The sequence below is a fragment of the Camelus ferus genome, chromosome 13, assembly GCF_009834535.1.
Source record: "Camelus ferus isolate YT-003-E chromosome 13, BCGSAC_Cfer_1.0, whole genome shotgun sequence".
Lineage (NCBI taxonomy): Eukaryota > Metazoa > Chordata > Mammalia > Artiodactyla > Camelidae > Camelus > Camelus ferus.
Window position 1 is genome coordinate 28,363,581 of NC_045708.1, and position 72,089 is coordinate 28,435,669.

Consider the following 72,089-nt stretch of genomic DNA (forward strand, 5'->3'; position numbering starts at 1 on the left):
CAGAAAAACAAGTGTCTTGCTGACTAGAAGGCAGCTACTTCACAGTGAATACCCATGGCTCATCTGTCCAGTTGCCCTTCCTCCCACCAACTCACACACATCCTACCTCTGAAAATCACTCCACCTCCATTCCACGCATTTAGTTTCCACGGTAACTGCCCTATTATTTCAAGACTCCATCCCTAGCCTGGTTGATGGGCCTCAGAGTAAGTGCCAGACCCAAGCTGGGCTAATGAATCCCTTTCCTAGGACTTTTTTTTTTTTAATTGTGGTAAAATACACATAAAATTTACGATCTTAACCATTTTTAAGCATATAGTTCAGTAGTATTAAGCATTTCACATTGTTGTGCAACCAATCTCCAGAGCTTTTTCATCTTGCAAAATTGAAACTTTGTATTTATTAAACAACTCCCCATTTCCTCCTTGCTGCAGGCCAAGGCAACCTCCATTCTACTTTCTGTCTCTATTAGTTTGACTTTAGATACCTCATGTAAGTGGAATCACACAGTATTTGTTCTTTTTTGACTGACCTATTTAGCATAATATCAAGTTTCATCCATGCTACAGTATGTGTCAGAATTTCTTTCCTTCCCCCCCCCAAATTTACTCAGTTTGAATTTTATTTTGTGTGTGTGTGTGTGTATATATATATATATATATATATTATATATTTGAAGTATAGTCAATTTACAATGGAATTTCTTTTCTTCTTAATGCTGAATAATGTTCCATTGTATGTATATATTGCATTTTGTTTAGCCACTTATCTATTGATGGACACTTGGGGGTTATTTCAACCTTCTGGCTACTATGAATATTGCTGCTATGAACATGGATGTACAAAAATCTCTTCAAGAACCTACTTTCTGAAATTGACACAACATTGTAAACTGACCATAACTCAATAAAATAAAAAATAAAACAAAATAAAGTAAAAAGAACCTGCTTTCCATTCTTTCAGGTATATATCTAGAAGTGGAATTACTGGATCATACGGTGGTTCAATTTTTGATATTTTGAGAAACCTCCAAACTGTTTTCCATAGTGGCTGCACCATTCTATTTTCCCACCAACAGTGGACATGGATTCCAATCTTTCACTTGTTATTTCCTGGTTTTCTCATAGAACCCATCCTAATGGGTGTGAGATGTCCTGGCACCTTTGAACTTAGAACCAGAGAAAGCATCAGCATCATCTCTGTCAGATGTAAAAGCTGGAAGATGTAAAGCTTAGGTGACACTGGTGGCCCTGTCTCCCACCACATAGAGAAAGCCAGTTTGCAGAGAGAAAAGTGAGGGAGACCCCACAACACCACAGTAGGTGGTACTGGTTGTACCTGGGGCCTTGATGCTTTTCTGTCCTTAAATTTGATGAGACACCTCAGTAACCTTATCATAAATTCACCTTTTTGCTTAAGCTAGTTTGAGGCTGTCTTGTTTCATTTGTAACTGTAAGTCTTACCTAACATAAACACCTTAGTAGAAGAGTTAGTTCTTCAGGCATCATTTTTGCTTTTTCTTGACTCCTTATATATAGATGGAATATAAATAATTTGTACATTTAAAAAGCCCTAAGGGAATGCCTTTGGAGAAGTACAGCATAATGGTTAGAGCATAGGTTTGTAGTCAGCCCAAACGGGCTTCAAATCCTAGCTCAAGAAATGTGTACCGAGTGCCTTTCAAGCAGCGGGTCCCTTGGAGGTGCCAAGGATAAAGCAGTTAACAGTGGACAAAAATCCCTGTCCTCACAGAACTTTCTCTAGAGTCCTCAGCAAATATTTGCATGCCGACTCTGTGCCAGCCATCATTAAGCTCTCTGAATATGTATGCCTGTTTATAAAATGGGGATAACAAATTGCCTTGTTCATTTGTTTAAAGGAATCATTATAAGGTATGCATGTGCTTAACACAAAATGCCTGACACACAGCAAAGCACTCAGACACGGAGCCGTGTCTTATATAGAGTCTTAGTATATGCTGGGTACCCACCATGTGACCCGCAAGAGAGCATGAGCACACATGTGATATGTGCTGTGCCAAGCAATGAGGCCGCAAAAGAACACGGTGAGTAAGAACACAGACTTTGGAGCCACCCATCTGGTTTCAAATCCCAGCTTGCCCTCAGGAAAATCACTTAATTCTTCTACTTGGTTTCCTCAACCGAAAAACAGAGCTAACAACAACAATGATGAAATCACCTCATAAGGCTGCTGTGAAGACTAAATGAGTGTGTAAAGAGTACATGTAAAGTACTCAGAACATGCCTGGCACATGGTACCATATAAAAATACACGCTAATATCATGTAAAACTGCTACAGGAAAACGCAGGAAGGAGAAACGAAGCCTCCCTAGAGGAGCCAGGTCTAGGCCTCGAAGGGTGTGCAGGAATTCACTGGGTGAAAAGCTGGGCAAAGGGCACTTCAGGTGAATGAGACAGTTCCAGCAAATGAGCTAACCCACAAAGAAACATGTGCATTAAAAAACAACAGCGACTCACAGCTGAAGCCTAGCTGGGTGACAAAGCCTAAGGCACCATTTTTGGCCATGAGCACTGTGGACCACCAAACTTGTCAGTTTTAAGTCAGAGCTTGCCCTGACAACTTTTGGGAACTGACACCATACCATAAACCAACACTTTAGTAGCATTAACAATTTTTTCCCCAATGAAGCAAATAAATCCAATTTATACCTTCCACTTACTGTGCATTGCAGTGCCAAACACTATGCTGCTTTCAAAAGGATCTCATTTAATCCTTTCAACGTCCCCTGGAATGGAGGTAACAACTCGTAAGAGGAAACTCAGGCTGCTTGAGCAATTTTCCCAGGGACGCACAGACAACATAATAGATAGGAAAGCCTTCAGCTGCAGGTACACGTAACAATTTCTTTCTTTTTTTTCCCACATCAAAAGAAGTCTGGAGGTAGATGGTTATGGCCCTTTGCTCAGGTATTCCACAATGCCGTCAAAATACCTTCTATCTTTCCTCCCCACCATCTTTAGAGTGTTAGCCATTGGCCCTAAGGCTCATTCAGTCTCATGTTCACTGTTACACCTTTTTATTCTCATCTTAAAATCTTACCAGCCAAGATTTTGTCAATCTTTACATTTTGAAATATTTCAGAGGTCAGCTCATACAACTCATTGATATCACAGATGGAGAAATAAGAGATTTGCCCCTAGCAAGCTATCAGAGCTAATTAGTTAAACCAGTGTTCTTTCCACAAGACTAATTTAGTGAAGACTGCGAGTTGCCCACCAAAATCTGTTCTCCCATCCTTTCTTGGCACGTGGTTTGACTGCATTTCTCAGCCTCTTTTGCAGGTAGGTGTGGCCGTATGACTAAGTTCTTGCCAACGCGAAGTGAGCAAAAGTATGCATGCTGCTGCAAGGTCCAGGCCTTAAGGCATCTGGTGTGCCTCCTCCATGCTCTTTGTCCCCTTCCCACCAGTGATGACCCAACTTCAACCAGGCAGGTGCTAACAATGCCCCCCAGAGGGTGGAGAAGCAACATGATATAGGGAATCTGTGTCCCTGAATGACCGCTTGGAGCAGAGCTGCCCCACTGACCTTGACCGCTCACTTCGGAAATGTTAACTCCCCTCAGAGTTGTTACATGAGAAGGAAACAAACTTCTTTGTTCTTTAAGCCACTGTATTGTTGAGTCTCTTTGTTACGGCAGCTTAGCCTTTTACCCTAACTCATATAACCATGCAGAGTCCTTTGCACAGACTCAGAATAGCTTTACAAATAACCTGTTAGCCATCTTTTCAGAAAACAGCCCTAACTGCCCAAGTAGGTGATAATCAAATAATGAAATTCCTTCCTGTGACTACCATCCCAAGATTTCTTCATCCTAGTTAAAGGCTATTTAATGACTGAAGCATATTATTTATGTAGAAACCCATTTAACTCTGATGTTTTCACGTAATCAATTCAACAAATATTTGACTTTCTAGACACTAAGGATATATAGAGAGGTTCCTGCATTCATAAAAGCTTACTTTCTAGTGTTTCCGGTTTGTTTTTTTTTTTTAATGTTGTGCTGTGTTTTAAGCAGAAAAAAAAATTCTTTTTGTAGAATGCGAAACTTAAGAATAAAAATAATTACTGAGAATTACAAAGGCTCAAACCATGTACCTAGACTATACATGAAATGTTCTCTTGCTAAGCCCTAAAAAACAAGCCAAATATTTTAAAGACTAAGCAGCCATTTCTCTTTCCAAGGTTGAAGTATTTCCTACCTACTTAAAATAGCACTGTCTGAACTGCAAAAAGTGTCTAACGCCTAGTTAAGATTTTTACTTCATCTCCCAATTATCTCTCAATAAAACTGAGGGGAGAAAGATTTTTACTGACAGAGGTAGATGGACCTAATAGCTTACTGAGTGTTGGAATTAATTACCAAAGCCATTTAGATAGCACTGCCATAGACTGGAGACTCTGGTTACCGGGACTGAAGGGCTCTGCTTATCTGGTGATTATCTGAGGCCAGATGGTACAAAATGGCACTCCTCATCCTCACTTCAGGCTGAACAAAATGCCCAAAGCTGGTCCTTTCCTGCTCTCAAAGGAAATTCGTATGAGATTTGGTAGCTTGAGTGAGAGAGGAGACTTGAGGTTTGTGCCAGCTTTGCCACAACTTGCTCTGTGACTGTGGAACATCTGCATTTTGGGTCTTAGTTTCCCCACCTGTACAAGAAGGTGCAAAGGATCCTTTCATTTCATCTCTACATTTATGACAATCACTAGGCAGAACTACTTCCTTCCCTACACACAACAGCAAAGTCATTCAGAGGGCAGCAGGCAGACGAAGGGAAATCTACCTACCTCAGGGCAGTGCCTCAGATCACAGTACCAAGGAGATTCCTAGTAAATGTTCTGCCTTCCCCAGGTTCTCTGCTGCTGGTAAGAGAATTTTATCTTGCTGAATCTACAGCTTCTAAGAATAGGGGAAGTGGGCACAGCCACAATGCCTTAAACTTAGTAAGTAAATGCTTCATAAATATTGGGCATTTTGATTTTTTCTTTCAAGAAACCCCTGATTTCCAACTGCCACAGAGATAGCAATGAGCTCAATGAGAAGCTGCTGCTCCAGGTATTTCAGATGGATGGATTAAAGACTTTTTAAGGAAGGATTATTGAAACTAGTTTTTCCTGCTTCTTCACTGAAACCTTTTTTAAGCTTTAAAATTTGTTTAGCAACTTGAATAAAGAGCACCTCAGAGACTAACATTCCTGCTTAAAACCTGCCAGCTTAACATGAATAAATGCTCAACATCACTAAGTGTCAGAAAAATGCAAATCAAAACTACAATGAGGTATCACCTCACAGGAGTTAGAACAGCCATCATTAAAAAGTCCACAAATGATAAATGCTAGAGTGTGGAGGAAAAGGAACCCTCCAATACTATTAGTGGGAATGTAAAATGGTGCAGCCACTATGGAGGACAGTATGGAGGTCCCTTAAAAAACTAAAAATAAACTTACCATATGATCCAGCAATCCCACTCCTGGGCATATATCTGGAGGAAAATATAATTCAAAAAGACACATGCATGCAGGGGGGTGGAGGGTGGGAAGGGATAGACTGGGATTTCAAAATTGTAGAATAGATAAACAAGAGTATACTGTATAGCACAGGGAATTACAGAGGAAAAAAATGTGATAATGAGTGTGTATATGTCCATGTATGACTGAAAAATTGTGCTGAACACTAGAATTTGACACATTGTAAAATGATTATAAATCAATAAAAAATGTTAAAAAAAAAAAAAAGACACATGCACCCCAATGTTTACAGCAGCACTATTTACAATAGCCAAGACCTGGAAACAACCCAAATGTCCATTGACAGATGACAGGATAAAGATGTGGTATATATATGTGCAACGGAATACTATTCAGCCATAAAAAGAATAAAATAATGCACTGCAGCAACATGGTTGGACCTGGAGATTGTCGTTCTAAATGAAGTAAATCAGAAAGAGAAAGAAAAAATATCATATGGTATCACTTATATGTGGCATCTAAAAAAAAGGATACAAATCAATTTATCTACAAAACAGAAACAGACTCACAGACATAGAGAACAAACTTACAGTTACCAGGGGGTAAAAGGGGTGGGAAGGGACAAACTGGGAATTCAAAATTTGCACCTCCTGGGGAGTGATGGAAATGTTAGCTATCTTGATTGTGGTGGTTGTTTACATCTATCAAAATTAATCAAATTGTACAACTGAAATATGTGTAGTTTACTGCACAGGAATTATACCACAATAAAGGTGTTAAAACAAACAAACAAACAAACAAACAGCCAGTTTAACACAGTGCTCAGCAGCTTTAACTCTGAATTCTGTGGCCTCACCTCAATTTCAGCTTTGCCAATTACTAGCTGGATGCCTTGACTGAGCCCATTTCCAGACTGGTTAACACATACAGAAACAGCAGCTCTCTCCCAGGGCTGTGTGAGAAGCTAACACACATAAACTGCATGGTCCTGCTTGGCTCACAATAAGTACTCATCTCCACTTCTGATGAGAAGATGCAGCTTCCCACCCCATTAGCTCCAGAAGTAGTTAGTAAACTCAGAAAATTACACCATGTTTAACTGCAAGGAATAAGATGAGGTGGGTACAATGACATTTTCTTCTTTGACCAGAGAACACATTTATCCTTGAGATTCAGATCAGTTAACATAGGTAAGGCTCAATAAAACTCAAGGGTGCCCAGGATATCCCATAGACTAGGAATGGAGGGAGAGGAGAAGACACTGAAGTTGAGAACGCCATCTTTCCAGATCACATGGTACTATGTGCAGTCTTGGCCCCAGACTCTGACCCCAGCATCCTGCTGTGCCACACCACGTACCTTGACACATGCCTCCCAACACACACACACACACACACACACACACACACACACACACACACTCTCTCTCTCCCTCTCTCTCTCTCTCTCTCTCTTTCTCTCTCCCCGCCCCGCTCCCATACGAAGGTAGGGCAGGGCCACAGATTACTTCCACTTACAGTAAAGTGTCCTTTCTTTGCAGCCCTTATTCCAGCTGTAATTCTGTAATCATTTGATCAATGTGGACTTTATTGATCACTGAATTCCCAGAGTCTAGCACAGAACCTGGCACACAGTAAGTTCTAAAATATCTGCTAGCTGAATGAAAGGACTGGTCATAGCTTGAGAATTCCTCAGAGGCTGGTTTTGGCTTAACTCCCGACATCTGAATGAAATTCAGTACACGAAGATGAGTGAACCCCACTTATGGCCTAGGATCAACTAGGGGACCTTCAGGTGGGTGGTAAAGAACAGAAGCAGACCTGCCAGAGGAGGCAGGAGAAACTCATGCATACCCAGGTAATGCCAACAGGTAAGGTGACAGAAGAAGATGGTATGTGCTATTTGCTATCTTTTAGGTAAGGGGAAAAAATAAGAATATGTATTTATATTTCTTTGTATTTACTTAAAAAAAAACCTCAAGAGAACTGTAAGTGATTTTCTATGGGAGAAGAAGGGGATGGAGGTAGGAATAAGATTTCTCAATGAATGTCTGTCTTTTGATATCATTTTGATTTTTGAACTACGTAAAAAAAAATCTAGTGAAAAAACTTTTTTTTAAATATTAGAAGAAAACCAAACGGTGGGTCAATCAAGCCTGGTAGTTCTTTTACTCTACCCTCTCCTTGTATGCATAGCTAACAATACACTCACCAAGAATTGCTTTTTAAGGTCCAGCAGAAATGCTCCTTCTTTCATGATCCCTCACCTTTTCCTTCCAAAGTGAAATTCTACACAGCTCTTATGGCCTTTGATATTCTCCTACCTAAATAATGTTTAATTTTACGTTACATTCATTATATACATATACTCACATTGTTGGTAGCTCAGGTCACTCCAGTAAGAGAGCTTCAACTAGAAATAACAAATCTCCAATAAAAGACTCTCTCCAGATGTCTTTCAGGAATAAACATTTGCTAAAAAAATAAATCGACAGCATATTAAATGTTAACTTTGAGAAGAAGCTCTCATGTTGAAAACAAAGCATACTGTACATAAGCTAGACATGAACATAAACATTTTTTCAGGACTAGAGGGGCTCCTGCAAATTTTCTCTTTATTTAACTTTCAGTAAAAATATAGATTTCTAACTCAATAAAAAGCAGCGATTATCACCCAGGAGGAGCTCAACAAATGTCAGTCTTCAGTTTTCAAGTCCCATGTTACAACCACCTCAGTCTGAGTCTCTCCTCGATGGAATTCCAAAAACTGGTTTGGTTTCACTTGATTATCTCACTGGGGCTGCTCCTTTCCTGCCATTCATTCAAATCCAGAACTCCTGAATCGTGGTTCACAATAACTCAGTCATCCATAACAGTGTCTGGAATTAGAATATTTCCAGCCAGAGTCAGGGACATAAAACTTCTTTTTTAAGGGATACAGTGAATCCTGGTACTCATCACCAAAAGATCAAGTGTAAAAAGTACAATCTGTGCCTCTTTTAAAAATAGAACCTTTAAAGTTAAAAGGAAAAAAAAATCCCTTCCAAACTCATCATTACCAGACCAGACACATCAGCTACACAAGGAGCTAACAAGACCTGCTGTTTCCATGACAGAGCATGAGACTTTAAAGCCACATCACTGAATGAAAGGACTGGATCCCTATCACCTTTGCAAAGGCCACTGGACAAGTCCCTTAAATGCTGGATTTCAGCTCTTCATCATTCTGCCCTAGAGATCCCTTTTCTTCAAGCTCTTCATCACGGTCTGGGGAAATACTCTGACTTTCAATGGTGGTGATGGCATCTGAGTCCAATCTTCTTTTCTTCAGCTGGTGCAAGTGGGATTTGGATTTCACATGTGCTAAGACAAAACAAAACAAAACAAAAGTATTTTCTAGAATTAATCCTAGATTAATTAGATGATTTATCCTAATCATACAAAATTAACTATACAATCCCTTTCTTTAATAATAACAGGATCAACACATGTATTGGTATAGCTGCTCAGCATTTTAAGAGAAGACTAACTCATATGGCCAGCTAGCTAGCAAACTAGAGTCAGCTACCATGTATCAAGTACACTTGCTAAGCGCCTTATATCACTAATCCTCACAACAATCTTGCAGGAGAGTAGTATTCAGCTCATTTTATACCGGATGAGACTGATGTTCACAAAGGTCTTACATTTTGTCCAAGGTCATACAGGAGGTAAGCTCTTCAACTTACCTATAGGTCAAAAAGAGACCCAGTTTTCCAGAACAGGGCTCTAGACTTAATTTCCCTATATGGGGCTGCCTGTCAGATATATTTCAACTCATATGACTCAGAAGTTACAAATCCAAATTCTTGTCTGTATTGCAGGACAGATGTTCAGGCCTACAGTACTCAGAGCTATCCTTCTCACTTCTTACCTGCTCACACAGGTTGCCCCTCCTGGTCTGACATCCCTATGCCTCGGTCAGATAAGCTATCTGAATGACTAGCCCACAAGGCTTACATTCTCCAGCACATAATGCTCTAGAGAGAAAACAGTAAGTATACTTCTCTGATGGTTCCTTTTGAGGTTCCACAGAAGTAGTAAAGTTGAAAAGCTACTGTTGGCTGATACCAGTTTCTGACCTCTCATCCCAAAGATAGTTCCCAGCTTCTGACTAATTAATACAAGCTCCTTTTTACTACCCTGTTCTTTTTCAAGGAAAATCTAAAGAGGTTTCATTTGCAAACACCTAAAGAGCTAGACAATGAAATTAATTCTCTTTTATACATATTTAAAACATCATTTTTAGGGATTTAGAAGCAAAAATAGGCAAGAAAGAGTTTAGAAGTCAAAGAAAAGTTTCCTTGAGAGAAAAAGTCTGCTTTGTTTTCCAGCTAGAGCCTAAGGCCAAAAAAAAAAAAAAAAAAAAAAAAAGCCTTCTGGACTGGCTCTCCACGGCAGCAGGAGATAGGGGTAAGGACTTGACAGATGGCACTATAGAAGGGCTTACACAAGCTAAGCTCACAAAGGCTCACAAATGTTGCTTCTCTGAGGCTATCCCTGAAGAACATTCGACAAATCGAACCACTAAGTTTCCTTTAGAAAAAACAATCAGACACTCTCTCTTCCCCTTTCATCATTATAAACCAACGATAATCGAGGCTTCTTCTGCTGCTTGGGCAATCACAGCCGTCTCCAGTCTCTGACAATGGAGTTCATTTTGCCAGAGTTAACAGTTAATAGAACTAATCATTCTATTGGCTGGTATAGAGAGAAAAATCTACTTCTATGAGAATCCCACGCAAAGCAGGGCTCTAAACAGAAGGGTTCCAGCCGCTGGGTAAAATACAAGCCCTACTTGTGCCTAAAAGGAGTGAGCCTTAAACAAGCTTCTAAATACAATGTAAATTCAAAGCCTAGAGGCTAAGGCCCTTTTGGGGTTTGACTGGATGACTGAAGAAATCCGACAGGGGAGCGCAATGTGACCCTGCGGCAAAGACAGATCCAAACTCTGAAACCAGAAACAAGAACCCTGGTGCAATGCCAATCCTGGGTTGGTCCAGAATGCCTTATGAAGGAGATGGTACCCTCTGACCACCTTCCTTAGGTGTGTCTGACAGTCTTGCTTTCACACGGTTTCTCTCAACACTTTTCATCACAGTTTTAGCAACCAACACCATTTCAATGTATTACCTTAAAAATTAGTGAAAAGACACCACTTCTGAAGAATGTACTCAGGAGGAATAACTCCACTTCCTGTTCCCTCCGCGCTGTTTCTGCTTCTTTGGTCTCTTGGGTGAGCTGCCTGGCTTCCCTTACCAGCCTACTTCACCCCCAATGAGGTCTAAACATGAGAGGCCAAGAAACTCCTCTAAGGCAGAATCATGAAAGTCAGAGGAGCTCTGGAAAGTTAACTGCAGACCTCTCAGTATAAAATATCTACTTTAGCAGCAGCTAGAGAGCATATGATCTTCCTCTCAAATTCTGAATACAAAGATAACTCTCCTGTTTGGGAAGGCCTCCATGAAATTTGAATACAGGCTCTTAGAGGAGGAATCTGGCCATCTTTTTCAAACAGGCAGACTCCAGCATACCAAAGACCTTAAATTTCACAAAGTCAGTGTGACCCACCCTTACAGATTTTTCTGTGCCCTACCCCAGACTCTACCTGCCCATTCACGGTCCCCAATGATGATTCGATCACAGAGGTCACACATGTGATAACTTCTCTTGTTCTCAGTTTCATTGCTTGGCATCTTTACTGGAGCGGCTGCAGGCTTCTGGCCCTAAAAGAACAAGGCACGGATGGGAAGAAGCATTTGATTCAAAGAGATCTGGATATCATTCTCTGATGAGCAGTGAGATTTTCCCAAGATTCCCTTTTCTCAACCCAGAGAGCAGGTGGGCTATGAACAGATTTTAACAACAACCTTTCCAAATGTGAAAGTATAAACACAGCCTCCAGGGATCTAAAAGCAGCCAGCCCTTCTGCTCTATTCCATGGAAAAAAGGCTTGGTTCCTCGACACAGCAAAAAAGATGTCAGCTAAGGAAAGCTCTCTGAAAACCAGACAATAGACAGTACCATGATTAATAATTACCTGGATGAAACTTTGCACGATTTCAAGAGCAGGTTCAAGAACAGACTCCTCCCACTTTGAGGTATCAGATACTTCTAAGCCATATACTGGGGGGACACCGGGACCAGGTCCTAATGATGACAAAGGAAAGTTGTGAGAGGTCAGCCTCCAAGACCCAATCTATTCTGCTCCCAGGACTCCAAAATCCTCAAGGCAAACATATGGGGCCAAAGAAATAAACACTCCGACCATGCCATTCATTCTAACCAGAAACATGCACAAAACAGCTACATGTAATTTAAGGAAGACCCAGACTGGTCTACAGCCAACAAGTCTAGCTGTATCTAGAGTCTTAGGTGTAGGATCTTCCAGATCAGTCAGGAAACCAATACAGAGTAACGGCTCTAGAACCACTGTGTGGGCTACAATATAAAGACAGCACATCATAGGAGGAAATTAACAGCTTGAAATGAGTGCCTGCTCTAAGTTCCATATCATCTTACAGTGATGTCATTCTGTGGCAAGAGTTCACACTTTCTTTAGGGACAGACACAAGTCTCAGGTTTGTATATATCCCTTCAGCAGAAGGCATTCACAAAACTCACTGATATGCTACTGATAATCATGGGCTGGCAACAGCAGAGTATCAGCCAGTGAGCTGCTGAATCTGAAAATTGTAACAAAAGTCTTAGAATTGAACTAGTTTAGCCCTTCTTCTAGAAAACAGATCTAGAGGTGTATTCAAGAAACAGTCTCTGGCAAATATTTCAGAATGGAGGTAAGACTGGAGGTAGCCAAAAGTATAGCTACAGGCATTTCATCCAGCTGGGCCAACCATGTTTAGTCTCTTCTGGTAGTTTCCCCAGTCTATGCACGCACTAAACTGCCTTCCACATCTAGGTTAAGTCAGTTGCCTAAAGGCAAAGAGTATCGAGCGTGGACAAAAACATCAAAGTCCTCAGAATGCCAACGGCTGGCAGGTGCTGGCCTTTTGACTGTGCCAACCACAAATAAGATTCTTCATAAACTGGACTGGGCTGCACCTGCCACTACACGGAAAGGTGAGACTGGGAGGGTGCAGGCAGCATCCACAGCACACCTGGCCTTGGCTAAGCTCTGCACCTGTTTCCAGGCCACTCTATATTTTCCTTTCCCCTCTAAGTCCTTTGTTGGGCTTCTGTGCCCTGTCTAAGCACCTTTCAACAAGTTCTCGGCTCCCAGCTGCTATTTCTGGCTTGGGTCCAAGGCCAAGCTGGGGTGGGGAAGTCCCTCTGGCTTCTTGCCAGAACCATATCCCCGCAGACCAGCCCTGGCCAATCACACACGGCCCCTGATTTACAGGGCAGCTGTGCCTTTCACTCTAGCACTAGGACTGTGCTGGCATACACATGAATGAGGAACAGGCATATGATGCACTGTGCCATCAAGCCTTTCTGACTCAAAGATGGGGGAGTTATTGTGGCCTTACCACAAGAGAAAGTTCCAAATCATCACAAAAAAATCCCGTCTTTTGTTACAGACTAATTGTTAGCCCTGGGGAGAAAAGAAGCTGCACTAGAAATCTGTGGTAGTAAACTTCAATTTCAGCTGACACAAAGACTTCTATCTAAAGGACATATAGAGAAAGCAAGGTAAGAAGAAAGTGTGAAGAGCCCCTTGGAACCAGAACCATACTAGAGAGCACTGGCAGAGAGTGAGAACCGGGAGACAGATCCAGTGGTCGACAACATGGATCAAGGTGTTTCTGTTCAGAGGCACTGAGGGGCCGGGGAGACCTCAGATGTCCTCATCTGTAACTGGAAGCAGGAGTCTAACGGCAAAAGGTAAATAGGGGATGATTCAAGAGCATGTTAAAGACATGCCCACAAGATAAAACTGAGGTTTCATTTTGCTTAATCTCCTTTAAATTAATCTCCTTTTAGCTCATAACCACACAATTTCTTACTGGAGGCCCAAATACTAATGCTGTCTGGCTGAAGTTATAGCTAAAAGAAACGAGTGCCGTGTAAAGTTGAGTGTGAACTTCGGAGTCAGGCCTGCATTCAGTACTCTACTGCTTATTAGCTAGGGGATTTTTGGCAAGTTATTTAACTTCTCTAAGCCTCCATTTCCTTAGCTGAAGGAAAAAAGAAAACAAACAAAAAACAACTATCACCCACCCTGAAGGCTCAGTAATATATATACGGCACCAAATTTAGTGCCAAGGATGTGGTACAGGTCCAGTGAACGAGAATTTCCTTCCCTTTTCCTTAAAAGTGCTGTTCAACAGTTGAAGTTAGAGTTGCAGCAGCCTGAAGCACCACACAAAAGTAATGCTGAGAGAACTGGTGAAGGTTTTGTCTTTTTATACTCCTCATCTGGTGCAAGAACCATTTTAATTAAGAAAGCCTCCCGATAGAAATTTGATTGTTCTTCAGGTACAAAGTTTGAAGCTAAAAATCAACCCTGAGGACCAATTCTGCTAAGATGTTGCTATTTTGCTCTGGCTATTTGCAGCCAAAATCCATGTGTTCAAGGCAATCATTTATGCACAAGACCCTCCCCCTCATTGCCAGGTGAGGTCCCAAACCTTAAAACAGGTCCAGAAATTAAAGTTCACTTTCTGGGTGAACTGAAGACATTTACGTTCTATTGAAAATAGACCCAGGGATGAGGAAAAACATGAGACTTACTGCTCAAGAAACGATTTTTAACCCATCGGTTTTGTTTCCGGGCATATCTCTTAGTCACTTGTTTCAGAGCCTCAATACCTGAAAGACAAGGTAGCTGTAAGAACCTCTATGTGTTTTTCACTCTGCCATTGGCAAGCCCACCCAGCCCAACATTAGAGAAAACTAGCCACAGGAGCACACTGGTGGACACTCCATAGATGAAAATCTCAATTCTGAGCTGAAGGCCATCTGGGACTCTTCTATCCTCAGCTCTTTCTCAGACCACACCAACAGGATACTCTGTCACCCAAGGATGTTCAAGGCTAGGTTAGATGGAGAATTCACACCTTTCTTTAGGAGCTGGTTACTAGTCTCTGGTGTGCATTTTCCCTCAGTGATCAGGTACTCGTGAAATTCCTTGAAGCCAATTGACTGGAAGATACCATGTTGATAGTCCTGGCTGGGAACAGGAGAGCATCAGCAGATGAGCCATTGCATCTGAGAGCTAGCAGGGGCCTTGGAAATGCTCTAGCTGAGCCATTTCATCTCACAGATGAGGAAACTGAGATCCTTAGCAGTTACTACCTCGCTGAAATCCTTCCTCCACCCCAACCCCCAACCAGCTCCCAGGTTACTTTCCTTGGAAATTGACTCCTGGGAATGTCTGACAGATTAGAAAATTGCAACTGTAACAAGTACACCAAACCTCCTTCCAATAAGCCTTGCCAATGCCAAGGACAAAGGCTGATGAACAAATAGATACAAAGCCAGTACTATGTTTATGGTCTTGACCATAAGCAAGGGGTAGAGAGTAGGTGAAAGTAACAGCCAAATCCTCACCTATTTTCTGCAACTTTCTTCTCATTATAGCGTCTATGAAAATCTCTTAGTTCATCCAAGAGCCCAGCAGCAAGCATGTTATCCACCCTTTTATCCAGGCGCTTATCTAGAACTTGAATCAAATTAACCCATCAACCAGCAAGCCTGCCGTAGGTGTGTACTATACATGATGCATGCACAGGCTGCCACAAAGAAGAGAATTTGTTCAAACAGAAGAAAGGGTTCCGAGTTCAAAGACTATATAGTAAAACTCATATTATATTTAGTCACACTTAAAACTCTTCAATTTCAATAAAAACCACCAGAATGAAGCAAGTCTTCTCCTTATATAAAGAGAAAGCACACAATTACAGCTATTAGGAAGAACAAATATTTTATTCTTGTATGGAATGTATATCCATCGTTTATTGTAGAGGCAGTAAACCCCCTGATTTACCCTTACTTTTTTCCATTATATTTGTTACTCCAACTTTATTTCATATTTAGGAACTCTCAGATGACACATTAAATAGGAAGGAGAAACTTTAAACCAAAACCATCCTGGGTATAATCTGAACTACTGAGCCAGGCAAAGGAGCAAAGAGTGGGAATAATCATTCTGATGTGGTGGTCAAACACAGCCATATTATGAATCAGATACCACTATTTAATGCTGAATTGTAATACACATTTTTATTTATAAAATTTTCATTATTAAATTTAACATTATCTTTTTCTATAAACTTAAAACCGAGATTAATTTAACAAATTTCCACCATTTCAATTATGTAATTCTATATCTCCGCCATTGCTACTTCTCGGTCTACAATGATAGTAACCTTTTTTCTTATCTTCCTAAAAAGTTTGCATTTAGGACTATGTGTCAGGCACATTCTGAGCACTTTGTATGTATTATTAACTCACCTAATCCTCAATGAAACTAAAATTATGTATTATTATTATTATCATCTCCATTTTATAGAAGAGAAAATTGGGACACAGAAAGGTAAACCAACTTGCTTTAAAATTCACACAGCCAGAGATGATGCAGCAGGAATTTGAATCCAGATAGTTTGGTTCAGAGACATGCTCTCAATAACTAAATTATACTGCCTGTTTCCATAATAATCTTATCTTTCTAGACCTATCTCATAAGTCACCTTTACAAACTGGTCCTGACTCCCTCCAGGGAATGCGCATCATCCCTTCTCTTTGGCCCAACTGCAATTTCTAGCCCAGCATTTATCACAACGTAGTATCTACCTCATTATTTGTTGCCCCGGTGGACTGGGAGCTCCTTAAGGGCAGGTACAGTGTCATATTCATCTCTGAAATCCAAGTACTATGTAGAATACTTAACACTTCATTGAATGTTTACGATGTTTGTTGGATAAAAAAGTTACTACTATCACAGGGCATTAGCAGAAAATAAACCAAAAAAACCTATCAGGCTAGTTAGCTATCATTCCCACTTCTCAGGTCTACTGCTTCTAGAATAATCAGTGATCCAGGCTTTAGCCAATCCAGGGAGTCAGACCTCCTTCCACAAGAGCCTTCCCTTCTCTTTCTCTTTGGATCTTCCATGGATGGCAGTCTCTTTCCCATCCCATCTTATCTCATCCTTGGTATCTTATACTAATGCCAGGGCTACCCTTCCCCACTTTCCAGACAGATACCTAGGAGAATGGCACTATGCCTAAGTCAACAAATAATAGCAATGATAATAAAATTGTTTAGTGCTTATTATGAGCCACTCATGGTTCTAAGCATTTTATATACAGTAATGTATGACTACAAGCTCTATCTCAGATGGACTCTAGGACATCAGAGGGCTTTTACCTGTCTGTTCAGCATGAAGCCAGAGGATGCATGGGTTAGGGAACTTCAGAGGGCCTCCAAGGGGACCACCACCTTCCTCTGCATGTTGACGATGAAGAAATTCACTGTGAGAGATTCCTGTTTCTTCAAACACCTGCAAGCTCCTAAGTCATTTGAAAAGGGAAGGTGGGCACACCCATAAAAACTATTAGGAAATATTAATTCTTAAGTGAAACAGGAGAGAAGCTATTTATTGTAGAATGCCTCATTGTCATTTTCACTGGGTAAGCCCCTGAACACATGAAGGTCTAGGGTTACTGCAATCCTAAAGTTTCTTAGGACTCAGAAAAGGGTCCTAAGGAAAACTTTAGGTAAAGTAAGAAATAAAACTATTTTTCAAAACATACATAAAATTTTCTGGAATTAGTTACACAGGTTCAGAAACAACAGGTTTCTTCAACACAAATAGGACACGTTCACTTTTAGGTAAGCAGTAAAAAGCTTGTCTGGGACACTTTGTTATAAGCCAACAAGTCTAGTCTTGCTGGAATGCCTTTCCCACAGTACAGAAGTATGTTGTACATCCAGCTCATCAACTTCCTTTTTAAATACATCTAAAATTAATGAAGAATGCTCTGACTAATTCAGTACTCCGCTAGCACAAAGATCACTGAAGAAACATACTTATTCTTAAGCCACCATCTACTCTGTCGGTATCTATTATGTTATGCAGCACTAGGTAATTTAACTCCTAAGTCTATACTCAACCACTCTGGATGATTGCAGCTTATCAGCTTGAAAGTGATCTTTCCCTTCCTGATCCAACTACTTCCTGAAACCCTAACACAAGAGTTAGAGACCCTTGTCTTTCCATATCACTGGTCACTCAAAGAGGACCTGTAAGGGAAAAATGTAGTAATAGGTATCTTACTTATCTGGAGGTTATAATACAGCCTCAAACCAAAAGAAAGATGAAAAAAAGTCCTCCAATCTTCTTTAAGATACTCTAGAGCTCTTGCTTAGAACATACTGCTCTTACTAAAACACAATTCTCAACTCACTAGTTAAAAAGTAGCAAAATGAGGAGAAATGATCTGATTTAAAAAAAAAAAAAGTGGATAATAATGACAAAGCTCTAGAATTATACCATAAATATAAAAATGAATGTTCATCATAGTGTCCCTGAGTTTTCAAAAAATTTTGGAAGATTTCTATTAAAATGTTTAAAATAAAATATTGAGATACTGGAAGGTATAAACTTCACTTTTAATCTAGAATATGAATTTTCAACAAAATATGGCCTTCAAGGGGGTAAAAAAACCTTAGCTATTACAATGATATGTGGCCCTCCAAGAAGCAATCATACCCTCCAAAATCCCATTCCTCAGTATTAATATTTCACGAGGGCCTCGCTTCTCTTCTCTGCCATCCTATGTGTTGTTGAATTTACTCCTCACCATGTCTTCTCATAAGATTTTCAAGATCAAGTGATTCCTGGCCAAGAAACAAAAGCAGAATCGTCCCATTCCCCAACAGATGTGAACAAAAACTGGTAATAAAATCAGTACAACTCCAAGAGAAGGCATTGGAGAAGAACCAAGCTGGGTCTATAAGGAGTCGCCCATATGAGGTGGCACACATATTTATGCTGTGTCAAGAGCACTTGCATCTTACCATATCACTCTGAAAACATTACTACTATCTGAACAGCTGGATGTGTTTAACTGCGAAAATGATGATTTTTCTCTCCGTATCAGTGTTTCTGCACTAGTGCTTTGGCTCAGTAATAAATATGTGAGACATTCCGACGGGGAAAAAAAAACTTCATGGGGGAGGGAGGGAAGCACAATTAGGAAACAAATTTCTAAAAAGGTATGGGGGGTGGATAATAAAAAAGGATTAAGAAACACTGACCTAGAACATTCATTTGAGTGGAATACTTCATAACCCCTGTCCTTCATTAGATCTTCTACTCTGCCAGATATGGTATCACTCCCAACACTAAAGAAAAGTACACCTAAGTGGTGACTGTTTTGTAATGTATAGAAATATCAAATCACTACGTTGTGCACTAGGAATCAAGACAGTGTTGCAGGCCAATTACACTTCAAAAACAAACAAACAAACAAACTCACAGAAAAAGAGATCAGATGTGTGGGCTACCAGAGGCTAGGGATGGGGGAAGGGAGAACTGAATGAAGGTAGTCAAAAGTACAAACTTCCAGTTGTAAGATAAACAAGTACTAGGTATGTCATGTACAACATGATAAATATCATGAACACTCCTGTATGTTATATATGAAAGTTAAGAGTGAGGTCTGAGAGTTCTCATCACAAGGAAAACAATTTTTTTTCTTTTTCTTTTATTTTGTATCTATAAAAGTACACTGAACTTATTGTGGTAATAATTTAAGGATGCATGTAAGGAAAATCATTATGCTGTACACCTTAAACTTACACAGTGGTGTATGTCAATTATACCTCAATAAAACTGGAAAAGAAAAAATACATAAAATGACTGATAAAATGAAGATAGATGCAGTCAGAAGTGAAAAGAATATGGGGCCAATGAAGATGCCTATTTATGGAGGAAAAGAAAGAAAAGTATACCTAATACTTGCAATGAGGCTGCAATTTTAAAACAACCTAAGAGAAAAAGTAAAAAACAAAAAACAAAAAACAAAAACAAAAACAAAAAACACCCACACACAAAAGTGAAAAAAAAGCACAAGAAAAAAAATTTTTTTTAATAAAACAACCTAAGAAAACATGGTTCATGAACTCATCAGGTCATCTCTCTCTTCCTTTCAAGAAAGTCTCCATGTGTAAAGGTGAGATGATCTATGAGACAGTTTATAAAATCTGCCTCCCACTGGCCAAGCTGCTGGGGCAGAACTCAGCATTGCACAATCAATTATGAAACCTAAATCACAATGCCAACTAACTGCATGCCAGAAAAAGTGTATATAAAAATGTTATACAAGCAAAGATCAAACAGAAAATGAAGCAAAATTACATAGGCCCTAGGGAAAAACTGTATTGTATTACGCATTTTAAATGTAACAACAAAGTAAGGTGCAACTATTTACTAAGGGAGCTGGACTGAGGAGCTTCCTAACTAGAACACATCAATCTCCACTAACCGCTTTTATCAAACCTTCTCCTGGGCATAGTGAAGAAGTGACTGCCCTCTAACTGTAAAGGGGCCTGGGGTCAGTGGGCCCCAGCCTTCTCACCTGGCCACTTTGCGCTTGTCATGTGGGTGCAGCTTGGCAGCCATTTCTGGGTCCACCTGGCTTAGGCGTTTGTGTAGTGCATGACCATCCTCCTTTTCAAGCTCTACTTTCCGGTCAATCACTTTCGCAGTGCCCATCCCCTGGGGCTATTAAATGAAGGTTTAGAGGTAAATTTAATCCAACAATTCCACAAATACTGAGGCAATGAATGTGCCAAGCACTTTGCTACGTGTTAGGAATACAGAATCGAGATGAATGAGAAGGTCTTGCCATACAGGGAGAGACAGATCATAAACAGAAAATTCCAATACACCATGGTAGTGCTGTGAGGCCACAGCATAGAGGAATAGGACTTACTGCCTATGATGGTTCTCAGGTACCCTGTTTCCTTGTCAGAAGTACAAATAGGTACCATGGCTAACACACCTACATTAACATATCTAGTCTAGTCTTCTCAACAAGTGTGACCAAAGAGTGGACCAGAATTACCAGCACATTATAGTTTGCAAAGTCCCACCCTATGCAATAGCATCTCTGTAAGAAAGGTTAGTATCACACATCTCCCTGATATGCAGATTGCTACAGCCAGGAAATGCTGAATCAGACTAATGTACTGTTCACTTACATGGGGATGATAATTAATTCACAGAGGAGCGCTTTTCCCACACACAGTCCCAGCCTTTAGGCTAGCCTGGAGGAGCACACATCACATATGGAGGTGGTACTTGCTTCAGAATATTAAGTAGGAAAATTACTACAGTTGCTGACTATAAGAAATAGGCAAGAGTCAACCTTTCTCCCACTAAAATCAGCTGGCAAGAAAGGAAGAATCCACTTCCTCAGTGAATTACAAGTGAACTAAACATACCTTTGCACTGATGAGAACTTTCCAGAGCAGAGACTCAATGTAATAATTGGTTCCTCCCACAACAATAGGAATTTTATCTCGGGCAAATATATCTTCAATGTGAAAATTAAGAAAGACATCACAATATTTAACATCAAGAAGAAAACCTTGACTCACTTGGAAGTAGGGTATAAGTAAGAAACCACATTCATTTGTTTAGACAGCAGAGGAGAAAGGGCAGAAACCAAGATGAATTGATATTAGTCTTCACTGTTTCTCATGAGTTCTCAAGAATCATTTCCTATTGTTTCTGGAGGGACTTGCATAAACCAGAGACAGATACATGATGGTATTTCCTTCCAGTTCTAGAACTTCCTAGGCCTTGATGCTAAAATTCTAAGCTTGCTTAGTATTCCAAATCAGCTTAACAAGCACAAGCCTAAGGACTCTCACAGAACCAAGTGTCAGCTGCTCAGGAAGCCACCAAGGTGTTCATTGTGCAACTTTGCCTTCCAAGGCAAATTACAAGCTGGCTTCTCTAAGCCGTGGTTGGTAGACTCAGTCAGTCCACCATTCTGTGGTAGAAGTGCACACTGCAGCCACTTGAGACTCTACCAGATAAACTGAGAAGCACAGCCTGTGAAGGTAGGTTTCAATTACAAGCTCCAACACTTGGGCAAGTTACTCAACCTGTCTGAGCTTCAGTTTTCTCACCTGTAAAATCCTCATGAGGTCTTATGAGCATTACATGTGACAATGCAAATGAAACCCCTAAGACAACACCTGAAATATCTTTCTCAACTGAGTAAGCACTCAACTTACTTTAGTCACTATTGTTTTTATATCCCTGCTACTTTCAATTCTTCTCTTTAGAATCTCTGCTGAATAGATATCTGTTTTAAGAGCTTTGCTTCTGAGGATAACTGATAAAGACCGTTTACACACTTCTTCCCCTTGCTGCCAGTCTGTGAGCACAAACAGATGACCTCTTTTCTATCAGAAGCCCTCTGTAAGAGGCTGGGGTAGGGTAGTGAGAAAGATGTTATCAATCGAGGATCATAAAGAAGAAATTTGTCTATTTGTTTTTTAAAAAGAAAAACAAATTTATTATTTCCTCCCTTGAACACACTGATCTTCACATCATCCAAATCTGGGCGACAGTTGTGTTCTTCAGGAGCATCTGATCCACAGTGGGTGATCAACATGCTAAGTATAAGGATCAAACAATTACACAGTAATTGTAATAAAACTTCAAATATATGACTAAGAAAGGGAATCAAAAGGGAAAGGGAATGGTTAAGATAACAGAAGGGGAGAGATGGAAAAGAGGGGGGGAGATGGGATAGGAGATATTTGGTGGGAAAAGGTTTAAATTGTTTGCCCAAGCCATGAAACAACTGTGACTCTAGGCAAAACCCTTCTCTCTGGGCCTCAGTATCTAGTACTTTCACCTGTCAAATCAAGCACGTTGATCGAGTACTAAAGGTACTTTGAGTTTTGAAATTCTGATTCTAGGTTCTTATTGAAATTCACAAATCTCCAATCCTATAAGTGATCTGATTAAGTCATCACCTGTTGTTGTTGCCCTTTGAAAATTTTAATTAGATTTCCATTTTCCATCAGTTCTTTCTAAACAACCAAACTGTCTTATGGCAACAATGTACATTTGGGTGATATGTTTTAATTTGCAAAGGGCTTTCATATACATTATTTCATCTGGTAGAACCACCCTGTAAAGCAGGTAGGGCAATAATTATTATCTGCATTTTAATCTCTGCCCATTTGATAGGCAAAAAAAATTATCTCATTATTTTGATTTGCATGGCCCTGATTAACAGCAAGGATAAACACTTTTTCATATTTATTATCATTTACATTTCTTCCCTTGTGAATTACTACTCATGCTCTTTAAGCATGTTTTGTATTGATTCAAAAGAGTTCTTCATATATTAAGTATAAACCATTTGCCTTTCCGATGTTACAAGTATCTTTCCCCTGGGGTTAGAGTCTAGTTTTTAATTTTGTTTCTAGTGCTGTTTCCTTCTATTTTTAATTATAAAATATTCAATACATACAAAAGAATATATGTAATATATACAAATTATGGAGCCTATTAATAAAATAAACACTCATGAACCCAATGTGAGAAAGGAAATATTATCAATTCCTTTGAAGCTTCCTGTGTATTAATTCCTATCCCAGCCCTTAATTCTCCTCTCCCTGAGAGAACCGCTGTCCTGAATTGTTTTGGGTATTTTGTTTTTCATCATTCCTTTGCTTTTCTTTACATTATTACTGATTTATATATAACCCTAAACAATATATTGGTTTTACTTGCTTCTTAACTTTTATAATAAATATGTATGTATCTTTCTATAATTTCCAGCATTTTATGTTGTTTCTGAGATTCTTCCACATTGATTGATGCATATAGCTACAATTTATTCATTTTCACTGCTGAAAAGTACTTAACATATATAAACAAAGCACATTTTATACATTCTTTTTTTGGGGGGTGGTAATTAGGTTTACTTGTTTAATTCTTTTTATAATGGAGGTACTGGGGATTGAACCCAGGACCTCATGCATGCTAAGCAGTGCTCTACCACTTGAGCTATGCCCTCCCCCTAAACATTCTTCTGTAAGTAGGAATTGGGTGTTTATGTATTTTTGCTGTTAAGAGCAATGCTGCTGTTATAAATGAGATCTACCACCTATCTCCTGGTGTACTTGTGGCAAGGTCTTTCCAGGGCAGAGTCCTAGGAGTTCTAGCTGAAATACTTTCTTGTCAATACAAATTCTTAATTCTTACAAATCTAAATCCAGTTACTTTCCTTTTAAAAAAAAAAAAAAGACTATTATGGGCAAAGGTGGTGCTAATGACTGCACAATAGTGTGAATGTATGTAATACCACTAAATTGTATGCTTAAAAATGGTTAAGATGGTAAACTTTCTGTGTATTTTAATCCAATTAAAAAAATTGAATTAAAAAAATCCTTAAAAAAAGACCGTATCTACAAAGTCCTTCCCTACTCTAAAATCACATAACTACTCAATTATGTTATCCCACTTGTGTTAAAGTCTCATTAATATATATATATTTATTTATTTATTTTATTTTTGCAGGGGGGAAGATTTACTTATTTACTTACTTTTTCAGTGGAAATACTGGGGATTGAACCTAGGACCTTGTGCATGCTAAGCATGTGCTCTACCATTTGAGTTACACCCTCCCCACTCCCAAAATATATACATTTAACTCTGAAATATATGTCATATATAATAAGAACCTGATTTTTTTCCAAAATAATTAACTGCCTCAGGAGTAATTATTAACTATTGCATTATTTCTCCATTATTTTGAAATGCCACCTTGATCATAAGCTAAATATTTATATCCATTTGAATTTGTATCTGAATTTTCTATTGTGTGCCACAAATTTGTCTAGTATAAGTTCCATGCTATTATAATTATTATAAGTTTCTGGTATGTTTTAATATGTAGCAGCCCAGATATTAAAGTATGAGGGCAGACCCCCACAGATTATTTTTTTCAAAATTTTCTTGGGTTAACCCAGAACTATTTTTTTCTAACCCCTCTGAAAGTCTAACTATAACTCCCATATATTTATAAATTAATTTCTTATCCCCAATTAAAGGTGGGAAACTAAAACTCAGTGAGGTAAATAATAAAATTCATATGATCAAAAGAGGCAATTCTAAGACTAGGGCACAGATTTTCTGGTTCCTAAATCAGTGTTCTCTCCACTAAAACAGCGCTTCTCAATTTTAATATGCATATGAATCACCCAGGACTCTTGTTAAATGCAGATTCTGATTCAGTAGATCTAGAATGAGGCCTAAATTTAGCATTCCTACAAGCTCCCAAGGGATGCTGATGCTGCAGTCTGAGGTCAAGACTTTGAGTAGCAACAGCACTATCTGTCAATTATATAGTTCTGATGAGTTCTTGTGGATGCATCTACTTAGAAGAAATTGTCACCAGAAAGAAAACTTTTTTGGCTTGGGCTGCTTTGCAGCCACCAAGCCTAGCTGCTGTCTTTCTCAAGGATATCAGAGCAGTTGCCTTGTTCCTGAAGTCCACCACTGTATAATTTGTCACAAGAGGATCCACAAAGCTGATCATGTGGTGCTGGCACATTTTCTGCTCTTGGGCAGAAACCTTGTTGGTGATGATGTCTAGGCCTTCATAAACCTAGGGGAAAGAAAACTAGCATGAGAAAGTCATCCACCCCTATACAATGCACACTTGATGGGTAGAAATGGTAATCTGTTCCTCCCTACAGCCAAACACTTGACTGAACCAAAGCACCAGAGTAAATGTGTTAGAACCAGAGCACAGCCAGAGCCACACAATCCAAAGCAAAGGAAGAAGAAAATAGAGCACTGGCTGTTCATAGCAGCACTATATACAATAGCCAAGACATGGAAGCAACCTAAATGTCCATCAACAGATGACTGGATAAAGAAGTTGTGGTATGTTTATAAGATGGATTATTATTCAGCCATTAAAAAGAATAAAATAATGCCATTTGCAGCAACATGGATGGACCTAGAGACTGTCATTCTAAGTGAAGTAAGCCAGAAAGAGAAAAATACCATGATATCACTCATATGTGGAATCTTAAAAAAAAGAAAGAAAAGAAAAAGAAAAAAGAGGATGCTATGAACTCATCTACAAAACAGAAATAAACTCGAAGGCACAGTAAACAATCTAATGGTCCCTGTGGAAAGGGGGTGTGAAGGGATAAATTTGAGAGTTTGAGATTTACAAATGTTAGCCACTATATATAAAAATAGATTTAAAAAACAAGTTTCTTCTGTATAGCACAGGGAACTATATTCAATATCTTGTAATAACTTTTAATAAAAAAGAATATGAAAACAAACATATGTATGTATATGCATGACTAGGACATTGTGCTGTGCACCAGAAATTGACACATTGTAACTGACTATACTTCAGTTAAAAAAAAAAGAAAGAAAATAGAACATTGGATTTCTTAGTTAACAGTTGCTATCAACTCAGACTTAAAGATAAAAAGTGTATGTAAATCAGTACCTAACAAGAATTAATTCTGCAAGATTAACTGGAGGTTCTTTGGCCTAAACTTCAAGTATTTAAAAAATGGGCAGATTGCTTTATTTATTCTTCTTATCACAAATATCCAGAAAGGTAACATTTTTGCATCGCTCATAGTTCTACTCCAAATGTTTAGATATTTCTTGGATTTAAATAGCTCTGACAGGTTTTTAGAATTTGTATAAGATTGGCTCCATTTGTGGAGAAGCGGCCTATCTACAAATATATATGTGTATACAACACACACATACACACTTTGAAGTCAGAACCCCTAATACCGCTGAACTCTAGTGGAAACATTATACCAAATTACTGTTTCAGGGGGTCAGCACATACAGCCTAAATACTCAAAGGCAATGTCCTGTCTGTAAGCTCTTGATCTGCCAATTCAACTAAAAAGTTCAAGTGTACTTTTTCTAAATGCAAGGTCTCAGATGGAGAACAGATCTGAAAACACTAGTTTGAAAATAGGGATGAATGCTTTGAGATTAAATGTTTTCTCTGTAATCACTGATTCTACAGGCAGCACTGAATGAACAAATAATAAGTTCCATAGAGCCCACAAAGATGTTAAAAGCATTTTTTATCTCACATTTCCCTTTACTTATATGGGTGTCAAATAAGTATAGGACAGTATAATGGTTGGGAGGAAGGTCCCTGGCGCCAGGCTGCCCCAGATCAATTCCTAACCCTGCCACTTACTAGTTATTTGTACTTGGAGTAGTCAGTTACTAACTTTTCTGTGCCTTAACACCTCATCAGTAAAATGAAGATAATAATAATATCTATCTCATAAGGTTGCTGTATAGATTAAATGAGTTAATACATGTAAAGCACTTAGGTTTTTTGTGGCATACTATAAATACTGTATAAGGGACATTATATTACTACCTATATTACTACCATCAATACTATCACAACAACACAAGGGGAATGGGAAATAATTTTAGTGTTTTTTATCACTCTGAAGCCTCTGTGCTACAGAGGTTATTTACCCAACAAGGATATAAGCTATCTTTAAGCCAAAAGAAAATTGTTAATTGGTAAAACAGCACACAGAAAAAGTATAAATCAAGCCAAGGGGAAAGAACCACTTCTGCTTTTAACTCATTTATATGTGCCTGACAACAGAACTGCATTCTTACACCTGAATACTGATGGAATCTTATTAAATCACAGGGAGCCTGGGGGGGAGGGTGTATATATATATATATCTCAAGTGGTAGAGCTCATGCTTTGCTGCACAAGGTCCTGGGTTCAATCCCCAGTATCTCTTCTAAAAATAAATAAACCTAATTACTGCCCCCCTCCAGCCAAAATAAAATAATTAAATAATATAATAATAAATAAATAAAAATATTTTTTAAAAATCACAGGGTATCCTTTTCTTTGTATTTTGAACAACACTTCCTTCAAACATTATAAAGTACAGCAGGGTATACTGTATACTGGGGTCTCCTGTGCAAATTAAGAAAACTAAAGGAGGAAAAAAGAATTAATAACTGTATGTTCCTCTCCTTTTCCCACAGCCTTTAGCTGGCTCTGTTGTAGCTTACATTTCAAATGACTCAATATTAAAGAACTTACACAGCAACAACTTGATTTTGCCAATAGAGGAGTTCTGACCTCTATAAGTGGATTCTCATTTTTAACACTGAGATTAATGTTAAGAAAATGCATAGCTGCAAATGTATAATTACCACTCACCACCTCCAAAAAAGGATGTAAACATCTCTACTAGCACATTCTATCAGCTATGTAGACAAATTTGTAGATTTTCATCCTGTTCTGCCTTTACGTGTATTTTCCAGAGCCCCTTAAAACGGCAATATTTAACAGACAAATGCATAAACATAATCAAACAGAAGGTAACCCCAGAACTAGGCTCACCGTATTTACTAAAGGAAGTGGACTATTCTACTGTTTATGGTATATATACAAATGCCAATGAATATCAGGAAGAGTATTAATAGTTTAAGCAAAGCAGAGTTCTTGTTCAAAGTTAAACTAAAAATCGTAACTACATCTTCGTTAGCAATGTAAATTGTCATCTTTGAGTGACTTGTTAACCCTTTGTTTCCTATACCATCAGATTAATAGAAACTGGGCATAAAGATATGGGTGATATTAACTAGATATCAGACGATTAAAAATGGTTAATTTTTAGATATAATATGGTTATGTTAAAAAAAAAGAACCCTCAACTTTGAGGTATACAGTGTACTGAAGTACATGATAAATGAAAGTAGGGAACAGTGTATAGCTTAGTAGCAGACTGTGTGCATAACGTGCACAAGGTCCTGGGTTCAATCCCAGTGCCTTCATTAAAAAATTAAATAATTAAATAAATAAGCAAACAAACCTAATTTCCTACCCCCCTCACCAAAAAAAGAAAGTATATATCTTTTTTAAAAAAAGAAATTGGAGCCGCAGAGAGAAAGGACTGGTGATTGCCAGAAGTGGAGGTGTAGCGCGGACAAAATGGGAAAAGGGAGTCAAAAGGTACAAGTGTCCAGTTATAAGATAAGTCACAAGAACGTAATGTTTATCATGCTGACTACAGTTAATAATACTGTAATGCATATTTGAAAGCTGTTCATCCAAAGAGAAAAATTAACTATGAATGATGATGGATGTTAACTAGACTTATCATGGTGATCACCTCACAATATATACAAATGTCAAATCATTATGTTTTATGCCTGACACTATATAATGTATGCCAATTGTTTATACCTCAATTTTTAAAAATTACAGAGCTGACTCAAGGTTGTGTCTGTGATGTTCACTCTTTTCCATTATAATATGACTTATTTTCACAGTTAGATATGTTGTTACAGTTGTGCTTAGAAGTGACTGTGCAACTTGTGATCACAGTAACAATGCATTTTAAAATTTTACCCATGAATAAATTGTTAACAAGCAAGGATAGATGAAAGGCATATGTAAAGTATATCTATATCTGCATGGCACAAGAGCAAGAATGATGCTGAGAACATATTTGTTACCAATGACACAAGAGTTACAGATCACTGAATCAAAGACACAGCAAAGATGCAAGTAAAATTTGCAAAACATTATTTATATTAATAACGTTTGTTTGCTTTTTTAATAGAAAAAAGGTTAAATATTGTAAATCAACTATACTTTGATTTAAAAACTAATTAAGTTTATGATGACTGGGGTCTGCCTTCCAGTAATAGGGGAGGAAGGTCAAAGTATAATTGGAACAACAATGGCCAAGTGTTCATAATTATTGGGGCTAGGTGATAGACACATAGCCGTTTGACTACTATTTACCCTATTTAATGTTAGAAAATTTCCAGAACAAAAAGACTCTTTAAAAAAAAAAGAGTCTTTAAAAAATTTTGGACGTACTTCACACCCATTAGGATGACTACTATATAAAAAGAACAGAAAATAACAAATGTTGGTAAAAATGTAGAGAAATTGGAATCCCTGTGCACTGTTGGTGGGAATGTAAAATGATGCAGCTACTGAAAACAGTATGGCAGTTCCTCAAAAAATGAAAAGTAGAATTACCATATGATTCAGCAGTTCCACTTCTGGGTATGTACCCAAGAGAACTGAAAGCTGGGAGTTGAACAGATACTTATACAGTCATGTTTATAGCAGCATTATTCACAATAGCCAAAAGGTGAAAGCAGCCCAACTATCCATCACAGATACATGGATAAACAAATTGTGTGATCTATACATACAATGGAGTATTATTCAGCCTTAAAAAGAAAGGAAATTCTAATACTTGCCATAACATGGATGAACCCTGAAGACATGCTAAGTGAAATAAGCCAGTCACAAAAGGTCTAAAATTGTATGATTCCACTTATATGACACACATAGAGTAGCCAAATTTCAAGACAGAGAGTAGAATGGTGGTTGCCAGGGGTTAAGGCAGAGAGGAATGGGAAGTTAGTGTTTAACAGGAACAGAATTTCAGTATGGGAAGATGAAAAAGTCCTGGAGATGGAGAGAAATAGTGGTTGCAGAACAATATGAAAGTGCTTAATGTCAATGAAATGGTTAAATGGTAAGTTTTATGGTATGTATATTTTTCCACAATAATTAAAAAAAGACTTAATGATAGATTTTGGGTACAATAAGAAACTAATGAATATTAGCAATGAAATAAAAATTTCAAAAATTTGTTCAATTTTTCAATTCTTTTGGATATATATCCAGAAGTAGAATTGCAGAATCACATGACATTTTTCAAAATTACTGAAAATTATTTCAAAATAATATTACATTTCTAGAACTGAGTTGTGGTTACACAGGTATTTTCACTTTTTTTCCCATTTTTTGATAACTTACTGAATTGTACAGTTATGAATTACGTGTTTTACAGTGTAAATTATTTATCAATTAAAATCATACTGATCAGCCAAAAAGCAAAACACAGCAACATTTTACACATTTGCACTAAGGATAAATAACTAAATAAACCTAGAAAACAATCAGTTTTGTAAATGTCACATTTGGTCCATAAAAGCATTCATATTATAAATGCCACAATCAGGCTCATAATTTTATTACCTGCCTAGAAAATATCATTCCACCAGAATAGGGTAGGTTTATAGTTGACTGCCCTATATTTTGCCTATTTTCCAACTTTAATTCTAGTTTCAGTGTGACTCTACCTATAGAAAGGTCAGCTCTGGGTGCTAGAAGAGCTAAATGGATTTGTGTTATCTTTGAAAGGCAGCATGTCACTCTGTTCCATTTCCCATTCTCCCAGAGGACACCTATGAGCCGTGTACACAGAAATGACTGGATAAAATGCCTCTCTGCACAAATCAGATTTCGACAATACTAAGGGACCTCTGGCCTCTTTGTGAGGCTTGATAACTGAAATACTCTGAGAAACTGCAGGTTTAACCTACTTAGCCAATTATCATCAAAACTGACTTATCTCAGCAAACATCTACTGAGAGTCTACTATGTGCCAGGTACTCTGCAAAATGTTAGGCATGCATGGACTAAGAAAGGGTCACTGTCCTCAAGGAGTCCAAGCTAACTAGAAACACAGATACAGATAACTGTACTATCAGGAGAAAAGTGATATAAAAATTTTATAAGAGAAATATTAAAAATTAACTATATAATCTTCTCTAAATATCATGATTATTAAATCAATGTTCTAGATAATTAACTGGGTACTAGATATTATGTTCTAAATATTTATTTCTAGCCTGAAAATTTTTTGAGAAAAAAGGCCACAAAAAAAGGCTGAAATAACCCAAACTCTCCAAACCAATAGAGCTGAAGTGCCCAGAGGAACTAATGCAGGTGAGGGAAATCTACAACAGAGACCTAGAGGAAAACCAGTAGAGAGTTGTGGTTACAAACAGCAAGTGAATTAATTCAAAGGAGACATTTGGCAACATTCAGAAACATTTTTGGTTGTCACAACTCAGGGGTGGAGGTGCTATTGCTACCTAGTAGGTAGAGGTCAGGGATGCTGCTAAACATCCTAAGATACACAAAAACTTCTGCCCCTACTACAAAGAATCATCCAGCCCCCAAGTGTCAACAGTCCCAAATTTCTTTGGATAAGGATCCAAAGAACTTTTAACCTTGGAAAAACACCTCAAAATATTTAAGCATACAACCAAAGTCCCACTCATTAAGCTCCAACCCTTTGGGGCTGTCATGCTGTAGGGTAGCCCTAATGAGTACGCTACTCAGCAGTGGCACTGGGCAGATCCTGGAACTCAGAGTTGGGGCTGGCTATGATGCACTAACACAGGGGTCTACAAGCAAAGGGTAAAACTGCTCTCCCCCTCAGTATAGTTCCATCCCCTCAAGTTATCTTCCCCCTTTTGACTTCATTTACTTCTCAATCCAAATTAGATCCTGAAGTCCCTCCATCACTTTCTTGTCTTGAAAACCACAATCTTGGATTACGAATCAATATAACTATCCATCCACCTTCTCTACTGGCTCCTCCCCCACTCCACTGCTCCATGGATATCTCATTCACTGAGATCACCAAGGAATCCTGACTGCCAAATATAACACTATTCTACTAAGCTCTCAAAACATGTAATGGAAGATGCAACAATCTGATACTCCTGAGCTCCCCTTCATAAATCATTCTCCTTTGGGGCTTCAAATGGCACCATCTTCTCTAGGTTTTCTTCCTATCTCAGTAGACCTTCCTCAGTTTCCTTTACTGAGGCCAGCCAGTGACCTACTAGTGATGTCTCATGGGAAGAATACTGAGAAATGGCAGTCTTTATGGCATCTACTTACCACTTCTGATCTATAAATTCTCTCTGTGTGACCCCCCCGACGCCTTCTAAAGCCATTTTTTGTTCTGATAACTCCCAAAATTCGTAACTCCCAAAATCCATATCTGCAGTCTAGTCCTCTCTAACTTATTTAACTGCCTAGTTGATATCTCCGTCATCAATGAGAGACATATAACATAATGAAGTGGTTAACAGTAAGGACTCCAGAGTCAGATTGCCAGGATTTAAATCCTGGCTTCACAACTTACTAGCTATGTAACTCTAGGCAAGATATTTAACCTCTCTGTGCCTCAAATTTCTTACCTATAAAGTAAAAATGATCTTAAATTTAACCTCAAAAGGAGGATTATGAGAATTAAATAGTCAATGCATGCAAAGCATATGAAATAGGCCTGCTCTATGGGAAGAAGTCAGTAAATGTTAGGGAGCTGTATCATCATCACCCCAAACAGGCACTTACCTGAAATGCTATGTCCAAAACTGACCTCCTTATCTTCCCACCCACACTTGAGAGAACCACCTAGATAATCAAACCAAAAACCTAGAAGTGATCCTAGTATCTCTGCCTGACTATCTGTCTGTCTCTCTCCCCTCTCATTTCCAATCTATTTCAACTTCTATCCATACTAGTTCCTTAAATTATCTCAATGCTTACCACCATAACATTTCCTACTGCCATTACATCAATTGAAGGTTTCATGATTTCTCAACTGGACTGTTCCATCAGCTTCCTCAGTGGTCTTCCTTCCTTTAGGGTATAACCCCTCCAATTTATGTCACACTGCAGGCAGTGATCTTTCTAAAACGAAAATCTGGTCTCATCCAGCCCCAAACTCTTTAGTATTACCTCTCATGAAAGCCTGCCTTGAGGTCTCTTCCCAATCCTCCCCAATCCATGCTTGTCCTCAAAGCTCCCACATTACCCTGCATTTATCTCTATCACAGAACTTGCTGTAAATGTGAAATGTTTTGATCTTCCCCACTAGACTACAAGTTCTACAAGAGCAGAAACTGTGCATTTTATCTCTAGTCCCAGCATCTAGCACAGGTGTCTAATACACAGAATACACTCAATGAATACTCTGTGCTGGAGGTACAGAGTGTTAGACGCTATGCTAAGAGTTTCACACCCTATGAAGTTATGTTGCCTCATTTTACCAGTGAGGAAATAGAAATGCAGGCACATTAGGTAACCAGCCAGAAGTCATACAGCTAGTTATTGGCAGAGACAAACTGAATCCATGTCTTCTGACTTCACGGTCAGTGTTCTTTCCCCACTACATTTCAAATCTTTACTTTGTTCAAATCAGCTTTGTGACCTGGGAAAGTCAGTTTTCACTCTCGTAAACTCAAGATCCTCACATCTAACATTCCTTCTAGATTTAACAGTCCAAGCTTCAGGGAGTTTTGGAGTGGGGTTGGGGGTGAAGGAAAAAATCATTTTTTATTTTTGCCAGAAAGTTGCTTTTCCTTTTTGATTAAAGGAATTTGAATTGGTTATTCAACTGAAGAGATGTTGAAGAGTAGAGAAAAAGTCAGCCTCTTGGTTAATTTTTTTCTCAATAAAAGGATGAATCTTAAAAATGTGGACTTTACTAGGTTAAAAAGAATGAAATAGCTGCAGGAACATCATGGCAGGCAACTACTTCTTTTAGCTTTGTTTAGCAGAGATTCAACTGTAGACATGCTGAATGAATTAGATGCCCAGAAAGCAGGAGAATCTGTACTCGACCTGCTGAGTCAATAAGAGGGGTGATTTGGAATTTATAGTGCAAATCATGGTTTTTATTTTCCTATGGCTCTCTCTCTTTAAAGGAAAAGGGACTAAAATCACACAAGGCCATGCTTATCAAATTAAGAAGTGCCTACATAATACGTATGTGATGTATTCTAGAGCATCAATCTTACTCAGTGGCAAAAAGAATTTGAAACATTTTTACATCTAAATAAATACAGACAGATTAGGGCAGAGAATGCAAAATAAGCACATACTTTTAAGTTAAAACAAGAGAAACTTTGCAATGCAGAGCCTTTGCAATAGCTACTTAGAAGTACACCTGCAAACACTGGTGTAGCAAGGATATAAGGAAATTCAGAAATCACCTATCCAGCCTGAAATTTTATACTTGAGAATACTGAGGCTCCGAGAGCTCCTCTGGCCATATAATTGATGGTAGTGGAAGCAAGACTAAAGCCTAGATGCTCTGCCTACAATACAATCCAAGCTGTTTCTGCTGCCTCTTATCAGTAGAATTTTTATCCCCATTTGACTCTGGTCTGTTTGCTTGATTGTTGAAGTAACGAATTCCTACTGAGGTGAAATTTAATTCCAGAAGCTGAGAGACTGCTACCATACACTGAACCCCTTTCAAGCTTGTCAAGAATAAGTATGACAGAAAGCTAGAAATACACACACAGACAATGCCATGTGACTATAATGCTGAGACAGAAACAAAAGGGCTCGTTTAAGAGAAAAAATAAAGTTTCTATTCTGTGGCCATCTTTAAAGTCCGAAGATTGGCCCACTTTTGATGGTTTCAGTGATATTTTCTCTTAGGACAGATATGACAGCATGTAACAGCTGAGGGGCTCCATATTTGGAGGTGTACGTCTAAGTTAGGGAGAGGAATATAGCTTATGCTATGTTGAAGCCAGAAGGTCTGGGTTCAAATCTGACTCTGCTACCAGCTATAGCCTTCATCCGGCAGGTTATTTCAGTATCTGGTTTCTGTCTGCCTCTGTAAAACAGGGATAGATAATAGCAGCACCCACACTCTTCGCTGGGCTATTCTGAGGACTAGAGGTAATATATGTAAAATGTTTGAAACTGTGCCAGGCAGATGGTAAGCAGTACACAAGTACTTGATATTATCTGTATTTAATTGCTGGTGGTTAAGTAAGATTTTCCTTGGCTCTCTGAGGTGATATCCCTGACTAGGGTTTGAAAAAAGAGAACCACAAAATACCAGAGCTGAAAGGAGCTTTATACACTGAGACAGACAGGCACTGCATGGCCCACAAAGCCTAAAATACTTACTATCAGGAACTTCACAGAAAAAAAGTCTGCCAATTCCCAATCAAATCCAATCAGTTTCTCCTTCTCAATATATTCAAAGAGGAAACTGAAGGCCAGAGAGGGGCAGTAACTTTTCCAAGGTTATATATACAGTGTGTTAGTGGCAAAGATGCGTCTAAAACTCAATTTTTCCCAGTAAATAAGACTGCCTACCAGGCTAAATAATTGGGCTAAATAAAGACCTTAAAGACTGACTATAAATTAGGAGAGAATTCTGGCACCTGAAAAGTTACACAAATCATCTAATTCGACTCAATATTTACTGAATACTAAGCGTAGGCATCAGTATTTCTAAATGCTCTCCAATTGATTCCAGTGTGCATCTGGGGGGGTGAGAACCACTCTTAAAAGTATTTTGCCAGGCAGCAAGATAAAAAAAGAGAGAGAGAGAGCGAGAGAGAGGGAGGGAGAGAACGAACAAGGAAAATGACTGGGTAGTTAACCAAAGGTGTTCAGACCTAAGTATGCCTGGACAATGCAGGATTCCATGTTTAATCTGCATTATCTTCACACATGTGTGGAAGACTCCAAGAGAACAGAAACAGGCAGAGTGAAGGCAAGGAGGCCCTGGATTTGTCCTCACTTACAATAGAGAATCGGGGGAGGGTATAGTTCAGTGGTAGAACACATGTCTAGCATGCACAAGGTCCTGGGTTCAATCTCCAGTACCAACAGAAAAAGAAGAAGAATGTAGATTGTAACAAATGAATTCAACTGTATTATAAATGTATGACATAACCTCATTGAAGAGGGGGAAGAGCTGACCTAAGTAACTTTACAAAACAATGTTATGATTGGATATCATGCAGCTAAAATGAACAAAAATTACTGTACACAAACATTATACTCCAGTTGGTAAATATATTTCCCACAGAATTAACTATCTAAACTACTTTATATTTCCCACAGAATTAACTATCTAAACTACTTTACAGGTTGTACAAATAAATAAAGAACTTAGACAAGGAGACTCAGATTTCTCACTCTGAGAGAAAAAAGTTACAAACAAGCAAGATGGGAAAACTAGAATAAACCCTGTGGTGGGGTAGAGTCAGAGATATCAGTATAAATTCATATTTATTTTAATATATACACAAATACAGAACACAGATACTTGTATATACGTTTCCTAGCTCTTTCTACTGAAGGGGCTAGAAACAATGATATCCCAGTAGCAACAAGCATACCTAGTACTCATACCTTGGTTTCTAAATACCATTTACCAATAAAAGGAATCATGGCTCCTTGGAGAAATGGCTGATTCCAAGGACTGGAGCAGGTCAAATTTAAGTAGAAAGCATCCTGTAATGCCAAAAAGTAAGGATATGCTAAACAAACAAACATGGAGCATGCCGAAGGAAACAAAGTTAACAAAGAGTGAAAGAGCACCCAAGAACCAAAGTTGAAATAATTTAAGCAACGAAATAAACAACTTAGTACTGGATTATAACCCAAACAATAAAATAAATATCCATATTGATGTAAGTAAATTATGTAAATAAATGGGAGAAAGGACAAATTGTCTTTGCAAAAGAATTTCAATTAATAAAAGTAGAAAGAATGAAGGAAATCATCACAATAATTATAGTAGGAAAGATCCACTGAGAAGTATGAAAATGAGTAGGTGAAACTTAAAAGAAAAATAGGGTACGTGCACTGCCTCAAGTATCTCCCCTAATATATTAATTACTGTAGTGCTTTTAACATATGCCCACAAATTCTTTGATATTCCTCCCTCCAGGAGGTGGAGCTTAAATCCCCTCCCCTTCAACGTGGGCTGAACTTAGCAACTCATTTCCAACAAAGAGAGTACAGAAAAGGAAAGTATTTGACTTTACAATGGAGGAATCTGGCAGACACAGTCTACACCAAATGATCAAGGTTAACATCACCAATTGATGTTAAGTCATGTTGATATCATGATATATTGATATCATACCTTGATATGATGCAATGAGAAGGATATGTCACCTCTCTGGTATGCTTTCTCAAATCTGTAATTGTGAGAAACCATCAGACAAATTTAAATTGCAAAACAATCTATAAAATAGCTGACCAGTACCCTTCAAAAAGTAGCAAAGTCATGAAAGACAAGGAAAAACTAAAAAATCTGTCACAGGTTGGAGGAGACATAGGAGATATGATGACTAAATGCAATATGGTGTCCTAGACTGGATCCTGAAACAGAAAAGGGACATTGGTAGAAAAGCTGGTGAAATCCAAAGAAAGTCTACAGTTTAGTAACAGTACTGTACTGTCAATTTCTTAGTTTTGATAAATGTTCCATGATGATATAAGATGTTAATTTTAGAAGAAGCTGGGTGAAGGATATAAAAGAACTCTCTGTCCTATCTTTAAAGTTCATCTGTAAATCTACAATTACTTCAAAATTTAAAAAACAACAATAATGTAGAACAGGGTTTCTCAACCTCAGTACAATATATTGATATTTTGAGCCAGATAATTCTCTGTTGTAAGGGGCCATCTTATGCACAGTACGATGTTTTGCAGCATCCCTGGCTGCTCTACCCACTAGATGCCAGGAACCCACCTTCCCAGTTGTTATAACCAAAAATGTCTCCAGAGATTGCCAAGTGTCCTCTAGGGGGCAAAATTACTCCAGACTGACACCACTGACATAGTTATATACATTAACACATAAAGGTATCCATAACATAACATGTTAAGAGAAAAAAAAAAGCAGGATACAGAACAGCATGAAATGTATGAGTCAACTGATGTTCAAACATATCACATGGATGAACCTTGAGGACATTATGCTAACTGAAGCAAGCCAGTAACAAAAGAGACAAATACTGTATGATTCCACTTATATAAGGTACTTAAGAGTAGTCAAAACCATAGACATAAAAAGCAGGAAGTGGCTGGCAAGGCTGGAAGGAAGGAGGAATGGGGAGTTATTGTTTAATGAGTACAGAGTTTCAGTTTCACAAGATGAAAAGAGCTACGGAAATGGATGGTGGTGATGGTTACACAACATTATGAATGTGTTTAATACAACAGAACTGTATAGTTAAAAATGGTTAAGATGGTAAATTTTATGTTATGTGTATTTTATAATTTTTAAAAATTGGAAAAAAACACATATATACATGTGCATGAATACACAGACAAACGTCTAGAAGAATGTGCACCAAAATGCTGAAATGATTACCTCTGGATGCTAAGATTATGGTGATTATTTCCCTTGTACTATTCTGTATTATTTGGGTTTTTTAATGAGCATGCTTCCTTTTTCCCAAACACAAAAAGGCTTTGTTCTCCATTATTTTTTTTCACAGTGCTTCCAATTCAGTAACCAGAATCCTATTGGTTCTGTCTCCAAAATGTCAAAATTACCCTCTTTTCCCAGCCACATCCCAACTCCAGCCCCTCTCACCAGGCTAATGTAACAATCTTAAACTGTTTGTCCCTCTCTAACCCACTCTCCACCCAGCCATCTGTTACCTTATGAAATAGATTTACTATCACTTCCCTGTTTAAAACCCCAAACCGCGTGGCATGCATCTCAAGGGCCTCTACAATTTGTTCTCAGGGTCTATATTTTTAATTTTGCTACTGTACCTCAAGTAGCCTCTATGCCAGATAATTGCTGGTCATTCCTTGAAAACACCATACACTTTTACTCTTCCTTTACTTTGCTCATGCTGTTCTTCTGTCAGGAATATTCTTCCTTCTCTGCCTGATAAAATATACACAGTAGTACAGAGGAAAAGAATGGGATGGAGGATGAATGGATAAATAAATAGGAGGAAGAGGTAGAGGAAAAAACATAGAGTAGCATGGAGATGAGGGTTCAAGAAAGTAATTTTTGGTAGAGGTGAGACAGTAATAGTGCCTACTTCATAAGATTGTGGTGAGGACACTAAACAAGATAATATATATCAAACTTTTAGAATACTGCCTGGCATATATTATATTACTGTTATTACTTTCAGTATTATTATTATTCATGATACAGTAGTAAGAGCTTGAACTCTGGCTGCCATAATGAGGAAGGGGCAATGGTGAGGCTCCAGCTCAGAAGTATGGCCCCAAAGGTAAACAAAGAGGCAAATGGGACCCTGGTCTGATTCAAATTTATCTAAAGAGTTCAACAAACTACACAAGAAACCACAACCAATTCAGTTAAGCCATACTGGAGTATATACAGAACACAAAGGTTAATTCCTATATACTCCCAGATAACTTCCATCCCTCAAATATACATTCCTTCTTGAAGTAGAGCTGTTTCAACACCCTGCCCCAGGCACTGAAGCATCAGGACAGTAGCTCACCCTCACAAATCTGAATCTGCAAGTCCCATTTGTGCTCTCCTATGGTTCCCCATTTAGCCAGTAGTCACTTCTCTTTCTCTATATAACATGAGAGGTTTGACTCTAAAGTTCTTCCCACAGCTGCAAAAAACCGAACATATATGTACAATTCACCCAAGTTTAATACTGCAGCCAAAGAAAAACCAAATTCACTCACAATGGAGGTGAAACAAGGGACCTAGAAATAAATATGTATGTGTTTTAGATGAGCCTTCTGTCAAGCTCAGTCTTTTTAAAAGATTCCCTTGGTCAGCTGTGGCAAGCAGCTTCTTACAGCCCTTATCTCTCGTAGTTAACAGGTTTTCTTAACTTTCATTTTCATGTCCTAGTAAGCCACTGTGATCCACTAACCCCTCTCTCCTTTCACACCCCTCCCCCATGCATCCCAGCTCTCCCTTGAGTACTATCAAACAAACAGTTCTTTGGTTTAAAAAAAAAAAAAAGAACACTGCTCCTAAATTATGTTCCAAAGCAGACAAAAAGAAGGCAGAACTCCATATTTATTATATAACACATAGCCTGCTTACTAGTCAGACTGCCAAAAATCACTTGCTTCTCCTCCTGTAGGTTTTAGGCAAACACAAGGGAACTGTGCTCCTATGTGTGACTACTGCTTCTCCGTGGGACTTGAAGAACTAAGGCATTAGAGATACTTCCTCTCTATAAACCCAAATAGAGCACTCTGTTTATTTTTCTCTTGGCATATAGTTGGTAGTCTGTATTTCCAGGCAGTCATTCTACATCTTTTGGCAAGTGCCTTCAAATTTCTCAGTACAATGTTTCATCCAGTCACTGAAGGCGATGCATTGTACCTTGAATTCACATGCCAAGAAAGACTCAGACTGAAAAGAAGACCTTCAGTATCATCTTCCTGAAATATATCAGGCACTATACGAGTTAGAAGACCCAGATCCAATTCCCAGGTGTGCAAGTGTCTTGCAGTGTGATCTCTAGTCTGCTCTTTAATCTTTCTGTACCTGCTTTTCCGTCCTGGAAAACTGGGATTGTATTACTTGTCCCTCCTTGAACTGAGACTCTTACCGCTGGCTGATAATATTTCTGCCTCTATAATTTGTGAAACTGGGGTTTGGAAAAGTCAGAAAATAAAGCATAAATGTTATTTCTCACTTTTGTCAGCCTGCCCTGCAAATCCAAAGCTGAGCCCAACAAAAGTCCCTAAGCAAGTAATCCCTCAGAGAGTAGTTCTGACTTCCCACTCAACAAATCACACACATAAGAGGCCAAGCAGGACCTTCAGGTGCTACATGACTACAGAAGCAAGTCACTGTCTATCAGGATCCATGACAATATTATTACCCTAGACACAATAACCTTAACATTCTATTGTGGCTTTATTTCTAAAGAAGCTACTTCAATACATTCCAAAAGGAATTATTAAAATTCAAATATCGGTTTTATATGAAAACAAATATATGTATATTCACGTATGACTGAAGCACTGTGCTATACACCAGAAATTGACACAACATTGTAAACTGACTATACTTCAATAAAAAAAAAGTAAAAAAATGTCAGTTTTAAAAAAGGTCAATCTGGAAACCTGAAAAACTATCACACCTTCCATTTGGTCACTCTTAGTCTATGTGACTATTCCAACAAGGAAGTTTACTGCTCTGTCCAGGCTCTCCACAAGGCCTAGTTTCTCGTTTGTTCCAGTAAACACACTCTGTCGTTGATATCATCAAATGATTTACATTAAATTCTATCTCTTGGCTGCAGCAAGTTTTAGCCCCCTAAGCAATGCATCATGCGGCCACCACTCAGCTCAATACTCACCTTGAAAGATATCACTATGAATTCACACTAAGATTCACAATATGAAGCCTAAAATACATTTTATATCCTGTTGAAAATGCAGCACACTCCTATGAAAGATGAGTGTCCTACAAGGTAAGAAATATCCTCTAATGATTGAATCCCACAGCTCCTACCTCATCTAAAGAGATAATAACTTTGCAAATAGATAAGGCTCTGGGCATAGAAAATAGAAAGAAACCTATGTCCAGCTCCAGGTCTGCTACTTACTGTAAGACCTGTTTCCTCAACTGTGAAGTGATCATACAAGGTAATTGTGAGCATAAAAAATATATATGAGCATTTTTATTTATCAATAGTACTTTACAAATTTATTATTCTGCCTGTGGATTTAATTAAAACTGAAAATGTTCTTTCAAGAAGCTGATTAATTCCAACATTATGAAAGTCATTTGTTCACATGCTTAACAAAAATTTTCTTGGTCAACCTGAAGTCACTGAAAGGCATCATTTCCTTCCACTGGCTAAAAAACAAGCAGGGTAGCACTACCCTACCAGGGGCATGATGAGCAAAAGTAGAAATGAAGAATTGTGTATGCCCACATTGAATGGGGCAGAAATATTTTATTTCATTATTTGAACTGAAAAGTAAAAATCAAAGGTCAAAGTTTTCCAATGGGGACCAAGAGGAAATGTTATGAATATCCAAGGTATAATCAAAATTAAACACAATCCATATAGCCAGTTCAGAAAGCTCAATAATCTTCAAAGTGTTTTTCATGTATTAATTAATCCTCATGACATTCCAAGGATGAAAGAAATTTAATTCTCATATTTTAGTTATTTATAAGCACAGGAAGAATCTAAATAGATCAAGATGTGCCATTTTAATAAGGCAGCTCAACAAATATTTCATCAAATATTAAGGATCTACCATATCATCAGCAGTGTACAAGGCACAAAGTGTCCTACTGATGTGACCCATTTTCAACCAGCAAGTCCTCTAGCAAGCTCAAGTTTATGGTACACAGCTATGGGTAAACATTTCTGAATAATGGATAATAGTAACTGCAGAGCTATACCCAATCCTCACTGCCAGAACCCACTAACTTACTTAAAAATAGATGTAAATTTAGGATGTTTCATTGAGAACACTTTACTGACAAGGACTATGTGTACTATATGAGGAAGAGGGGGAAACAGGGAGCAATGGTGTTTTGTTTTAAATAGGACAGTGACAGAAGGCCTCAATAAGGCGACATCTGAGTAAAGACCTGAACAAAGAGAGGAAACAAGCCATGTGGTTATGTAGGGGTTATGTAGGTTCCACCAGACAGAGGGAACCTCTGAGTTTAAGAGTCCTAAAGTGGGATCACACCTGTTGCATTCTCCACACATCCACCAGACTTTCCCCATGGACGTCCTGTTGCCAGCTGCACTGTGCCTCACCAGATATTCCTGACTTCCAGGCTCACCATACTCTCCCAGGCACACAAATCTGAATCACACTGTGTGCACTGCTCTCTTCTTTCCCCAACCAGTGACCAACTTATACTGTAACATGACCCTACCTTCAAAATGTTACATCTTTCTCCTCCCTTCATTCCCAATAACACATTAACCTAGAAGTATAGAAATTATAGAACATTAAGATTGGAACGAACCTTAGAAACTCCATCTTGCTGAAGTCCGTATTAATCAAGTCTTAAGAATCAGGCCAAAGATCTTTTACTACATTCTTGGATTTTTTTTATTTTGCATGCTCCTCCCATCCTCCTCCAAACCCAATTCATCAGGCAAACTGCTCACAAATGAATGCTTCTTACACACTGCCTTCATCATGTTACTCATCCCCCATTCCACAATATCTACAATGCCTGCTGAACAGTCTCCTTTCACTGTCCTATATACACACTATGCCCATTTCACCTTCTAAATCTTCATTCAAGTTCCTTCCTTTGATACAATGCCTTTTCTTCTTTCTTATCCAAAATTCACCTATTCTTCAAGTCCCCTTTCAGACAGCTTCCATGACTGTATCAGCCTTCACTGATTTCTCCCATCTCAAAAATCCTATGATTTATCATAAAATCTAACATTTGTAGTCTCTCTCCTCCCCATCCACCCCTATCTTGCAAAGCATCATTAATATCTCAGTTCAAATACTCACTAACTTGCTTTCTTTCATGTTTAGCTGGATCACACAGGGACTGCAACTTTGTCTCTCAAAAAGGGCCTTGCAGAAAATAGCACCTACCACATTTTTAACACTTACAATGTGCCTGATACTGTATCAAGTGCTTTACATATTTAATCTTGTTTAATCATCACAATAATATTGTGTTGTTGCTATTATTCTTCCTGCCTTACAGAAGACACAAAGACACAGGGTTTGGACCTAAGTTGCGTATTGTATAAAAGACATGGCTGGGATTTGAGCTAAAAAGTCTGTCTCTCAAAGCCTCCACAAAGTAGAGGTTTCGAACAAATAACTGTTGAATTATCCTTATTATCTGATATGTGTTGATGGCAGTGTCACCCCAAATGAACTACTGAGGGGAGAAACCATGCCTGGAGGCTTATGGGGTACAGTGAGGAGAAGGACTGCCCCTCCTTGTTGAGTACCCATCAGGTGCTAGGTTCAGCACCAGGCATTTCATACCAAACATCTCACTTACTCTGTGAAAACTCTTAACTAAATTCTCTTCAACAAACAGTGTTTGTAATTCCTCCATCAGAGATTCACCCAAAACGTCACCCACCCTCAATCCAAGTACAAATGCTTCCAGGTGTGATGTGTACTACACTCCTTCTGGGCCTCCCTCGGGCTCAAGAAAGAGAATGAAGCCTTCTGACTCCCATTAGTAGATTAAGAAAGCTCAGCTTCAACAAGCATTTACTTGTCCTTTTTCAGGACAGACCACTCTGCTCTTCATCCTAATGGTCATGATCTCACTTATTAAGCACCTCAGCCCTGTGAGGTAGGTGGCATTTTCTCCACTTTCACAGATAAATAACGTCCCCTCAAAAAACGACATTGTTTAGGTCACGTGGCACATGGCAGGTTAAAAGGAGAATCCAGGTCTCCTGACTATCCACCCTGCTCCAGTCCCTCAGCAGCCACTCGTAGATGGTAACTGACACATCCTGGTGTCGCTGGGAACTCTAAATAGTAAAAACTCTGGAAAATTTTCACTCAAAAGTTATTTATTGGACGCCTATATGCCAACCTTGCAGGTTCAAATATCATCTCCTCCACTCATTCGCTTTGTGACACGGAGACAGTCGTTTTACCTCCCTAGGTGAATGCACTCATCCGAAAAAGGAGATAATAGTATTTACACCAAACAGTCATGACGGGAGAAGTACATGAGATGATGAAAGTGAAACACCTGGCACGCTGTCTGGCATATGGTGGGAGCCTCGTAATTCTGGGTGCCCTTCACCTACCCCCTCCGCCCCACAAGCCTCGGGGTTCACCCACTACGACCTCGCGACAGGGAATCCACTCGGACAGAGGCCCGCACGCGGTCTCGGGTTTCACAGGCCGGGTACAGCCGCACTGTCATACCTGCATGGAGTCAGCGCTGACGATCTCGCCACCGAGCCGCTGGCCTAGCTGTAACGCCAGGGTGGATTTGCCGGTGCCCGTGGCCCCGAGAATCACTACAAGAGGCAGTGTCCGTTGCAGGCCCCCGAGCCCAGTGCCCACAGACACTGCTCGTGCAGCCGCCGCCGCCATCTTAAAGACGTCTGCGCTTGCGCCAGAGCAGCTGTCCCCATGGCAACCGTCAGTGCGCTTGCGCGGACCTCGCGCTCTCTAGGGAGGGTGCAGAGAAAGGAAGGAGACGGGGACCAAGATACCCAAGCTCTACTCCTCTCTTAAGTGAAGGATGGCAGTCGTATCTAAAATAGATCTATCCCTATTATTCCTTCTTTCACGGCATAGTTCATTTTCTTCATAACGCTAATTACAGTATGAAGTGACATACTGACCTCTTGTCTATTGTCTGATCTTCACTCCAGACTTAGTTCCATAAAGGCAAGAAACAGATTCTGCCTACGTCATTGCTGTATCTCCAGTGCCTAGCACAGTACCTGATACTCGGATAAACACCCCATAATTGTTAATGGAGAGGAGAATGGTTTGCCTATCTAGTCCTAGAGCCAGTGAGTTAAAAGGTGTGGCGTGCTCCAGTATCAGATCTGCCTGGTTCTCTGGCGAGGGTGGCTGCTGTAATGTTTTCATCCCACAGCTCAAACTCAGACACGATCAGAAGGCAGAACAAAATTTTCTGTCTCTGGCAAAAGGATGCAAGAGATGGGGTGAGAACAGAGGAAAAAAACAAGCAAATAAACAACCCGTAACATAAAACAGGAAAAATAAGGCTGAAAAGATAAAGTAGTAGCAACCCTCAGATTAAAGTGGGAGAGGGGAAAATTAGGACCACAGAGAACCAAATTTCAGGAGACTCCACAAACTCTTCTTAAAGGGCTTTGGAATCAAATGAACCTGGGTTCAGATCCCAGCTCTGCCATTTATCAGCTGCTTGACTTTACACAATTAGCTTCACCTCTTAGCCTCAGTTTTTTTATCCTTAAATACCTCTCAGGATTGCCATCAGGAGAGAATGAAGTAATGTCTGAAAAGTGCCTGCTACAATGCCCCCTCACACAATAACCACCATTTGTTGAACACTTTGTATTATTGTAATAGTAACACCCCATCTGCCTCACTAAAGAGGTAAGAACAGCAGCCTAAGGGCAGAGAAATTTTCAGTACTGTGTGAAAGTGCCCAAACACCTATTCTACTAACCCCTTGTTAGCCAATTTAAGAGTTCTAATTGCTTTAACTTTCACCCGGAGTTTACTCTTTGGCTCTGCATAGCTCTCAGGTCATATCATCCTTGGGCCAGAGGAACCACCCCTGGACATTTAGAGCATATGATAGGTCTGCCTAGAAAAACTTCCAATAAATATACTTCTCAATTACTTGGATCACTGTTGGCATAATGGCCGCTCCTGCATATCCAACCTAAACCTTGTAGTCACATGTATCACAGGGTCCCCTATACCTCCTTTTCTCACTCCAGCCTGCTTTGATCAAAAGCCTTGTTCTCTTCAATTTGTGGTACCCGCCTGGGGCTGGTTTTAAAATCGAGATGTGTGGCCACATATTGGCAGACCCTCTCACATGATGGTTGTTAACTGTAGAGCCTTTGCCTGGAGATTTTCCGAGGGTACAGTTGCCATGACAACCATCAGAAAGAAGGCAGGCCGGAGAAACGATGCAAATAAAGCAAAAGGGAGGCTAATTTCATGATGACAATCTTACCATGACAGAGTAGGCTCACTCACAGATGGGAACGCACTGTCCAAATCATGACCAGGTGACTGTTACTTGAGAGAGAGAAAAAAGAGGGGGGTGGAATTTACCACTGAGAGACCAGAAGAGGGAGAGACTGGTTACCAAGGCAACTGGGGAGCAAGGAATGAAAAAATGGGGCTTCACCACAGCAGCAGAAAATTGCTTCTAGCCAAGCAACACGGGACTGTTGCTATAGAAACAAAGAGAACAGGGATCCTGTAGACCATGGGGAGAATTATCACTGAAATACTGAGCACGTAAGACTCCTAAATCAGAATGGAGCCTGTGCTCCAGAACAAATGAGGAGAAGTGAGAAAAAACATCATACCATTTCCATTCATTGCAATTCAGCCAGCCCCAGCAAAGAATGGGAACTTTTTTTTTTTAATACCTTTAGTCCATTTTATTTGTACCTCTGTCTCCCTAGTGATCTTCTGAACTCTCAGTTATACTAAGAATAGTTCCTGAAAGATAATCTGTAACTTGAAATCCTAATTGGAGAGATTAAGTTCAAGGGAAAATTGGGAAATTGAAGTGTATGATCAAGAGTTAATAAGTGTTTCTAAAAAACAACATAAAAACCTCTAATGGGAAGCTTTGCAGGGTAATAAGAAGACAAAAGACGGCAAAAGGGAGTCAGGAAAGCTATCCACAGTCATGCCCAGATATTAACCCTGACCCCTCACTGCCTTGTAATGAGGCCAGATAGGAAGTAGCTCAACCTATTCTGAATGATTGCTCAAGAGGAAAGGGAGTCTCTCTCTTAAGGTGTATGTGTATATTCTAAAGACGGAAGATGCAGAAGCCCGTCTTCAATATACTCCACTGATTACAGATTATTTAAGGTAAAGAAAATTTAGTTAAAAGGCAAAAATGCTGGGATAGGTTCAGTCTGGAAGAGACTATCTAAAATGTAGAAATGAGGGAGACTCAGATTACTTGGAGGGTAATAATTCTTGCCTGCCATTCGGAAAGTCCAGTCAGCCACCTAATTGTTACCCCTGGTGTGTGTGTATGTGTGTGCTGTACCCTAGGGGCAAGTACGTAGCCAGCCTGGGCAACCCCTAGGTTACCTCGCCTTCTTAAGGAAATTGAGCGCAGTATGTGAGATGGAATGGATATAGGAATATGGCAGAAAAGGAGAAAGGAACACCAGAAAGGTAGAAGGGAAACCTGGGTGATGATCCATTAGTGTTTATTGTATTATTTCCTGTCTTCACTATACTTTAAATAATTTATTTTAAAAAAATTTTTAGAAAAAGAAATGCAGGGAGAAGGTAAATGTGAAGCCATTAGAGTGGAAGGATCATTTAAAGTGGAACATCCAGAAAGTTGGAACTTTTTGGAATTCTAGGGGTTGCTGTGACATTCAGGACAGGAGGCAAAATGGGCCATGGGAGGCTTGAAGCATCTGTTCCCAAGGTAAGAGAAGAAAGTTGGGTCAAAGACAAACGCTAGCTTTTTCTTTTTTTTTTATTTTCTATTTTTAATGGAGGTACTTGGGTTCAGCCCAGGACCTCCTGCATGCTAAGCATGCCCTTGACTACTGAACTATACCCACCCTCCCCCCCAAACACTAGCTTTTTGGGACAACCCAAGTTACCTTTGCATCCTGACCCCCATACTGATTAGGCACCCCCAATTTAAAAACTGTTTCCTATAGGATTATTTCCTGACTTGGTTTCCTAGTGCTGCCATAACAAATTATCACAAACTGGCTGGCTTAAAACAACAGAAATGTATTCTCTCATAGTTTGGAGTCCAGAAGCCCCAAATCAAGGTATTGGTAGGGCCACACTCCCATGCTTCTGTCTATGGAAGAGTCCTTCCTTGCCTCTCCTAGCTCCTGGTGGTTGCTAGTAATCCTTGGCATTCCTCGGTTTGTGGCAGCATGACTCTAATCCTGTCTGTCTCACGTGGTGGTCCCCTCTGTGTGTGTCTCTCTGTCTGAATTTCTCTCTCTTTAGAACACCAGTCATTGGATTAGGGCCCACTCTAATCCAATATGACCTCATCTCAGTTTGATTATATCTGCAAAAACTCTATTTCCAAATAAGGTCACGTTCACAGATTCTGGATAGCCATGAATTTAGAAGGGGACAATATACTACCCAGTACAGTGCTCGTGAGTAATCACAACACCTTCCTTTGGTTTGGCAAATTGCTGTTTCCATTTGTGATTGGCCAGTTCAAATTTGGGAGCATCAGAATTGCTCAAAACAAGTGAGAGAAAGAAAAGAGTAGAGCTCACCATGTTGTAGGTTATTTTTTTTAACACCCAAAGTTGAGTTATAGAGTTTGCTTCAGAGTACAGCAGAATGTTCTCCAAGGGAGTGCACTTGCCCCCTTCTCAGATCTCCAAGAGAGCCTACACTTACTCGAGGACCCCTGGGGGTTGCAAAATCAGTGTGGGGAGGTTCAAAAGGGGAAACGATGCAAAGCCATCAGAAGTCCTTTTGGGTTCTAATCTCATGGATCCTTCAAGCCCTCACCTCTGCTTCTCTGGCCCCTTCTCTTTCTCGTGGCTTGGCATGGTGGGCCTTCATCATCTTTGTATCCTGATGAGTCTCAAATCTGTATCTTCATTTCAAACCCCTTTCAAAAGCTTTAATGTCACATTTCCAACTTCCTGTTGGGTGCTTTATTTTGAATGACCCCATCACCTCAATCTCATTGTGTCCCAAACCACAATCAGTTTCTTTTCCTGACTTCCCTATTTCAAAGAATCACAGAGGATGTTTGTTGTTGAAAGGATCCTCTTAGAAATCTAGTGCAACCCTTCTTGTTTTGTAAAAATGAGACCACCGGCCTGCAAATCAGACCAGATTCCTCCCCTTTTCCCAGATTCCCCACAACTTCCCCAGTCCTCTTTTCCCCAAAGCTATTCCCTTAACTTAGAACACCTCCCTCCTCTTCACTTAGCCAAATACTCCTCGGACTTCTCGTTCCAGTTAAAGTCACACTAGCTCCAACAAGAACTTTCTTGATGACTCTGAGGTGCTCTCTTCCCTTTCTGAGGCTTGCAGCCCTTGCCTGAGACACATATTGCATTATTTTGTGATCATGTTTGCATGCTCATAAATTTCCATAAGGAACCATCACTTCATACAACATTACTCTTACTATGTGGGAGGCACTATTCTAAGCACTTTACATTATTTCATCTTTGCAACAGTTCTTTGAAGTTGGTATTAATATTACATCCATCTTAGAGAAGAATGAAATTTCTAGGATTCAGGGATCGTGAATGATTTGCCCAAACAGCACACAGGTAATAACCCCAAGTCCCTATTCTTAACCATTGTACTATACCATCTCTACCGTCTTCTGTGAATATTTTTGTATTTCCACTGGACCTGGCTCCAAACCCTTATTCCAGTGTTTTTCTAAGTATGACCTTAAGATTCCACCTCCCTGCTTACTTGTTGGTGATGTAGATTCCTGATCTACTGCATCAGGGTCTTGGAGGGTGGGTAGATTCTTAGGGCCCACTCAGGTTTGAGAATCACTGCCTGAACAAAATAGGCATAAGAGGGTTTGACAACTAAATAGAGTCATTTTCTCCAGCTCAGTCTCAAGACACTGCTGTGCCCAGTAAGGACAAATGGCAGGCTCATGTGTGCAACACTATCACAGACTCACAGCTCCTGCCTGCTGTGGGTCATGGGATGCTGTGGACCAGTTAGAGCCTCAGGTCTTTACCCTTCTTTCCACCCTTGCCCATCTCAGTCTCCCAAAGCCCTGGGTACTCCTTCCCTGATGATTCATTGCCTCTTGAGGCATTAATATGTCCATTCCAGGTTACTTTAAGTATTCCTTCTGGGAAGATTTCTTATTTTACAATCCCTTCTCTCACCTTTCAAATACGACTAATATGTATTCTAGGTGGGGCTTGTTAAATGATTCAAATAACACTGATTAGTTATTTGAATAACTAATAACTAATTAGTTACTGAGCACTTAAGATTGCTGACCTCAACCCAAAGAAGCAGGTACTATGATTTATACTTGTTTTACCGATGTGAAAATGGGCTGGGAAAAGTTAATAACGTGTCCAAGATCACACAGCTGGAAAAGGCAGAGACAGATTTGGAACTGAGATCTGTTGGATTCAGGAGGCTACCTAACCATATGTCTTCCCACAAGTTTAGAGGAGATCCAACACTTACTTCCTGGGGACCTTCTTGACCCCTCACCTGATTAGAGCCTTAAGAACATATTTAAATTTCCTCGCCAAAAGAATGGTAATGTAAATACAGTTGATCCCTTTGGCTGCCTTTCTAAATAAAGACATTAAGAAGAGCTGTCCACTGAGCTTAAAGTAGAAATGCCTACACCCCAACGGAACTTCAGCTGACACATTTAGCCACCTCCCCAGTCACGCAGTCATCAATCATCTCCCAGATGGTTCTCTTATCCTTAGAGTCCTCTCGCACACTCCCTCCTGTCACCTTCCAGATCAACGAAGCCATCCCGTACCCCCTTCTCCTTCTAAAGTACACGTATTCTGAAATATCCTGACCCCAGGGGCACTTAAGACAAAATAGCACATCTAAGATAGTTCAACCTGTCTCAGTGCCCCAAAATAGCTGCCGGTAGGAGCAGGAGTTAAGCACTTGGTCTGGCCTTTGATTATTTAACAGAGAGGGTGGCCTTTTCTTTTCCACTCCAAGCAAGTGTGGCTTCTCAGCTGTCCCTTATTGTCCAGGCCCACATCCCTGAGCTGGGCACGTAGTCTCTTAGGTGTACTATTCAGAGAGGTAAACCTAATTTCTGGAAATTGTTCTCTGAAATCCAGGAATAAACTCCTGGCTATTTTCAGACAAAGATAGAGGTAGGAGTCTGCAGAAGTGAGCTAAGAAGGAGCTTAAAATACTTCACATTCCAGAAACACCCTCCCTTCCCCCCAGGAGATGGCTTTATTCCCACTCCTTTCTCAGCAGAGTCGGACTCAAAGGAGCTGAAGCTTAGAGTCAGGCAGTTGGTACTAGCTGTCTGGGCTCAGACAAACGACTTAAATGTCTCTGAGCTTCAGATTGCTCACCTGTGAAATGGGGCTGACACCACCCTGTTCTCTAGGTTATTGTGAGAATTCAGCTACATAAAACTGCATAGGCATTAGTCCCTGTACCTAGGAGTCCCATGATTTTATCGAGAACTCACGAATTCTTTCGAGGTCTACTAAAGGGAGAGAAGCCCTACAAATTAGTTTCTGGATCAGAGGCCTCAAAAAAGAAGGATGAACACAGTGGGAACAATGACTATAACTAAAAGAAGGAAGTGGAGTTTTAAGAAAAGAATCCCAGTAATTCAAGTCTGTTTTTATCAAACAGCTACTTATGACCTGGGCTTGGTGACCTAGGGGCAGTGGGGGTTTACGTGACAGGAGAATGGGTTTGGAATTCTGACTTTGTTCTGTGACCTTGAGCAAGAAACCTCTCTGGGCTCTAGTATCAAGCGGCAAATATTGCTTACTTACCAGGTTGTGCCGAGGGGCACTTTGCAGATGTGAGGAATTTATAGTAGCTTTCGGGCTCACCTCTGGCTTCATGAGTGTAGGTGGGCAATACCCACCCAGATCTCAGCTGGAAGGCAGGATTAGCTGAGGCAAAGTGGCCTGCTCCCACCGTGATGCTCATAGCCTTTCTGAACAGCAACTGTTTTCCTTTCACAGTCCCAGAAGGGGCCTCTCTGGGGCAGGACTAACCTCCCCAGCTCACAAATGCAGAGTGGCTGGTCATGGAACATTTGCTCCACTTCATCCCAGTAAGTGGCAGGCACAGTGGCCCCAAGGAGAGACAGTGTCAGCAAGCAGTTAAATGATGAAATTCCATGTTTACTTCCTCCACCCACCCCATGCTAACAAAACAAGCTGATCATTATTATGCAGTGGTTAAGACTTCTGGCTCTGGAGATAGGCAGGGCTGGTTTCAAATCCCAACTCATTTACTTACTAGCTGTATAATGTTGGGCAATAATGTTTCACTCTCTGAACCTCAGTTCCCTCTTCTGTAGCCCTGGCACGTGGTTGGTGTGGCATAATGTGTAGGAAGGAGCAGGGTGCTTAAATGTAGGTGGTGCTCCATCAGGAATGGCTATTATTAAATTCTCCCCTCTTGCATTTACGGCAAGTTTATGAGAACTATGGGAGGGAAAGGGAGCAATCATTTTCCTTTATTAGTCAAGGGAAAAAGAAAAAAAAAATCACGTTACACCACAAATTCTCATAAAATTTTAAAAAAACGTATCCTGCAAATACCACTAAGGTAAAAAGAGTACCACCCTAGAGGATTTAGGGCTTTATAGCTTTATAGTTTAGAAAGTGGGTTTGTTTGTTTGTTTTTAATGGAGGTACTGGGGATTGAACCTAGGACTTTGTGCATGCTAAGCATATGCTCTACCACTGAGCCATTTCCCTCCCCCTCTTTTTTAAATTTTTGTTTTATTTTATTTTTTTAGAAAGCGAGTTTAAAGTCTATTACTTCATTTAATGCTTGCCAATTCCCCATGAAGTAGCATTTAGCCCCATTGTACAGATAAGGAAACTAGGGCTTTTAGCTTTTGGGTAAAGCTAAAAGGCACAGGACAAGTAAATGGTAGAACCAGGATTTCAAGTCTTCTAGAGTGCAAATTCAGCATTCTTCAATTCACAGGAGAATTTCGTGTTCACCAACTACTGAACCTACATTGTTTAGACGTGTCTAAAGTGGCATTTCAGGAACCCAAAGTAGAGTGACCAGGTTAGCAACGTGGTTACAGATCACTTGTGGCTACCCTGAAGTAGTTTTCCTTGGTTTCGGGGGACGCAGTGGGCATAAGCTGCCCCCACTCTGACATGTTTGAGAAATCTTTTATTAGAAGATGTCCCAGAAGGCAACATTTTAAAATCAGGCAATCAGTAATCACAACTAAATACAAAATTTCAGGTAAACTTGCCTTTCAAAATAAATCAGACTCTTGCAACAGGAGAATTGCCCCAGAGTTTTTTTTCTTGTACAAAAACAATTAACACCACTTTGCAAAAGGCATACAAAAATACAGTATTAAAAAAAAAAAACAAAAACAAAAACAAAAAAACGGACTGCTCCCAGCATAATATCCAACAGCAGCTTATAAAACAAGCTCTTTGGGTGAGACAGCCGTAACCTACATCCCACTTGCTGTCCAAAGGCAGTTCCAGAAGTCAGGTGGCTCCCAAAAATCATGCTCCAGAAGGTAGGGAGGCTTTCCCAAAACTTCCACAGGGCTTCTCTGAGGCCGGGAAGCAATCTCAGGAACAGACCATCGTGCATAATAGGTTTAGAAGTAGCAGCTGGCTCTCCAGAGCCACAAATAGCACTCTACCCTCCTCCCCTCCCCCACTTTCAAACCAGTAGGCACCTGCTGCCCTGGGCAGAGTTCTGGAAGGGCTGGTCCTTCTTCCTGGCCAGGCTTAGGGGCCCCTGAGGTTGCCCACCCGACACCTGTTGGGTCGGGTGCCTTACTCAGACGGGAGGCTGCACCTGGAATCCACTTGGAGGTGCTGAGTCCAGCTGGGGTAAAATCCATCATGGTCCACTAAGCAGAGCTCCTGGAAGCTCCTTTAAAGCCCACAGGAAGCTAGTCCACCTTCTGGAGCACTGGATGAGTCCCAGCAGCTCTCCCAGTAAGAACTTCAGTAAGGCCCAGATTCTGGGAAAGCGATCTGCCTCATGTCAGGCTGGCAGAGGGCCCAAGGGTGGCTACAGAGCCAGCAAGCTCCTTGGAGTTGCATGAAAAGGACAGGTTTGCATGGTCTTACTAGAACTTCAAACTTATGAGTCGGATTGAGATGAGAGGGAGGTGGGAAAGAGGAAGTGGTACAGTTCTCCCTCCTGAGATGTGGGACATTTACCTTGAGAAGATTCCAAAATGGAAAACACCTGGGCAGGGAACACGTTCACAGCCAGGACTCCAAGCCTTTCCCAGGCTACAGGCTGGGACCCTGTTCCCTGTGTCCTGGGGAAATATTTCTGACCTGTGGGAAAGGGGTGCTGTAGAACCCATTGCATAACAAAGGCAGAAGGAAACAAAAAAGTCCCTTGTGAGCAAAGAATGGTCTCAGCCTCAGAGGAAAAGGCCCAGAGGGCTTTGAGACGAAGAATTTAGAGGCCAAGCTCTTTAGATGTTCTCAAGGTTGCAGTGTGGAGAGTGGGAGGAGGGGTGTCATCTAACATCATAATATATATATTAAAGGTTTCCAACTCCTCAGCTACTATAAAGTGTCTGACAGTGAGGTAATGGTCCATGTTGATCTGAGTCTGCGAGCTCATCTTCACCCAAGACAGCTCGTATGTCTCCTGGAAAAAGGAGCCTTGGGGAGAGCGTCCAGGCCCAGCTGTCCTAGCATCACCCCAGAGACACCAGTGGGAGCATCCTTTCCCAGCCTAAAGCTCATCCGGAGTGTGAGATTTCATGCAGGCTGGAGCCCCCCGACAATGTCCACCACCTGTTGCATAGCATCTGTCAGGCTTTTCTTCAGAGTTAGTGAGCTAGGCAGACCCTAGGGCTCCTCAGTCAGCTGCCCGCCTGAGAAGCCAAAAGGCGCCAGAGAAGCCACAGCGCTCCCATGAGTCAGGGCAGAGGGAGAGCCAGGTTGCAAGCTTTCCAAGAATGCAAGCCTTTGTTATGTGTGCATTGGCTGCAATGCATTCTGGGATCTACTGTCCAGGAGGTCCCACCATAACCAAAATGTGCAAATTTCTAAAGGGGGAGCGGGGAGGTTAAAAAACAGACTCAGGTCTTTGTTAAGCCAGAGCAGTTAGGCTTTTTGGTCAGTTAGTAGCCACTGAGGTATGCAATTCTTTTCTGCAGTTGCTGCTGCCGACACCGGAGCTGCCTTTTCTCCGTGGCCATCCTCTTCTCCGCCCCTACTAGGGCTTGCAAGTATTCCAAGGCCTTGCTCAGGATCACTACTTTGGGGGCCTTGGAGCAGCTGGCCAGGGTGGGTACCTGGTCCCTCAGGGCCAAGAACCTGGAACGGAGGTCATTCCGCCTCTTGCGTTCCAGGAAGTTGTGGTTCTTTCTCTTGGTCACATCTTCGGTGTCAGAACTGACAGGTTTGGGGTGGCAGGGCTGGGGAGGCTCGCTTTCTTCTGGTGGGGGGCTCACAATTTCTTCATCTGCCTCATCTTCCTTTTCCTCTGGTGCCTCTCTCTCCAGAGCCTCTTCTTGGGGACCTCTCTCTGGAGCCTCTCCTTGGGAGCAGCTTTCTGGAGGAAAACGGGCAGCATAGTTGTGCTGTTGCTGATGGATAGAGATGTGGAAGTGTTTCATGCAGGGGTCCAAAGGGTCTGCTCGCACTGTGATTGTGACTGGCTTCCGTACACCCAGGGACTGTCTCTTCTCCACTGTCACAACGTCGATCTCTTCACCCTCTGTCCAAGAAGGGAGATCAACAGAAGAAACACACCCCATGAGAAACGCATACATCCTATGTTGGAGCTTGAGAAAAGAGGTGACATTTTCCCAATTTAGACATAAACAAATTGAAGCCAGCTGATTCATTTGTAATGAGGGTAAGGGCAGTGTGAAGGAAAGGTGGGGAAATAAGAAGGAAAATATTCTCCAATTTCCTTTGCAAAGCAAGGCTTAGATAAGAACAAAAGGCAGACCCAAGCCAACAGCCCCCAGTCTGCACAGACTCTCCCTTCCCCCACTGAGGGGATGGAGAGAAAGAGCTATTGGTCTGGGACAAAGTTTAGCTGTAAAGATCTTCCCCAGTCGGGCTCTTTCATGCCCCATCAGAATTGTAAATGAAGGGTCTGTGGGCAGAGCTGCCCTTTGTTCCTGCCCAGCACAGCCTACACTCGGGAATTGTTACTTTTCTCAAGTTATAAATCCTATTATTCCCCCACCTCTCTATTCTGCCATCCCTTTCAGCTGAAGATTCAGAGAAGGGAGGGCTACAACCCATCTCTCCTCACCCACAGAGGGGAAGGAAAGGGTTTCCCTTAGGAGCATTTTTGCTCCTGGGTTCAATGGGTTTCTAAAGTCATCCATCATTTATAGGTCGCCTGCCCCACCCCCTTCCCTGGACAAGAAGAGGGCTGGATTTGTCACCACAGGTCGGCAAAAGCTGCAGGAACTTCACAAATGTATAAGCATCCATTACCAAGCTACCTGTGCTGAGGGCAGGAACTGAGCAACAGGGGGAATGTCTCAATGCAAGGGCCAAAACACCAGAGACACCGGGACATGCGCCTATCATTCCCTCATTGTAAGGTCTCTTAGGTTACCCCAACCAGGAGAGGGACAATTAGGGGAGTACCTTCCTGCTCCACACATTTTGCAGCCCCCACATAGAAAGCCACCTTAATGGATTCAGCCTAACAACACAAGAGCTCAGTTTCTCGGCCTCTTTTGCATGTCAGGATGCTTGAGCCCCTTTGTCAGGGAGGCTTCCATTGTGTGGACAATCGCATTATTTCTCCATTAATAAAACCTGACCATTCAGCCCTCCTGGCCCCAAGGCCCGTGATTGGCTGGCTAAGCCGTGTTTGGAATGCTGTCTTACCGAGCCTCTAGCCCCTATTGGCTGAGCTTTGCCGTCAGTCACTCTCCCCACCCCCCTCATTGTTTGCAATCTGTTGCATTTTGTTCTGGGCCATGTGGCCTGTGAGTGAACCAGGAGCTTGCAAACAGGTTCAGGTTAAAGGGCAGGTCAGAAACTGATTCAGAAGGCTTCCCCACAACCCAAACTAAGTATTTCAGTGTTAAAGCTTTTGGTTGGGGAAGGCTCTGCCTAAGCAAGAAATAATCTAAGACATCATTCCTCATTTTCAGAGTAGTGTCTAACTCTACCTAGACAAGGAAATGTCCTCGGCTAGACAATCAAGTCTAACTTCCTCATGTGCAAAGGGAGAAACTGAAACCCAGATAAGCGAAGTCCACACAACACTGTTGAAATGTTTGGAGTCTCAAGCTAAGAGCTCCAAACTCCCAAAACAATGCTTTTTTCCCACTCTATCACTCCATCAGCCTTTGGAGAGATACATCTTTATTGGTTTCTTGATCTCAAAGTTCCCATTCCAGCAATTAAACAAACACAAGTTTTTGGTGTAGAAAGCAAGCAGGTTAAAAATGACCTTAACACAGTGGAACGAAAAAATTGACTTTAATTTTTCTTGTTACCCTTATTTTCCCCCAAGTGTATGACAGCTTCAATACCCCATTACCCAGTTCCCTCTAAATGGTCACATAAAAGTTCTTAAAAGCTACAGTGAGTTTTCTATCCTGATTTACCTGACGCTAGCCTCAGTTTGCACCCTATAAAAGCACCCTTTCCTGTACTTCTCATGGGTACCTCCAAGAAGAGGTTAGGCTAAGAACAACATAATCTGTTGACACAGGATGCTGCAATCTACCCTCAGTGAGGTTTACACTTGCATTCAAGGATGAGGGAGGGGAGCCTAGAGCTCCATATCTTGATCCCAATTCCAAGCCCAGAGCTTGGCACAAAGTAGGAGCCAGTGACATTTGTTGAATAAAGGAAACAGCTAAAAGCCCTCAGATGAATTGGGAGGGAGATAGAGGAACACCTTCCCACCTCAGGCCAAAGTAAAAAGGTAAGATGTAGCCCTTCTCAGATAAGCTACCATGAAGACCTTCTAAACATCAAGGAAGAAGTGCCTGGGTGGGATGGAGGACTGGGCAAAAGATGCTGGCTGAATGGCAGGAAGCTGGGTTTCACTGCTGGTAATTTCTTATTTCTAAGCCTCATTTTTTCCATCTGTCAATGGGAAGCAGCCATTTCTCTGCTATCTGTCTCACTGGTGATGGTGTGGATGCACAATTGGTGAGGGGTGCAAGAGGAGCCATTATTGTCATTTTAAAGGAAAGCAGGCAGGAAACCAGGTTTTTAAAAGGATAAAGGCTTTGGCTTTGCACAAAAAACTCCTCAGCTTCTTCTCTCCCTCGGGGAGTGAGTTTCCCAGGGAAAGAAACAGCAACAAAAAAATTCAGGCCTGGAGTGACCCTTAAGGGACACTTTCAGTCTCCGGAGGGCAGAAATCCCTTACAGTCCAATCCCAGTATTGTCCTCTCCAGGCGCCAAGCCTCACCCTGTCTCCCTTGTCCCCTGGGGCTCCAATCATTATCAAAGGGACGCTGGCTCCCACGCCACTTCTTCAAACTGTTTACTAACACACCCACGTGCCAGACAGACACCGCTGGGGGCTACACCGGCAGCTTCAGCCAAAGGAAGGGGGAGGTGGCGGAAGGGCTTGCGCAGACCCAGTGCCTGACCTCAGCGGCAGAGGTTTGGCCACCCATAGGGTGCCCCCCTCTGGAATGGCCAGGGGCGGTCCTTACCCGAGTCGCTTGGGCTCTCGGACCCCGAGCAGGTCTGGGTCTTGGGCTCGCCCAGCGGACCGGGGGCAGCGGGCGCCGGGTTGCCGGCTTCGAGGCTGGGAGCGCAGTCCGGGGCGGCGGGCGCCTTGGACGGGTTCCCCCGGGGCGCGCCAGCTGCGAGCCGGTCGCTCACCGCTCTCTCCAGCCGTTCCCGGGCCGAGAAGCCGCTCCACATGCAGTCGCGGCGGATGATGGAGGCGTAGTTCCTGCCCCAAGCTTTCGAGTAACCCCGGGATTCTGCCTCATCCCCGGCGCCCGCTCCGGGCCACGGCTCCGGGGAACCAATTCCAGGGGCCGGGTCCCCAGCGCCAGGACTGGAGCCCCAAGGCGGCGAAGTAGGGGGCGACGGCACCAGCTCGAATTTCTTCCAGATGTCCTCGCTGGGCGCCGTGGAGCGGTAGAAATCCTCCCCGCAGTCATAGTCATAGAAATAGTGCTGGTACGAATCGAAGTCCATGTCCTCTCCCTGCGGGAGGGAAGGAGGACGTGCTGACCGGGCTGCGGGCCCAGGGAGGGAAGCGTTCCCCGATTTCCCAGCACAGCGGGCTGCCAGGCTCTAGTCCCTCCCCGTCTCTCGGCTGGGAGCCCGTGCCCTTCCCTCGCGTCCGGGGCAGCGCAGCCCCGGGTCAGCGTGCCCAAGTAAGCAGCTCACAGAGCGCGGACTAGGCTTCAGGGAGCGAGTTCAAAGCAAACTTTGCCAGCGCCGCCCGGAGCGCAGCTCCCGGGGCCCGGCCGGGCCAGGCGGGGGCGCGCTGTGCCCAGAAGGCAGCCTGCAGTCCGCCCCCCGGGACCGCGCCTGTCCCCCGGCCGCCCGCAGCCTCACCTCGCGCCCGCCGCCCGCCACCTGGAGCGGACCGGCTCCCCGCCGGCTCGGGGCAGCCCGGCAGCCCGCACACATACACATGCGCGCCAACGAGCGCGCGGCCCGCACTCAAGAGCTCGCCCCGCGCGCGCGCGCTCCCGCCCTCGCTCGCGCACGGCAACCGGGACGTTCCCGGGAGCCGCGCGGGAGCGCGAGATGCAGGCGCATTGTTTCCCGGCTGCCTTATATCTCGTCGCGCGCCCTAGGCTCAGGGACCGGGGGCGGGCCCTACGGGACAAGCCCCGCCCCTTCCCCGCCCCCTCCCGGTCGACAGGTGGGGGCAGTGGAGTCTCAACCCCACCCCTCCTGGCTACTCTCTCCCGCTCTATTCTATCTGCACCCCTCAAAATGAATTGCCCACTGGGGAGCGCAGAGCAGGCGGTGAGCTGATGCAGCCCGGCAGTCGCCTGGTTGGGGCGTGACTCTGGCGAGGCCCGGGTGGTCCCCTGGAGGCCAAACGACAACCGCGCTCCCTGCAGACTCTGGGCTGGGGAAGAGAACTACTCCCCGCCCCGTCCCGCCCCGCCCCGCCCCGCCCCGCCAGCCTACTTCCCCCGGCTAGCCGCGCTTAGTTCAGGTGCGTCTGGCCCGCTGTGGGGTGAGGTGGAGAGACAGCCGCACCTCCACCGCGCCACCTGGTGGCCCTCAGCCCCGAACTGGGGCTATTCCCGGGCATCCGTTTCATCAGTCTGTGGCCCGTTTCCTTAGCTTGGTGCTCCAAAGCTGGAACGACAGAGGTGAAGCGAGGTGGTGAAGATTCTGGACTTTGGGGCCCGAAATTTAACCTTTCTGAGCCTCAGTCTCATCTATAAAATGAAAAGATGGTGATACCACACAGGGTTGTTGTGATGATTCAAGAAGATAGAGTATCTAGGGGAGGAAACTAGAGCAGGAGGAAAGGCAAGCAGAACAGACTTAGCCCCTGTAGCGGGTGGTAATTTTTCCCTAGAATCAGGTCAGGGCTGAGATTCCCCTCCCTCACATCACACACAAAACACTCTATAGAAGCTTACTGGTAGGGAGAAGAAAGGGGCTTGGAGTCTGGAAACTTTGTTCAAGCCCTTGCTTTGCTACTTGCTGGCTGTAGAGCCAAGTCATTTAAAGCCTCTGTTTACTTATCTGTAAAATGGGGATATTGCTTGCTGCTGCATCTCTGGCCAAGATAATGAAAATGTAAGCTTTGTATCTTCTTCTATGCAGACTTCAGTAGAAAAGGGAAAGCTAAACTATAAGGTCATTCTATTTAGACCAAGGAAAGTAACTTGGATAGCAGCCAATATATCTAGAATGCTCTAACTGGCATTCAAGGTCTGGTCTACAAGCAGCAGTCTGACCACCTGCTGTCTATCTCTTTCTTTCCCACCCCTGTGCTCTAAGAACACTAAACGACTCACTGTTGAAATCCCAGCAGAGGGAAATGAGATGTGCAAGCAGTTCGGTGTGGGTGGAGCATGGGACACAAGGTGTGAGTTGATATATGGGTTGGGAGAAAAGGCAAGGAAGATGATACCCTCAGTTTTGCATATGTTAGATCTAAGGTACATGTAGGACATCTTTGAAGGCAGCAACTAACTCTTACTAGGTTTACAACCTCAGTACCTAGTGCAGCTTCTGGCAGATATCTGTCAACTGACTGAGTGACTCAGCCAACTAGATTTTATTGAGACAGTCTATGTGCCCTGCTTTGTGCTGAAGGGAAGACACAGAGAAGTTCTAGGTTTGGTTGCAGCCTGGAGGCAGAGGGATTGAAACTGCCTTTTGAGAATTTGTCCTCTGTTCCACATAAGTCTGAAATGGTTGCTGTATCAGTCCAAGTTCTTGGTTACAAATGACAGATACATTTAAGCAGAAAATCACTTTACTAGAAGGATTTGGGGGCATAGAATCCATGGGATGTTGGGAATATATGCTTGGAAAATGAGTCTTCTTTATTTAGATAAGATTTCTTACTTAACAGACCCTCCCCATGGCTCATTGTAGTAGGTGATATATGGGGGCAACCAGGAGGTGACTTCGACTCAAGAACTGGGATAAAGTTAAGTAAATTGTCTTCTGAGAGTTAAGCTGCTCCTTCACTTTGAAAACTTGGTCTTCTTCACCAGACTATAAGCTCAATATGGGCAGGGACAAATATTAGTCTTGTTGACCATTGTAACTTCAGGGCTTAGCACAGAGCCTGGTCCATCATGGGTGCTTTGTAAATGTGTTACCTGTTTGACTGGACACAATGCTTTAAAGTTAAGATATACCAACTTACCTGATGGAGACAAAATAACTGTCAGGCCCAGTCAGACTTTAACCTGAAAAAAGGTACTACTGCAGCTAACGAGCAGAAGGTGCCATTCAGGAGGGGTCTGGACAGCCAAGGAAGCAGAGATCAAGAAGAGTTGTCAAGGCAATCACCAGAGTGTCCATCCTAGCACTGCCTGGGGACCCAAGGTGATGGTCCAGGAACAAGGGAGATGGAGGCATTATTCTCTGAAACCACCCAATTTTCTCCCTATTTCACTTGTGCTTGGGATCACCAAGCAACCCATTGAAAACTCCTCTGTTCCCTGTGTAGATCTGCCCACGGGAAGAGAATGCACTCATCAGTGAACAAGAAGATCCAGTCTGCTTCAAAGCCCTGCTTTCCCTTATAACTTAATGAATTGGCATCTGATTTGAAATATCAGTCTCATGAGCCCTGTTAGTTTTTGTCTGTTCCACAGAGATGCTGCTGCTTTTAGGGCTAACAGCTCTGGTCTCTGAGTGATGTCTGGACTCAGGATGGTCATGAATTCACCAAGGTAACAAACGCTACCCTAGGGACACTCCGTTTTTCTGCAGTTTTTTTTTTTCAAACCAATTAAAAACATAAATTTCTGCAATTTTAAATTCCCTTTATTTTTCTTAAAATATATTTTGAATCAAAATAATACATATACATAGTTTTTCCAAATCAACTAAGTATAAGACAAGGTTTAAAAAAAAAAAGGTAGTCTTCTGCCTTGCCCTCACCACCCCTGATTCCCACTCCCCTCAAAGGCAACTACTGGTTGAGCTGTTTTTTGTTCCTGGTATTTCCTTCCATGTTTTGACCAATACAGACAACCTATTTTAAAAATTGGGGGAGGGAGCATATAAACAACAGAAATTTGTTTCTCACAGCTCTAGAGGCTGGAAAGTCCAGTAAGAATCTTTTTTTTTTCCTTTAATATTTCAAACCACTTTATTACTTCACTTTTTCTGAACAACAGTGGTAAAATCTATGAATTGGGCCAATAGGAGTAGTAGTATTTCACAGATAAGGAAATGGACAATAGGTTACCTCAGACTATAGTCAGTGATTTGAGGTTGGATTCCTCCTGGGATCTATTTCATCTAGTGCTTCTGCCACTGGACCATGCTGCTGTTAATTTAAGTGTAGAGTGTCCCTCCAACCCCACTACAACCACAATATCATTTACTCTCTGCTCTCCCATTTCTTTTTTTTTAATTGAAATATAGTTGATATACAATATCATATAATTTACATCTGTACAATATAGTGATTCACAACTTTTAAAGGCTGTACTCCATTTATAGTTATTATAAAATAATGGCTATATTTCCTGTATTGTACAATATATCCTTGTAGCTTATTTTATTTTATTTTTTGTTTGTTTTTAAAAAATTTTTTTTTCTTTCTCCTGGGTGGAAGGTAATCAGGCTTATTTATTTTTTAGAAGAGGTACTGGGGGTTGAACCCAGGACTGCACACATACTAAGCATGCACTTTACAATTTGAGATATCCTCTCCCCCGCTATATCCTTGTAGTTTATTTTATACATAATAATTTGTACTTCTTAATCCCCTACCCCTATCCAATAGGAATTTACAAATTCCTATTGACACTTAAAATAGGAGATGTAGCTGTTATATTTCCCTTCCCACCTCATGCACTTGGTCCTCCTTTACCCTCCCACTAGAATTACAGTTCAATTTTAAAATATTCAGTATCTATATTTTGACTGTATGAGTATGTAATACACTGATGACATTTCCTCTCATAAAGTTTTATTCAGAATTTAAAAATTGTACTTTTGTTTGTCTTAGATTTTGATGTAGATACTTCTTTCTATGGATATACTTACTCTACGGATATGAATTTAACCCTACACCTTCCCACCAGAACTACAAAGATCAATTCATATGGTCAAACATGTCAGGTAATCAATCTACCAATTCCATTTTTTTTCTTGAAAACATTCCTGTTGGAGCCCTTTGTTTTTCTGTTCCAAATAGAATTGAATGATCTCTAGGACTGCTTCTCAATTGTCATCCTGCGACTTCCCTTCATCGTCCTCCTGGAAATTCCAGCAGCTACCTGAGAAAGAGTACTTGGGAGGTAAAATTTTTGAGGCCTTGCATTTCTGAAATTGTCTTTGTTATACCCTGACTTTTTGTTGATAGTTCAGCTGGGTATAGAATATTAGATGAGAAATAATTTTCCCTAAGAAACTTAAAGATACTGCTTTCCTGTTTCTTAGCAGCCATCATTGCTGTTTAGAAGATTGGTAGCATTTGCTGTAAAAACCTCTCCATGTGACCAGTTTCTCTCTCTTGAAGCTTTTAGGAAGTGCTCTTTGTCTCTGGCATTCTGATTTTTTTCAGTACTGTGCTTTGGTGTGGGTCTGTTGAATAACAAAGAATTTGACTGGCCCTTTTCTCCTGTACCTAGGAGGTAGCCTCTGAATTCTTAGAATGTCCAGAGTGATAGGACTGTCTTTGTTATCAGAGCCCTGAGAGTTTATGCTAATGAGATTATTATTCATGGTGGTCCCCTAGATAGTTTAAGGTGACTTAGGATAGGGGTTGACCAAACAAGAAAGACCAACCATATGATGAGGGGGTTGAAGCTTTGAGCTATGTGCTACTGACCTGACCTCTAGGAAAGGGAAGGTGGCCAATGATTCAATCAGCCATGCCTATGTAATGAAATCCCAATAAAAAACTGGACACTGAAGCTCAGGTAAACTTTCCTGATTAACAATACTCTATATCCATATGCTGGGAGGGTGATGCATTATGACTCCAAGGGAAGGGGACAAATGGAAGCTTCACATTTGGGATCCTCTGAGATCTTGTCCTATGTGTCTCTTCTTTTGGCTGGTCCTGCTTTGTATGCTTTTTTGTTATAATAAATCTGTAACCTAAGTATAGTGTTTTCCTGAGATCCATAAGTTGTTCTAGCATAGTATTGAACCTCAAGGTGTAGTGGGAACTCCCTGAATTTGTAGCCAGTTGTTCAGAAGTGTGAGTGGCTTGGGAACCCTTGGGCTTGCAGCTGGCGTCAGAAGTGAGGGTAGTCTTGTGGAGGACTGTGCCCTTAACTTGCGAAGCTTGGCTTGCTCTGGATAGTTAGTGTCAGAATTGCATTGCAGGATTTTTCTGCCTTATTTTCCCTAAGCCTTTTAATCTGGAAATGCATTCACTCTGATACTCTATTTTTGAAAAAAATATCTCCCCCCTCCATTTTCTTTTCTTCTCTCTTTCTGAAACTCCTGTTACCCTTTTCTCATCTTTTCTTTCATTTCTACCTCTGTGTTTTGTTTCGGTTTTTTAAGTTGTTTTTTTTTTTTTAATTTTTGGGAGGAGGTAATGAGGTTTATTTATTTATATTTATTTTTTAATGACGGTACTGGCAATTGAACCCAGGATCTGGTGCATGCTAAGCATGCACTCTACCACTGAGATATACCCTCCCCGCTGCCTTTTTTTTTTTTTTTTTTTTAACTTTCTGGGAGATTTCCTCAACTCCCAAACTTTCTATTGATTTAATTTTTTGGACTACTATATTAAGAAGAATTTTAAGAGTTCTTTTGTTGTTGTTCCCTAAATGCTCCTTTTTTGTAACTTCCTATTCTTTTTCTAAGAACACAAATTTTCCCCCTTTTCTCTCCGAGGCTATTAATAATAGTTTTTATATTAATTATAAATTTTGAAGATTTCTTCTGCTCCTTGTTTTCCCTAGTTCCTTGGAATCTGTCCCCCCTCCAACCCCAATTTACTTTGCTAAATTTTTTTGTTAGAGGATTTCATCAAATGTCTGGTGATCCTTGCTGTCAGTTTTATTTACAGTAAAGAGTGGAGTATTAAGAGCTGATTGAAAGCTCTGTGTGTGTGCAGTGAGGAGGGGGTCTGTCAATTATGAAGCTTCACTAAAGGGTGATTAAGCAGGCATCTGGTAGTTTTACCAGGAACTCTTCAACTGTCTGAATCCATGGGTTTTTAAATTTTCACATAGAGAAGTCCTCTAATCTTCTACCAGGGGCAAGGATTTAAGCCTGCTTGCTGGTGTTCTGGGAACCAAGAGGGGAAAGGGGATGAGAAGGTCTTACAGTGCAGCAAATCCCCCCTGATTACAGTACAGTCTGTCAGTCCTGTTCTCGGCTGTGAAATCAATCTCCTGACAAGCTGGAAGAGGGCAGTCATTTGGCTGCAGAGGTTGAAGGAGGAGATTTAGGAGTCTAACTCCTTATACTTCCATGCAAGTCTATTTTCAGCTGCATCCTACAACCTGCCTTCAAAGGTATCCGGCGTCTCCCATTCCTGAGCTGGTCTTGGGTTCTGATGCACTAATAGGCTTATTGCTTATTGACACTTCTGTCTCCTTCTCCCCACTCCCAGGATAAGCAGTTAGATTTCACCTTTCTCTGGCCTTTTGCTAAGTCAGCCAGTCCTCATCCATCTGTTTTCCAGCGTCACATCTCTCAATTGCTGTGGTCTCCTCTCCTCTTTCTTTCTTCTTCTTTTTTTTAATTGAAGTAAAATTCACATAACATAAAATTCACCATCCTAACCATTTGAAGTGTACAATTCAGTGGTTTCTGATATACTCACAAGGTTGTGCAACCATCACCTCTAATTCCAGAACATTTTCATAACTGCCCCCGCCCCCAACCAATTAAGCAGTCATTCCTTGCCCTCCTGGCAACCTTTAATTTATGTTCTGTCTCTATGGATTTTCCTATCCTGGACATATCATATAAATGGAATCTACAATCTGTGGCTCTTTGCATCTGGCTTCTTTCACTAAGTATTGTGCTTTCAAGGTTCATCCATGTTGCAGCATACATCAGTACTTTACTCTTTTTTATGGCTAAATAATATTTCATTATATAGATATGTCCCATTTTGTGCATTCATCAGTTGATGGACATTTGAGTTGTTTCCACTTTTTGGCTATTATGAATAATATTGCTACCAACATTCATGCACAAGTTTTTGTTTAATATATATGTGTTTGATTCTCTTGGGTAGATACCTACTAGTGGAATTGCTGGGTCAGTTGGCAACTCTATGCTTAACTTTTCAAAGAACTGCCAAAATGTTTTCCACAGTGACTGCATCATTTTATATTCCCACCAGTAATGATAAGAGTTTCAATTTTTCCACATCCTTGCCAACACTTGTTATTTCAGTTATTATTATTTTTTATTGCCATCTTAGTGGGTGAAAAGTGGTATTTCATTGTGGTTTTGATTCACATTTTTCCAACAACTAATAATATTGAGCATCTTTTTGTTTGTTTATTGGCCATTAGTATATCTTCTTTGAAGACTGTTCAAATCCTTTACTTATTTTTTACTTGGGTTATTTGTCTTTTTGTTATTGAGTTGTAAGAGGTCTGGATATAGTCTGATTACTAGACTCTTATCAGATACACGATCTACAAATATTTATTCCCATTCTGTGGACTGTCTTTTCACTTTCTTCATAATGTCCTTTAATTCACAAAAGTTTTAAATTCTGACAAAATCCAATTAATCTATTTCCTCTTTTGTTGCTTGTGGCTTGGGGTGTCATGTCTAAGAATTCATTGCCAAAAGAAAGGTCATGTAGATTTCCCCTTATGTTTTTTTCCAAGAGTTTTATAATTTTAGCTTTTACATTTAGGTCTTTGATCCATTTGAGTTAAATTTTGTATATGGTGTGAGGCATGGGTTCAAATTTTGCACTAATTAATTTTTCTTTTCTTTCTTTCTTTCTTTCTTTCTTTCTTTCTTTCTTTCTTTCTTTCTTTCTTTCTTTCTTTCTTTCTTTCTTTCTTTCTTTCTTTCTTGTCTTTCTTTGTTTCTTTTTGTGCAACCATCACCACTAATTCTAGAACATTTTCATCACCCCCAAAAGAAACGCCAGATCCATTAAGCAATCATTCCCTTCCCTTATGAGTTTATACTTTTTTCCCTAATCCATTTACAGTCATTTTAGTGGAATTTCAGGAATCAGTGGGGGTAAACATATGGGATCAATCCTCATGTTTAGCCAGAAATCTGCTCTTCCATTTAAACTGCAGCAATTCTCACTTTCATTAGGCAGATTCCTGAGCCAGGTGATCTGAGAGGGCTTTCTGGAGGAGAGAAATTTGATCTGAGTCTTAAAGATGTTTAGGATTCCAGTGGAAGTTAAGGAGATGAAGGTGGGAGAAGATGAGAAGGGAGAGTTAAGGAGAAAAAGGAGGGAAGGTGGGGAAAGGAAGGACATTGGCATCAACACCAGAAAAATTTAACCAGATTAAAATCTAGTTTCTTATCCGAAGTCTGTGGCTCTGCTTGAATTTCACTGAAAAGCAGTCCTTTCCCTAGAACCCTAAGAAATGTGGCACTTCCTTGAGTGCAGTGAGAAGCGAGTAAGTTCTGGAGACTTTTCATCTCACTCTGCAGCCAACCTGGGGAAGGGGCCAGGTCTAGAGAGACAGGGACAGCTTTCAAGAACAAAGATGAGTAAGCTAAATATAAAACTTCTCTGTTTGCAAGCTGTGTCACACTGAGCCAGCTTGTGCTGCCTCTCAGTTTCCTCATCTGTAAAGTGGTTCTCCTTATCCAGTAGCATTATTGGAGAATTAAACAAGATACTGTTTGCAAAGTATTTAGCACAGTGCCTGGCCCCAAAGAGAATTTCTAAAACATCAGGTTTTTTCTCTTTCTTTCTTTAGAGATTCAAGGGAAACAATATACCTGGGTCTCAATCAAAGCCTTGAATGTCTGGCTAAGGAGTTTGGGCTGAGCTGAAAGCAACGGAGAATTATAGAAGGTTTGTGAGTGGAGGAGTGACACCGATACATCTGTGCTTTGGAAAAATCACTTCTGGAAGAGGAGAATCCAAGCATAATGCAGGAGGGGGTGTCCAGAGCCCCATCTAGGCATCTTATTGACTCTGTCTTCTCATATGTGCCCAACAAGTAAGAATGGTCCTCATCAGTGTTTCCCTAATGGGCTACGAGTTATGTGGAAACTTAAGCCCTGACACAAACAGGGTCTCTCAAGTTTGCTTTTTTAGAGAGAACTGTTGGGGGTAGAGGGGCAACTGATGTAGCCAGCCTGAACTGTCACGTGGAGGATGAGATGGGATTTTTTTCTTCAGATATACAATTTGATGAATTTTGATAGATGTATACACTAATGAAACAGCTACCACAATCAAGATAGCTAACATTTCCATCACTCCCCAAGAGGAGCAAATTTTGAATTCCCAATTTATCCCTTCCCACCCCCTTTACCCACTGGTAACTGTAAGTTTGTTGAGACGGGATTTTTGAGATCATGGTAATGGCTGAAGCCTAGGGACCCTCCAGGCACTGCACCTCAGAGAGGCAGAATACCAAGTGCCTGGTGCCTGAAGACAATTGTGAAACCATATGAACTTTCCTTCGGAAACTTTTTCCATGAGGGATGACAACTCATACTTACACCTTGCTCTGGGCACAGGTGCAGCCAGAGAATCACCTGGAATGAACTTTCTGTCCACTAGAGGGAAACCCAAGCTAGAGAGTTGATGAATCCCAAGGATAGAAGCCCTGAGGCTGGAGGAAGTAGAAAGAGCTGCCAGTTCTACGACTTGAGTGACCTAAGCGTAGTGCTGTGCTGGAGTTGCTTATTGAGAGCTAGTTGTTGCATTGTCAGGAATCATGGGAGCTGGTTGTTACACATGGTCATTAAAAATTAAATTATATAAATTTACATTTAAATAAATATTATAAACAAAGATAGTAAAGACCCCAACTTATTTTCCCACCTATTTTACCATATTTTTACTATTATATCTGTTATGGTGGAAGTATTATATAATGGTGTGCTACTGTCTAACTCCCGCTATGATACCTTGACATTGGCCGTGGTGGAATATTTACTCCATGGAAACCTGCAAATGCTACAAATGTGGGTGTCCCCTCATCCTATTCCAATTGTTAAATATTTACCAGGACATCACTGCCCAGGCCTTTCCCATATCAGGTCTTGTGGGGAGGAGATGTGCTTTTCCAGAGGTATTGCCAACACACACTCAGAGATGACCTCAGTCCATGGATGGAGTACTGAATTTCAGCAGGCAGAGGCTGGGGGGTGGGGTGTCAATAATGGTGGGGGAAGCACTGTTGTGTTGTTGGAGGAGTTTGGCCCTGAGGTCCTCACCCAGTCTCAGACTTTGTGCAATGTGCTCGCTCCATCTGACATTTCTTTGTGCTTAAGTGCCTAGGCATGCCTTTCTATGAGTTCTGGGATTATCAAGCACTAGAGTCTTCCCCTATCAGAAGGAGTGCTTCCTGAGGGCCAGAGAAGTACCCACCTGGGTCTGTCTTCCCAGGCCTGGCTGAAGTCCCTGGGCCACAATGTTGGAGCAGATACCCAGAACACTGTGTGGAACAAGCAAGAAACTGGTATCAAACAGATCTGGGCTCCCCAACCCCCAACTGCATGATCTGAGAAAAGCACTTAACCAATCTGGTCTTCAGTCTCCTGTCTGGTCTTCAGTCACTTGTCAAATAGGGATAGGAATACTCAAGCATGGCTATTGTGAATATGGAATGAAATGACCCATACAAAACTCTCAGCTGAACGTTCCCATCACCTAGAAAGTGTTCCATGATGTAGAAGCTATTATTGCTATCATAGTTGTGGTGGAGGGGTGGGGTGGGTGCTGAATTTAAATTGGCTCTAAGTGTCGGGCCACCCTGACGCTCTGTGTGTCAAGGAAGGGGCGTGGGACGGGAAGGAACAGGAGGCAACAGATCCATGGTGGCACCGCTGGCCGACTTGCCCCAAGCACTCAGCCAGGAAGCAGACTCGGGACTGGAAACCAGCCCTCCCGCCAAATGCTGGGGGCTTCCCCGACTCAACTCCGGGGCTAGGACTTGGGGGGCAGGAGGGCGGGGAGCCGGATGTCGCAGGCCCCGGTGTTGTGCGCAGGAAGCAGCGGCCGGGGCTGTCCGGGAGCCTCAAAGTGGCGGAAGGGAGGGAGCAGCCGACACCTGCATTGTGCAAGCCCGGCTCCCCGCTGAGTCGCCGCAGACCCCCGGCGCGCGTTCCTGGCATTCGCTGCTGGGGCGGGGCCGGTGGCTTTCAGGCAGGTAGTAACTGGGCAGAGAAGACTAGATCTGCCCTTTCATTCATTTATTCTTGCATTCACTCATTCAGGCATCCATCAGTTACTGATCAGCGGCAGGAGCTGGTCCAAGATCCCAAGAACCTTCACAGGTCTTTGGGGCTCTGTCGTCAGACGCCTGGATTGGAATTTCGGCTCCTCCACTCACTAACTGTGCAATTTAGGCAAATGACTTAACCTCTCTGGATCTCAGTGGGTGGAGTGTTGGATTAGATGAGTGGACATAGCTCCACTAATTCACAGAGTGTTGGATTAAATGAATTCCATGTGAAGCAGTTGGAATCAGGTCTGCAACTAGGCAGCAGTAAGTGTAGGCTTTTTTTCAGAAATAAGTTTTACTGTTGCAAAAGATTATTTGAAGAGTGATGTGGAGGATACACTAGAGGGTCCCACAGTTGCATACTGGAGGCCTGACTAGTGGTTTTAAAGATTTTTAAAGCTGATTGACAACATTTAAAAGGTGTGAAATTTCATCTAAAACTCAGATTTTGACTTCTTTTTAAAAGATTGATTGTCTGGGAAGCTTGGGTTTCATAAGCCGCTGTTGGGTATTATGCTAGCGGCAGCCTATTTATAG

The 72,089-nt window shown here is 41.2% G+C and overlaps 2 protein-coding genes and 1 pseudogene across 4 annotated transcripts; 1 reads left to right on the forward strand and 2 right to left on the reverse strand.

Moving 5' to 3' along the window:
- Positions 1 to 8,087: 8,087 nt before the first annotated feature.
- TRIT1 (tRNA isopentenyltransferase 1) lies at positions 8,088 to 45,263 on the reverse strand. 3 transcript variants are annotated; one of them, XM_006188034.3, is made up of 11 exons: positions 45,080 to 45,263; positions 25,016 to 25,156; positions 20,961 to 21,059; positions 20,093 to 20,238; positions 16,878 to 17,020; positions 15,060 to 15,171; positions 14,567 to 14,679; positions 14,241 to 14,318; positions 11,590 to 11,699; positions 11,158 to 11,275; positions 8,088 to 8,873 (listed from the first exon to the last, which is right to left on the reverse strand). In XM_006188034.3, exons 1-11 carry the CDS (start codon positions 45,248 to 45,250, stop codon positions 8,707 to 8,709), a joined length of 1,398 nt encoding a protein of 465 aa, XP_006188096.2. In that variant the 5' UTR covers positions 45,251 to 45,263; the 3' UTR covers positions 8,088 to 8,706. The 3 variants fall into 3 exon arrangements, with proteins under 3 accessions (XP_006188096.2, XP_014417539.1, XP_032349812.1); XM_014562053.2 differs by lacking the exons at positions 20,961 to 21,059; positions 25,016 to 25,156; XM_032493921.1 differs by lacking the exons at positions 14,567 to 14,679; positions 15,060 to 15,171.
- On the forward strand, positions 18,315 to 18,469 carry LOC116667948 (annotated as a pseudogene).
- An 8,450-nt stretch (positions 45,264 to 53,713) lies between the features above and the next one.
- MYCL (MYCL proto-oncogene, bHLH transcription factor) lies at positions 53,714 to 60,317 on the reverse strand. The gene is made up of 3 exons (XM_032493924.1): positions 60,070 to 60,317; positions 59,208 to 59,712; positions 53,714 to 56,272 (listed from the first exon to the last, which is right to left on the reverse strand). Exons 1-3 carry the CDS (start codon positions 60,148 to 60,150, stop codon positions 55,674 to 55,676), a joined length of 1,185 nt encoding a protein of 394 aa, XP_032349815.1. The 5' UTR covers positions 60,151 to 60,317; the 3' UTR covers positions 53,714 to 55,673.
- Between the last annotated feature and the right edge of the window lie 11,772 nt (positions 60,318 to 72,089).

Bases quoted from the DNA above. Each gene is read 5' to 3' on its own strand.
- TRIT1 (XM_006188034.3), bottom strand. From the start codon at position 45,250: ATGGCGGCGGCGGCTGCACGAGCAGTGTCTGTGGGCACTGGGCTCGGG. The intron at 21,060-25,015 runs ATATCCTTGAGA...CTTAATTTTCAC, and splicing joins GGAACAAGGCAACTGCTCTG to ATTGAAGATATATTTGCCCG. The intron at 11,700-14,240 runs GTAAGTCTCATG...TGTCATCATTAG, and splicing joins TAAAAATCGTTTCTTGAGCA to GACCTGGTCCCGGTGTCCCC.
- MYCL (XM_032493924.1), bottom strand. From the start codon at position 60,150: ATGTGTATGTGTGCGGGCTGCCGGGCTGCCCCGAGCCGGCGGGGAGCC. The intron at 59,713-60,069 runs GTGAGGCTGCGG...TCCCTCCCGCAG, and splicing joins TGGCGGGCGGCGGGCGCGAG to GGAGAGGACATGGACTTCGA. The intron at 56,273-59,207 runs GTAAGGACCGCC...CTTCTTGGACAG, and splicing joins CGAGAGCCCAAGCGACTCGG to AGGGTGAAGAGATCGACGTT.